The sequence below is a fragment of the Lotus japonicus genome, chromosome 2 (genome assembly GCF_012489685.1).
Source record: "Lotus japonicus ecotype B-129 chromosome 2, LjGifu_v1.2".
Lineage (NCBI taxonomy): Eukaryota > Viridiplantae > Streptophyta > Magnoliopsida > Fabales > Fabaceae > Lotus > Lotus japonicus.
In genome coordinates this window covers 87,069,998-87,130,945 of record NC_080042.1, presented here as the reverse complement: position 1 = coordinate 87,130,945, position 60,948 = coordinate 87,069,998, and the positions used below count along the sequence as shown (strand labels likewise).

The 60,948-nt window shown below is 35.6% G+C and overlaps 10 protein-coding genes and 1 long non-coding RNA gene across 12 annotated transcripts; 4 read left to right on the top strand and 7 right to left on the bottom strand.

Annotated features, from left to right (window-relative positions):
- The first annotated feature begins 756 nt into the window (after positions 1 to 756).
- Positions 757 to 3,561, top strand: LOC130740552 (scarecrow-like protein 34). Its single transcript, XM_057593202.1, has 2 exons — positions 757 to 3,076; positions 3,171 to 3,561. Exon 1 carries the CDS (start codon positions 817 to 819, stop codon positions 3,052 to 3,054), a length of 2,238 nt encoding a protein of 745 aa, XP_057449185.1. The 5' UTR covers positions 757 to 816; the 3' UTR covers positions 3,055 to 3,076; positions 3,171 to 3,561.
- Positions 3,562 to 3,765: 204 nt separating this feature from the next.
- On the bottom strand, positions 3,766 to 7,225 carry LOC130740551 (scarecrow-like protein 14). The gene has a single exon (XM_057593201.1). It carries the CDS (start codon positions 6,927 to 6,929, stop codon positions 4,674 to 4,676), a length of 2,256 nt encoding a protein of 751 aa, XP_057449184.1. The 5' UTR covers positions 6,930 to 7,225; the 3' UTR covers positions 3,766 to 4,673.
- On the bottom strand, positions 3,766 to 7,463 carry LOC130740553 (uncharacterized). Its single transcript, XR_009020188.1, has 2 exons — positions 7,223 to 7,463; positions 3,766 to 4,001 (listed from the first exon to the last, which is right to left on the bottom strand). It is a non-coding gene; the product is annotated as an uncharacterized LOC130740553 (long non-coding RNA).
- A 2,706-nt stretch (positions 7,464 to 10,169) lies between these two features.
- LOC130740549 (telomere-binding protein 1-like) lies at positions 10,170 to 14,735 on the bottom strand. 2 transcript variants are annotated; one of them, XM_057593199.1, is made up of 9 exons: positions 14,481 to 14,735; positions 13,622 to 13,825; positions 12,881 to 13,520; positions 12,561 to 12,764; positions 12,202 to 12,281; positions 11,796 to 12,037; positions 11,196 to 11,522; positions 10,972 to 11,035; positions 10,170 to 10,558 (listed from the first exon to the last, which is right to left on the bottom strand). In XM_057593199.1, the coding sequence occupies exons 2-9, from the start codon at positions 13,700 to 13,702 to the stop codon at positions 10,373 to 10,375; spliced, it is 1,824 nt and encodes a 607-aa protein (XP_057449182.1). In that variant the 5' UTR covers positions 13,703 to 13,825; positions 14,481 to 14,735; the 3' UTR covers positions 10,170 to 10,372. The 2 variants fall into 2 exon arrangements, with proteins under 2 accessions (XP_057449182.1, XP_057449183.1); XM_057593200.1 differs by having other exon boundaries at positions 12,606 to 12,764; positions 14,481 to 14,729.
- A 5,132-nt stretch (positions 14,736 to 19,867) lies between these two features.
- On the bottom strand, positions 19,868 to 23,720 carry LOC130740548 (oxysterol-binding protein-related protein 3C). Its single transcript, XM_057593198.1, has 9 exons — positions 23,480 to 23,720; positions 23,116 to 23,326; positions 22,961 to 23,033; positions 22,562 to 22,680; positions 22,207 to 22,328; positions 21,637 to 21,813; positions 21,109 to 21,253; positions 20,750 to 20,928; positions 19,868 to 20,326 (listed from the first exon to the last, which is right to left on the bottom strand). The coding sequence occupies exons 1-9, from the start codon at positions 23,578 to 23,580 to the stop codon at positions 20,080 to 20,082; spliced, it is 1,374 nt and encodes a 457-aa protein (XP_057449181.1). The 5' UTR covers positions 23,581 to 23,720; the 3' UTR covers positions 19,868 to 20,079.
- An 803-nt stretch (positions 23,721 to 24,523) lies between these two features.
- Positions 24,524 to 28,286, top strand: LOC130737182 (uncharacterized). Its single transcript, XM_057588942.1, has 3 exons — positions 24,524 to 26,425; positions 26,558 to 27,655; positions 27,732 to 28,286. Exons 1-3 carry the CDS (start codon positions 24,524 to 24,526, stop codon positions 28,284 to 28,286), a joined length of 3,555 nt encoding a protein of 1,184 aa, XP_057444925.1.
- A 545-nt stretch (positions 28,287 to 28,831) lies between these two features.
- LOC130735811 (uncharacterized protein At4g04775-like) lies at positions 28,832 to 29,801 on the bottom strand. Its single transcript, XM_057587704.1, has 2 exons — positions 29,264 to 29,801; positions 28,832 to 29,180 (listed from the first exon to the last, which is right to left on the bottom strand). Exons 1-2 carry the CDS (start codon positions 29,441 to 29,443, stop codon positions 28,851 to 28,853), a joined length of 510 nt encoding a protein of 169 aa, XP_057443687.1. The 5' UTR covers positions 29,444 to 29,801; the 3' UTR covers positions 28,832 to 28,850.
- Positions 29,802 to 31,013: 1,212 nt separating this feature from the next.
- On the top strand, positions 31,014 to 33,683 carry LOC130740547 (uncharacterized). Its single transcript, XM_057593197.1, has 4 exons — positions 31,014 to 31,474; positions 31,804 to 31,907; positions 33,105 to 33,234; positions 33,331 to 33,683. The coding sequence occupies exons 1-4, from the start codon at positions 31,370 to 31,372 to the stop codon at positions 33,367 to 33,369; spliced, it is 378 nt and encodes a 125-aa protein (XP_057449180.1). The 5' UTR covers positions 31,014 to 31,369; the 3' UTR covers positions 33,370 to 33,683.
- A 1,009-nt stretch (positions 33,684 to 34,692) lies between these two features.
- Positions 34,693 to 37,242, bottom strand: LOC130740546 (PGR5-like protein 1B, chloroplastic). The gene is made up of 7 exons (XM_057593196.1): positions 36,864 to 37,242; positions 36,722 to 36,784; positions 36,530 to 36,616; positions 35,873 to 36,110; positions 35,610 to 35,683; positions 35,328 to 35,426; positions 34,693 to 35,083 (listed from the first exon to the last, which is right to left on the bottom strand). Exons 1-7 carry the CDS (start codon positions 37,062 to 37,064, stop codon positions 34,991 to 34,993), a joined length of 855 nt encoding a protein of 284 aa, XP_057449179.1. The 5' UTR covers positions 37,065 to 37,242; the 3' UTR covers positions 34,693 to 34,990.
- A 260-nt stretch (positions 37,243 to 37,502) lies between these two features.
- LOC130735810 (xyloglucan galactosyltransferase KATAMARI1 homolog) lies at positions 37,503 to 39,560 on the bottom strand. Its single transcript, XM_057587703.1, has one exon. The coding sequence runs from the start codon at positions 39,463 to 39,465 to the stop codon at positions 37,711 to 37,713; it is 1,755 nt and encodes a 584-aa protein (XP_057443686.1). The 5' UTR covers positions 39,466 to 39,560; the 3' UTR covers positions 37,503 to 37,710.
- Positions 39,561 to 58,075: 18,515 nt separating this feature from the next.
- LOC130740545 (expansin-A4) lies at positions 58,076 to 60,640 on the top strand. The gene is made up of 3 exons (XM_057593195.1): positions 58,076 to 58,281; positions 58,400 to 58,718; positions 59,868 to 60,640. Exons 1-3 carry the CDS (start codon positions 58,128 to 58,130, stop codon positions 60,175 to 60,177), a joined length of 783 nt encoding a protein of 260 aa, XP_057449178.1. The 5' UTR covers positions 58,076 to 58,127; the 3' UTR covers positions 60,178 to 60,640.
- Positions 60,641 to 60,948: the final 308 nt, after the last annotated feature.

Below are 60,948 nucleotides of genomic sequence, written 5' to 3'. Positions count from 1 at the left end.
AAAAAACTGAAAAAAATGTGGGTTACAATTTAAACAGAAAGAGTGCATTTTAAATTGTTAAAAGTTTGAAGATTTCTAGTTTTATTCACTAATTTTTGTTTCAATGTACAATCTTCCGTTTTTTGCTAGTTTGTTTTTATTAAAAGGAGGTTGTCTAAATGATCCATTAGAAAGTTTGGGTTTAATAAGTCATCATTCAATCAAGATAAGTGAGTTGAAAATAAATTAATAAATAAGATATATAAATTTCAAGTCACTTATCTTTAATGTGATTGGATGATGAATTATTTAACTAAAACTTTCTCATGAGTCATTTAGACAACTCTTTTTTAAATACTTATCTTTAATGTATATAGTTTCTTATACTCTCATCATTTTTTTAGTAAAAAAGAACATATAAATGTTTTATTCACGCTTTTACACTCCGCACTTTTAGACATAAATAAAAATAGAAGATAGAGAATTGAGTGATATAACATGTCATGTAATAAAAAATACTTATAAAGGTAAGAAAAATGTGTGAAAATGATTATAAGATAAAATAAAATGTGAAAAGCATAACTCAAATTTATATTAAACTAAAGAATTCTTTATACTTTTATCAAAATCCCATGTTTTTATTTGCACACATTTAGAAATCAAAGTTGGTAGTTTTTTTTTTTTTTAAATAAGCCAGAATTGCATTGATATAGAAGTACAACTTTACCCCAATACAAGAGAGAAAAAACAACAAAGAAATAAAAAAGACAAAAACAAAAATAAATTGTCTTAATTCTTATCAGAAACATTGAGCTGTTTCCAGAAAAGGATAAGAAGATGGATCCAAATTTTTCTGGAACAAGCAATTTCACAAACAGCTTCCGTGTTGATGAAGAAGGGAGCATAATTGTCTCGGATCCAAATCAATATGATGCATACTGGGATGTGTATCAACAATATAGCAGTCTCTTAGCTGTTAACCCTAATGGTTTTGCAGGAAATTCAAACCCTGAAGAAGGTTCTGCTGCTGTTTCATCCATGTCCATGAACTCTGTGACAGAACCTTCTCTGGAAGACTCTGACTATTTTGAAACCACCAAATTCATTAGCCAAATTCTGATGGATGAGTATGGTGAAGAGAGTCCAATTTTTGACCCATTGAGCTTGCAACTCACTGAGAAATCATTCCATAATGCTCTGTTTGACAATCAATACCCCTTGAATGTTCAAAGCCCTAATGGTGAAACCACTAGCAGCAGCAGTAACTGCAGCAGCAGCAACAGCTATTCACACAGCAATGACAATTCTTGTGAGTTGAACCCCCCTTCTGTAAATACACCTGTTGCTGTTATTGGTGATCATGCTTTTCAGCTTAACTCTCATGGACTGCTAGATTTGGATTCTCCTGTTAGCAAACCGTTGGCAGCGCTGGATATTTTCAGTGGTGCAGATTCTGAATCCCAGTTTAGGAGAGGGTTAGAGGAGGCTACTAAGTTTCTTCCTTCTCCGGAACCCCGGATTGTGACGGGTGTAGAGTCGTGTGGAGAATCGTCTTCTAATATGGCTGAGGAGAATTCTCTTGGGTTGAAGTGTAGGAGAAAGAATCGTGAGCGTGGAGAAAGTGATTCTAAGGAAGAAGGGAGATGTAACAAGCAATCAGCAGTTAGTGCTGCTCTTGTTGATGAGGATGACTTGTCTGATGTGTTTGATCGAGTGCTGGTTAACATGGATCGTTTACCACAGGGTAATGAACATGGTCCGTTGAAGGATGGCGCGGAGAAAGTCAAGCAGCGAGGTGAAAAGCCACCTTCATCTGATGAACACGGCTCGTTGCAGGATGGCGCGGAGAAAGCGAAGCAGCGAGGTGAAAAGCCGCCTTCATCTAATGGAGGGAAGGCTCGGCCTAAGAAACAAGGCAGGAAGAAGGAAACGGTGGATATTAGGTCTCTTCTGCTTCTGTGTGCGCAAGCTATTCATGCCAATGATAATAGAGCTGCTAATGAACTTCTAAAGCAGATAAGGAAGCATTCTTCTCCCTTTGGTGATGGGTCACAAAGATTGGCTCATTACTTTGCCAATGGCCTTGAGGCACGCTTGGATGGGGATGTTGCCGCTGCACAACTATTTTTTTATGCTCCTACCTACAAGACAACCTCAGCTGCTGATTTTTTGAAAGGTTATCAAGTTTATCTATCTGCTAATCCATTTAGGAAGTTTGCACATTTCTATGCTAACAAAATGATTAAGAAAGCAGCTGCCAAAGCTGAAACCCTTCATGTTATTGATTTTGGCATCTTCTACGGCTTCCAGTGGCCATTACTCATCAAGTTTTTATCAGAGAGAGATGGTGGACCTCCCAAGCTGAGGATCACAGGAATAGAATACCCTTTACCTGGCTTTCGTCCCACAGAACGACTTGAGGAAACTGGTCGTCGCTTGGCCAACTATTGCAAGCGTTTCAATGTTCCCTTTGAGTACAATGCTGTAGCATCAAGGAACTGGGAAACCATTCGAGTTGAAGACCTTAAAATTAAGAGCAACGAGTTTGTTGCTGTGAACTGTATGCTTAGGTTCAAGAATTTGCTGGATGAGACTATTGAAATGAACAGTCCTAGAGATGCAGTTCTGCATTTGATCAGGAGGATAAATCCAGATATTTTTGCTCACTCCATCATAAATGGATCTTTCAATGCCCCTTTTTTCGTCACTCGGTTTAGGGAGGCCTTGTTCTATTTTTCTGCTGTTTATGATATTTGTGACAGTGTCATACCCCGGGATAACCAATGGAGGATGATGATTGAGAGGGAGATGGTGGGCCGGAACGCTATGAATGTGATAGCATGTGAAGGTTTGGAGAGGATTGAGAGGCCTGAGACATACAAACAGTGGCAGGTTAGGAATACAAGGGCTGGTTTCAAGCAGCTTCCTCTGAACCAGAAATTAATGGCAAAATTTAGGACCACGTTAAGGAAATGGCACTCCAGTGATTTTTCCTTTGATGAAGACAACAATTGGATGCTTCAAAGTTGGAAAGGCCGCATTTTGTCTGGTTCTACTATTTGGGTTCCAGCATGATGAACTAACCATTGACTGTAAGGTATAATTATAAGAATCTTACTCTGTCCATATTTGTGCTTCCTTCTTTTCTCCGGTTATCGTTTCGAGTTACTTGGTTACTTGAGATATTTCAGCTTGTATCTTGCATTCTGGAGGCTTATTTTGCTACTTAAATGGTTTTCTGGCTCTGGTATTTGCTGGTCAAGTCAAGCCTGTTTACAGCACCTTGATGTGATGAACATTCTTCTGATGTATCCACCAAGGCACCAAGTGACTCTATAGAATTGAGACTTTTTGAATGTATAAAGCAAATTCTATAATGATAAAGAGAGTATATTAGAGTAAGAAGGCCCTTTTATTTAACATTGTTTTTATTTTTTTGGCCGAAGGAAATGGGTTGATGATTTAATGGTATGAAAAATTTGCTTAGAAAAGCTGATACAAATTGATGTTTATCGTTCAATCATGATTTGATTTATTCTTTATTTATCTTAAAATAGTAACATATTTTGATCTCATCTTTAATTGTTTCACTGTCCCATTTGTAAGAAGTAACATAGCTGATTAGGGTTGTCTAATTAAGCTTTCGTGTTACTACCAAGCGCGTTGCTCAACTTACATGAGATTAGCTTAAGCAGAGGTCTCAGGTTCAATATGTAGAACCGGTTAAAAATTTGATGCTAACAAATGAACCTGATTGTAACAAATTAAAAAATTCTAGGACAAAAGTTGTTCACTTCAAAGATGATTAAACTAAATCGCACAATTGCCACAGATAAGAGATCAAAATTACAATTGAACATCCTTTTGTATCCATGGTTGCACAGACCAAAGCATTGATTGACAAAGATTGGCATTTGCCTAGTGCTTTCATATCCCAAGAGAATAAAACTAGGAAGCTGATTGCATGGCAGGTTTAGCTCATGAGTTGGAGCAGTGATTGCATTTGATGGATACACCTTCGCCTATGTGTAAAAAATAGCACATGTGCAGTTATAAAAGTTAAACCAAACACAAACATGAGGGGGCAGCCAAACTGGCATTTTGCAAAATGACCAAAGAGAATAATATCATTTACTAGATATGTACAGAGAAAGAACAAATCCAAAGCCATCTCATAGCTTATGCAAAATCATCTACAGCTTTTGCCATGGGTTTCATTCACACTTTGACCATTCTCATGAAATCAAAGCATCTTACTTCCTATGATGTATGTCATGCCATGGTAGCTCAGTTTTGAGACCCTAATATCTCACTACATAAGATTCTGCTACTTATTACTGCCTAACACAATAAGGAGGAATTCAACTAACATGCATTTAATTATGTCACTCACATAGCATCCACACTTCAGTAAGTAACAGTATTCTCTGAGTTCAGAAATGGCATGTTTAGTTCTGCGGTGGGAATCTCCATAATCACTTCTGAGGAGAAACTAGAATCACCGTGCTTTAGATTATGTCACCACCAATCCAAACATATGGCATTCTATTGGTAGGGTAAGCTTCAAGAATATGCCAGGCATAAGACTTAGGGGAACTCCAAGTTATGTTTGCCAGATTCCTAAGTGAACCATGTCCCTCCCATAAACTCACAAAACGCTTCTTTTAACCACCTGCGGAGAAGATTCTGAAGGACTATGCAGGTACCCAACAAGAGGAAGCATATATTATACGGCCTTTCCAACCTTGCAACATGAAGTTGCCATCTTCAACAAGCATGAAATCACTGTGGTACGCATCTTTCAACTTGGACCTTAACTTGTTAATGAGATGTTTATCCAAGGGAAGTTGCCTGAAACCAGCCCTCGTATTCCTAACCATCCATAACTTGTATGTCTCAGGCCTCTCAACCCTCTCAGAACCCTCACAAGCTATAATATTCATCACTTCCCTCCCAAAGAACTCTTTCTCAAACATCAACCTCATTCGATCTTCACGAGCAACATTGGTGTCAAGCACATCAAACAATGTAGAGTAATGGAAAAGAGCCTCCCGGAACCGTGTCACGAAGAATGGGGCAGTATAGCTCCCGTTGAGACTAGCCTGCATAAAGATAGTGGGATTTGCCTTCCTAATCAAGTTTAAAACTGCATCCCTAGGGCTATTCAAAACAACTGTCTCATCAAGTAGATTTTTGAATCTGCACATACAATTCACTGCAAGAAGTTCATTTTTCTTTATCTTCAAGTCCTCAAGTTTGATGGTTTCCCATTTCTGTGCAATAGCATTGAACTCAAATGGAACATTGAAGCGATCACAATACCTTGCCAGGCGAAGCCCTGTCTCCTGGACTCTCTCTGCTGGCCTGAAACCAGGCTGTGGGAGCTCAACCCCTGTGATGCGCAGCTTGGGCGGACCGCAAGGTCGTTTTGATAAACGATAAATAAGGGCTGGCCACTGGAAGCCATACCGGATGCCAAAATCTACAATGTGAAGAGTTTCAACTTCCTTAGCTAGGTTCAAAATTGTATGGTTTGCAAAAATGATTGCAAGCTTCTTGAATGGGCAGGCTGAAATATACATTTGGTAAGCTTTCACCATGTCTGCAGCGGAGGTTCTTTTGGAAGATAAAGCAGTATAAGTCTGTGCGCCAATGCCGGCCATCCGTGCTTCGAGGGCATCTGCAAAGCAATGTGCCAGCCTCTGAGATCCATCTCCCAACAGGGATGAGTGTTGCCTTATCTGCTTTAGCGAATCACTGGCAGTCGCTCGATCATCAGAAGAAACAGCTTGTGCACATAGAATCAATAGTGACCTCAGATCCACAACTCCCTTCTTGTCTCCTTGTTTCTTAGCACGGCTCTTTCCACCACCAGACTTGTTTGTTTCTTCTTTCTTCCCCATGCTAATGTCAGGTCCATTAGGCTGCTCTTCCTTGAGGATACACGAAGGAGCTTCCTGATTTCCACACGGCACGCCCAGCAGTACCTTATCAAATAATTCTGATAGCTCACTGTCATCGGTGTAAACAGCTGACTGCTTGTTGCTTCTCCCATCTTGTAAATCTGTTTCATCCTCCCTCTCATGATTCTTCCTTCCTCTCGGCTCAGCGGAAAAATGCTTATTTTCATCCGCCTCAATCTTAATTACCTCCTGCTGAGGAACCTTTCTAATCGAAGGGATATAGCCATGTGACCTGTTCTCAAAATCAATAACTAATGGATTCGTTTTAGGAAGAAACTTACTGGCTTCCTCAAAACCTCTCTCAAATTGAAGCACAGAATCACTCTTGCAAAGCAATGTTTGATCTGAAAATCCAGCCCTGGAACTTGCCACGAATCCACTATCTGTTGCACCGAAACTACTAGTGCTGTTCATATAAGATTGGGAGTTAGAGGTTGAACTGGCATGGAAAACAAAGTCAGGAGGAAAAGCGGTTTGCAGTATAGAAGGCTTGTACTCAGCAAGATCAACATTACCCCAGTTGGACTCAATTGAGCTGCTAGTACTAGCTGTGCCACTGCTGCTATAAGTATAACCACTGAAATTACTGTTGAGACTGTCATCAGGGCTCTCCACATTGTGATAGTTTTGGATGGAAGAAGAAGGGTATGTCTCACCAATGACCTCAGAGAAAGATTTCTCAGCAGCTTGGAGGGCCAAAGAATCATGGAACATACAGGTCTTCTTCTCCATGTCCTCTTCCATAAGCATTTGGTTTATATAATGCAAGACAGTAGCAGAGAAATCAGTGTCATCCAAGGGAGAGTCCTCATCATATGTAGCAATGGTGGACAGGGAAGCATGGTTTTGAGCATTGTTTGGAACAGGTGGAAGAAGAAATGGATTGTCCATGAATCCAGAGCTATGATCCTCCATGTGGAGTGTATTGGGAACTTGGTTCAATTTACCACTGTTGGTGAAATTGGACTTGAAATGAGGATCCACCATGGCATAAAATATGAAGGAATTCACCCCTTTTTGTATCAATCAAAATTATAGGTGAAAAATGAGAAAGGAAGCATTTTGTTTGCTATTATGGAAACCCCAACAAACCAGAACAACATACTGAAGTGGAATTGAACAAGCTAGATCTAAGGGAACTTTAGAAACCCCTATGAATCAGTGATTTGTATGGAAGTGGAATTGAATTTTCAGGGAAGCACATAATATGCAGCAACAGAAAGAAAGAGAGTTCATTTACAACATAGAATCTTAGAGATTGAGAAGTGAGATTATCTTACTTTGGTTGTGTTGTCTTGTAGCTGGTAGTGAAAGCAAGTCATTTGGTCACAGTCATAACAAGAACACAATTTAGAAATAGAAATCTTCAACATGTGGCCCATCTTCAACTTCAACAGACTGATATGTGTGTGTTCCTGACCCTGTGTCGAATGATTGGGTTGAACCTTTGCACATATATTGATGTGTATAATTTATTTCATTGTAAGGGAATCTTTGGTAGAAATTAATTTTAAGAGTGTGTTTATTGGGTAGTTCAAGTGGACAATGAAATTAAAAAGTGCTTCACCACCATGTTTTCACTAATAGTATAATTTATTACATGTTATTTAGTATTTACTCTATCTTCATCTTGTATTACGAGTCATTTTTACTTAATTCTCTAATATTAATAAAAGTAGTTAAAATTAGTTAGTAATAATAAAATTTAGTAATTCTTTAAATAACTTTCCTAAATTGCTCTCATTTAAAATTCTACTCTCCATAGTAATGGTCTACTATCTCTAAATGATACTTCCTCTATTCCTATTTATAAGTCACAAAAAACTAATTCTCTTAGATTAAGAAAAGTAGTTAGTAATAATAAATTTGTAAAGGAAATGATTAGCTTTCCTAGACTACCCTTATTTACTTTCCTATGATTTTCTCTCTCCAAGTTAATATTCCAAAAGTTCATCATCTCTTTCATATTAAATATGAGGGTGAATTTGGAAAAAATTATTTAATGCTTCCTAGATATTAGAAAGTGACTTATATTTAGGAATAAATTTTTTTCAAAAAATGTGACTTATAATAAGGAACGGAGGGAGTAGTTGCCTAGGAAATAAAGCAAAATGTTAGGAAATAGGAAAATTATTTTAATATTAAGTATTATATATAAGACGAACATGAAAAAAACTAATTAATGCTTTTCATTCATAGTTTTTGTTATTATGCTTCAGTAATTACTAGCATAGTGACCCACCACATAGGCCTTCTTGATTGATTCAAACAAGATGTTTTCCAACATTATAAAATTGTAATTTAAAAAAATCATCTTTTTTTAACTATTCTAATAATTTATTGTGCGGTGTGGGGCTTTATGAGCACTCGTGAATTAAAATGATTAATATTTTTATTATAATTTTATGGTGTGTTAAAAACACATTTACTTCAATAAAATTAACTAAAATATATGAATTAGTCAATACCACATTCAAAATGTTTACGTGCACGACAAAAATACGAACAAAGGTAGTTGGTTAGTGGATTGGGTGGAACTTGTTGTCGGTATCTAGGAAGTTTAGGTCTAATCATACTTTGTCTTGTATTTCAACCATCTCCTAGTCGTCTAAATGATGATTAGTTAAAAGAAAACCTGCTCCAAATTGAATTTTAAAGTTGACGTTGGTCTCGTAATGTCATAGACCCCATTTGTTTTTATTAGTCTCTCTTTTTGATTGATGAGTTTAATTATAGTTGATTTTGACAGTTCCATTAAAGCCATCTGGTTAACATCTGGTTGGTTTATTCAATTTTGTTTTCTTTTTCGGTCAAAATTCAATGGTTTTTCTTGTAGAATTTTGAGTTAAAGCGTCCAAATGGAGGATTACTGTAATTGAAGACTAAGCCCAAAGAAAGCCATAAAGAACGAGAAAGCCCATTGAATTGTAACTAGAAGACTTCGAGAAAAAAAAAAGTATTGTAACTGGAAGACGACCTTGTTTTTACGTGATGTATGTATATCTTGACAAGAAAAACATATATTGACAAAAAAAATCCAAGAAAAAACATATATATTTTAATAAGAGGATTACTTATTGCATATTTCAACATTATTTGTTGCATATTTTTGTGCTATCCACGAAAGCTAATCTAGTTTGAATTGGGAGTATTCACATCATGTTTAACATTATTTTTTGCATATGTTCTTTCTAAAATATGTTTTTAGAATTTAAAAATTAGAAATTAATTACACTTTCAGATTTTTTTATTCTTTTGAGTTCTGAAATTGAAAATTATATTAAATCTGGTGGGGAGTCTTGGCCGATGACTTATGTACTCCGGCAGATAGCGATTGATATAAGTAATTTCTGACATTGTGCAACGCCCGACGTCGCAAATTCAGGTCACTGTGGATGGGAGCTGGAACGCGACGAGGAATTTTATGGGTTGCGGCGTGGTGGTGCGGACAACCATGGCTCTTGGATTTCAGGTGTCTCCGACAGCTTTGCTAATGGGGTGTTCTTTTGGCATAGATAATAGCAGTGGAGCAAGGTTTACAATATGCTTTGGACCTTGGTTACAGGGAGGTGACTTGCTTTTCTGACTGCATGAGCGTGGTGGACGTTGTTCACAGCACTATGGATGTTTCGAGGTACTGGGCTTGTGACAACATTAACAGAGTCTGATTAATGCTGGATTGGAATGTGGTTGTGGAATGTGCCGCGGGAGAAAAATAACATAGCAGATTGCTTAACTCGGAAGGCGTCGTGCGAACGGACTACTTGTTGTGTTTGGCGGTTACCCCCATCCTTTCTTGTAGAGACACTCTGCCTGGATGCATTAGCTTAGTTTCTTTTCCTCTTGTAACCAAAAAATCTGCGGAATTGTCCTATGTAACGAAAAAAAAAATAAATCGGTGTTATCCTCTCCTTAGCCAATAGACATGTCCCCCGCTTATTTTCCTCACACCTCAAGAACCAGGTGTACTACATAATTCGTGATTGAATTTTCAGATGAACTTCATTTCTTTTCAATATGTGCTCCCACATGCATTTCTAATTATTTGCACATACGACATTGGTTGTAGATAATTCTTGTAGTCAGATAACATCATCGTCTGCCATTGGTCCTAGATATCCTTAGAAATTTAGTTAACTAAAAGTAGATTTCAAGTTTTCAACTATAAAGCAGTGCCAGTACAAACACAACTTTTTATCCACAGCAAATAAAATATTCACAGTCACATTAGCATCAAAAGAATTATGTTGGAAGCTCTTTATTGCATATCAACCATATAAAAGAAGCAGCCTCTCCGCGCAAGGAAAGAAGCACCACGTCTCTAGGCTTCACTTTTTCCCCTTGACATATCACATAATCACTTTTACATAATTGATAATATAAACAGAGTTTTACTAAAATATTCTTTGTTAAAAAATTAAAAAGACACTCTAATAATAAAGGTCAGAAACCAAAGCCCCCACTCCATCTACAAAGCCATGTGAAGGTGACAATTCCTTATTAGACCAATATGCTTGTGCAGTTAGGACCCTGTCCAAAAGTTCTTGGGGAACAGGCTCTCCTCTCCTTTGCTGAGGGGATATTCTTGCCGTGTGCACCAGTGTTTTCCATTTGTCCTACACAATCCAAAATCACATGTTAAACATTTTCTCTAGTATACATGATAGATAAGTGAACCAATATTATGCTAATCAAAGCACTTTTGATCTTTTCTTTCAGACCCCATCACTATCTTACATAAATTTTAATGAAAAGGAGAAACAGCATCAAAATGTTTTTTGTTTAAATAAGATACTGGTCTCATTAGGTCAAATTCCTTAATAAATGAAAGCTACAGGGACCAATCATTAATTCAAAATAAAGATCACCTTAATGAATAGCAACTACATCAATTAAATCCTGAATGAGTGGATATTGTAAGTACGTTTATCTTAACAATAGGGGTCCCGGTTCAAAGGGCCAAAACTTAACAATAGAACATATATATCTGATTGAAATATATTTGCACAAGGGTCACAAACGTTTTTACCTTCAAATCCACATATGTCCGATGCTCTGCATTTTCAAAAGCAAGAAGTTTAACATCCCGCCACCTGGTTGTATTTAAGAAAATAGAAACACAAGATAAAGGGATTGTCAGAGGAAATTTCTCCTAGAACTAAAGTGCATTATCTCATTGAAATTACAGAAGATAAACAACCCACTAAATATTACTGATTGTCAGGCCAAAGTAAGCCCAATGTAAAATCTTACCTTCCAATTCCCAGTTCCTCGACTGCTTGAACCAGTGCTTCTACTTCACCCACAGAAAAAGGCCTACGAATTCGGCGTTGAACATTCTCAGCTCGTATTGACTTCTGGAGCACAGTTGCACTAGCTAGTTCTTCCTTATCCATTTCAGGAACAGTAATCAATTCTTTGGAATCGGTCCTACCTTTGTCAACAGATGAGTTGATAGCTAAAGGTACTGAACCATGGTCATTTTCAACAAGGTTTCCTAAAGTGGTTAATTGATGGTCAAGTAACAAGTCAGAATTGTCTTGAGTCCTGCGATGAATTACAGCTGGACTGGAAGGATACCTGAATTATCATTTTTAACCATTAAACTAAATAATAATATCTTCAATATAAAGATCTGATAATTTTATAGAAACGTATGTTGATGATGGTAGAGAATACATTAAAATGAACTATATTAACTATTAACACCTCATTGTGAAGAAAAAATACAATGTCAACAAAAATGAGGCAGTGCATTCAAGTTCAAGTAATCAGGAACACTAACTGATACCCTCACTTCCTACTACATGTATGTCATTACACCCACAACTTCATTTGAAAGTTATGCATTACCTTAGTACAGGTTGAGGAGTGTCTGCAATAGGATCATGTAGAGACTGTGCAGCACATACAATTGGTAGGCTTTGTGAAGAATTAGGCTCCAGTGTGAAACCCAGAGCATCAAGCTGCTTATCTTGAGAAATTCCTGTTTGAAGTAGAGTTATACTGTCATCTCTAACTTTCTTTCCCTGGAGAACAACTCCAATGCCTAATCCACCTCCAAGTACAGCAGTCAATGCATCCATCACTGTCCTCTGCATGCCAAAGAAGGGTTGAAAAAGATGCAGCCAAGCCCAACTTATGATTGATGAAACATGCAAATTTAACTTTAAAAAATACAGAGATGTCATCCCTCATGAGTGTCTAGATTACAAGGGGGGATGATATATGTAGACCGTAAAACATAAGATTATTACACCTTCAGGGACCCAACAGTTGCAGTTTCTGGAACCTCAATAAAAAGCTCTGGCACTCTAAACGACTTGATCCTAAGCTTCACTGGTTAAAGGAAAGACACGTACATGTCAGAACCCCTTCGAAGAAACCAATCAAGCAAGAGAACACACAAATAATCACTCTCTCAATGTTCTCATATCATGAGAACTTCTACATCATAATGTCTGGTGTAGAGTAGACATGCTTCCAAGGATGATATTCTAGGGTCTGCATCTAATATTTGGAATTTATTTGACAAAAGACTCTAGAGACACATTAATATAAAGACCAAACAAAATCAAAAAATCAATTGGAACAAGAGAAAGCGTAGAAGTGCAAAACCTTTGTCCATCCTAGGAGATGAACCAAAAGCATCTTGATTCATACCATTCTCAGGTGAATAATAAATGCCCCTACTGATAAATCGATTGGAGTTTGAAATGGATCTACATTTAAGTAGCTTCCTCTTTTTGAAAGGAACATTCATCTGAGAACTTTGGCGTCTATAGAAGTTCTTACTGCAGTAAGTTCGCTTCAATTTGCCATCTAATATTAACATGCGTCAAATTTTTAAAACAAAAGAAAAGAAAAAAACATTAGTGAACAAGCAAAGACAAAGAAACAAGAAAGCCAGTAATTTTATACCATAAACATGGACTCACCATTGTTAGGAAGTGTAACATCTTTTGATTTTTCCGCAACTTTTCGAAATTTAGAAGCCAATATTTTCCCTATTCTATTATCATATATACCTTTCTTTGGCCTAAAGGACTTGGTTTTTGTACTAGGGTGAGTACACCAAGAAGAGTTTTCGTCATCATCTCTACTAACTACTGGTACATTGTCACTACCATGGGACAATGAGCTACAGGGAATGTCATTAGACCCAGACAATTTGGTGTTGTCACCTAAACTGATCAGTGCAGGAGGATTTCCACCCAACAGATCCTCAAAACTGCACAACTCAACCCCGTTGCCGATTGGCACCTTCTCAAACTTATGCAGCTCATCCTTTACCTTACTTGTATCACCATCTAACTTGAAAAGACTATCCTCTGGACACCCAGAAGAACCTAATCTAACTTGGCTATCATTGTCTTCAATTTTGTCATGGATTTTGCCAGTGCCTGAAGAATGGCCCTCATCTTGATGTGGGAATTCATGCTGATCCTTTTCAGATGATGTTTCACTGTACAGGGCTGTATTCTCTTTCTCGAGCAGAAATTTGCCAGCTACAGTGGCCAATAATTCAAATGCACACATTTCATTGTCTTGTGCTCTTGTTTGAAATTTAGCCCTCCTCTGGAAAACATTTAAAAGAAAATAGTTATAAGGATTAATTTCATAAAATCTCTAATTAGACAGTAGAAATCAGCCCCATATGAGAAGAAGGTCATATTTACCCTAGTTGATCGGACAGCTCGGGGTGTGGCCGGTGCCTGATAGCCATTAAATCCGTAGTCTAATCTCTTCTGCAAGACCATATCTTATGACACATGTCAAAATAGAATGAATCAAGCGCAAAAAGCGGGCAATCCAAGTCCCGTTATCAAATCAATAAGCACTCTTCGTGTTGCTTGACCTCTCACATGCCTCACTTTGAAAGCCTGACAATAAACACCCATAAGTAATGCAATTCAGAATTAAGCCCTTTAGAGTACTCGTACCAAGTATGCATAATAATGTGTTATATCAATACACCACTAAATTTCTTCCAGAATAACAAAGCATCTAAAAAGAAAAACTAGCAAATCAAAAATTGCACCCTTCACTAAGAGGGAACCAGATTCGCCTGAACATTATTGCTTCCAAAACAATCTTTCTCAGTTGAAACTTTGTACAGCAAATAAACTCCAACTGTATTCTTAAGCCTCTATATTCAGAGAAGCCAATTGGGTACCGGATCCAGAAACCTCGGCGGTGAAAGCAATTGAAACATGAATATACAGATTCAGATGAAGATACAGATAAAAGTGAGGAAGAAGCCAAACTAAGCAGATTTCAGATACGTTCGATCTCAGAGTATAGCCCATTGCTTAAGAGTTAAGCCATTAATCACAATGAAAATTACTCAGAAATCAGAGAGATCAAATCATGAACAGAATCCAAATCACAAAAACCGAAAACAAAAACAAAATCCAGATAATTGCAGAAACATGAACCGAAAATTCTGAAGTTATGCCAAAATCATTGCAATGAAAAAAGTCAAAAACTCATCCCACGAATATCAAAATTGATTTGCAGAGATTGGTACGCGCTAACCTCTTCCCTGAAGTTTTCGTTCGGAGATCAGAAGTTCAACCGGAAAAGTGAAATTCCGGCGAATGCAAGATCGGAGAATTGTCGGAGAAACCAAAGAGAAAAAAGAGCACTAGCTTTTCAGCGTAGATGCAGTTTCTCTCGTTTTCCGGGAAAATTTGGATTGGAATTTTCTCAGAGAAAAGGAAAAGGAAAATGAAACTGAAGAGAGAAAATTGCTTGTTATTTTGGATCACCAAAACCCTCTGAAAACCACCCATCGTTTTCTTAAACCCCAGCGATTTATAACCGCCCCTGCTACCGGTGGATGTATTCGGGTTCACCGGTTATGGCAGGTTAAAGGTAAAAACTGAAAACTACCCAAAAATGGTTAATCAATTAATCAATTAATGCTTTTTCAATCAAGGATTTTTTATTTTTTTTATTTAAGGAATGTTTTTGCATTCAAGTTGAGATCAATTTGAACGTTTTTTTATCCGACGAAAGTAACGAGTTCCTTTTACTTTTGTTGCATTAGAATTTGCGCTTTTTAGTTGAAATTGTTTAATAATAATTTTGTGTGAATCAAACACTAAACACACACTCTATTATCAATATCATCATTTCATTTCCATTTTTAGGCTAGTATTATTTGAATTTGAGTTGGAGTGTATTTATGTTGACTTTTTGCTTGGGTGAAAGTACTTTTATTGGCAATCCCTCTCGACGATGGATTGGAAAAGAAGTCAATAGTTTCATAACAAACACACACTTATACATTATTATCAGGTGACTGCTCTAGTGCATTTTGTTAGGTTAAGGTATGGTATTTAAAAAAATTAAACTAATACACTAACAAGATAATTGCAAGGTTGCATACGATTAATCATCATCTCATGAGTCATATATGAAGATTTTAACAATGCTCATCACTTTAAATATGTCTCTCACTATGCAGCATAGTTGGAGATCTTAGTGAGAAGGATATATTTGTAATACAATGCATAATTGAAATTTGAAAAAAAAGAGGAAAAAAGTATAAATTTCTCACTTGTATGTTTATATTTTAGAGGGATAACACACTTTTGCACCCAAATGATACAATGAAATGAAAAAGCATGTTCAGATATGAAAAGAATAATGAAAAACCTAACAAGATACCAATCATATATTAGTTAATTGTAGAACCTTCGGACTACCATGGACGATATTGAACCTAGTTTTTTTTGGACAAATTAGAACAAGTGTATTTACACTATCGGTGCATGTACCTTTTACTAAAAGAAATGAGTAAACTTTTCAACCACAGATTTTACACAAATTAAAACATTTTGGTTATCATCTAATTAAACTTATGAATACTTAATTCATTATTATTTATTAATTGCAATACTGCGCGCATTGTTTGTAGTTTAAAGTAGGAGGGAGGGAACGAGGGATAGTCTTCGTAGAGTGGGGACCAATGTCTGCGTGATGATGTTTCTGAAAGAGATTGAAAGCATGCAACTTCAAACTCAAATTTACCTATTGATGTTCTATGTGTAAGTGCTGAATTTATGTACTTAATTAACTCTCTCATGGCCAACAGCCTATCATTATCACTATGATTTATGAATTTAAAGACGAAATGAGAGGGAATGGTTAAAGATGACGGCGTTAGGGGAATCTTCGTCTGCACTAACATGACATGGAGTGATGAGGTACACAGAAAGAAAGAGACAGGGGCTTCAGCAAATAGTAAAAAAAAATTGACGTTATTTTTTTTATTTTTTTTTGAACAAGACGTTAATTATATTTACTTTCATTTTTTTGGTGTATTTAACTAAATGTATTTTGTAATCATAATCTTAATTTATAAGTGTAACCACAAAATCTTAATTTAGACAAATATGAAGCCAAGCCTTATTTTGATAACTTCGGTGCAAGTTAATTAGTTCGCCCAAACAGACAATCCCGCAACATAAAACGTGTTGCTGTCTTACATATATAACCTCTTAAACTAGTCCTAATCATGAATGGAACATGATCAAACTATATACTAGCCTTATTCAATTATACATTAAACTTTTTTTTTGAATGGAATTATACATTAAACTTACTTTAAAAAAAATTATAGATTAAACTTATGCATCACATTAATTCTTTTTGTAACATCTTTGTAGTTATCGTTGCATAGCTATATACAACTGTTTTAACTTGCATTGATAAGTTTTAAGTTACATTTTTCCAAAAAAAAAAAAAATACTTTGTCGATATGATTTTTTAAATTATTTCTTGCATTGATAATTTTTTAAATTAGTGAGTATAATATTGATGGCACAATCTTAGATATGATATGTTTTTTATGGGGATCCATTTATTAGAATATATAAGCTTTTTTTTAAATTGACCAGGATATTCACTTATAATAAAAGCACTTGTTATGCTATATCCTACAGCGTGATTGGAGCGTTTCTGTTCGTCACATCCCACGAGAGCGCAACTTGGTTGCTAATGCCTTGGCACGTTATGCTACTAGAGTCAGGTGTGGGTGGCAAGTTTGGAAACTTTCTCCTGCCATTGTTGTTCCCCTGCTTTGCCAGGATGTCGTTTGTTAGTTATCGTTAATTTTCCGTTGAAAAAAAAAACACTTGTTATTTTTTAATTCAATTTACTTATTTATTTTTTGCAACCATTTTAATTTAATTTATTTTTTGGTAAAAAACAATTTAAATTAATTGGAAGGGGCCAGGTGCACATGATTAGGAGGAAATGCAAGCTGGCCCACGAGAGAACTGCCCCAAGAAAGCTGGAAAAAGTTTGCATTTTTGTCTTATATTTAAAGATGGTGGGAAGGAATAGTTATTTAATTACAAAATAATAATAAACGTCCATCTAATGTGCACACATAAACAATATTAAAATAAACAAAAACTCAAAGTTTGACGTTATGTTAGTTTACTTTATCTCTTAATCATGAGGTTGAGAGTACGACAATTACTCATGTGGTCAGAGCACATACTGTGATAAGTGGTTTACCATATATTACGGGCATCCGCGATGAAAAATTAACCATAACAGTTATCGCTTGTCGGTAGTAGATACTCGGAAGTCTAAACTCACCCAAAATTAGTAAATTACACCCCCTTCACGCATAAAGTTACATAAATAATTTAATATTTTTAAATTATTATAATTATTTTATTTTATGTGCTAATTAAACTTACATAAAATGACACATGTTAATTTTAGCCAAGGTGTAGAATCCTTGAGAGTGGTGACAGGAGGTGAAGCTCAACACGGAGGCGCACTCCGAATCTAGACATGTTTCTCCTATTGGTAGGTCTATTGGAGGCGCATTCCGCCTCTTCTACTCCAGTCCATATGGTTTCACATTTTTTTTTTCTTTTGTTGAAACTATTTGACATGTGTGTTTCTTTTTCTTTCGTTCATATGTGTGAGAATAATACCACTTACTTTCTTACTAATTGGACACATTCATCTTCCAACTTTGTTTAGGTGGATGAGGTCCCTTCTACCTTTAGCTCTTAGATCGATCATGATATAATGAACTCTATGCTTAATCTTTCTCTTTCTTGACTAATAGAAATTTTCTTAGAAAAAATTCTGCTTAAGTTCATGAATTCATTTTAAAAATTAAAGAAAATACACCTAAGATTAAAAATAAGAATAAAAGATTGCGACACATGGACTGACATTATACTGAAGCAAAATCAAGCGAGTTAGAAAATATGAAGGAAGACTTTTGAAAATGGAAGGCATCAAATGTGAGCTGGAGGGAGATTGAAGGTCACGTTAACTTGAATTGAGCTGAATTTACTTGACGTAGAAGTCACACTCAGATCTCAGTCACCCTCAGCGGAAAGAAAGGAGAAAGAAGAAGAGTTGAAGATCATATGGTTAGAGTGCTAGTGCCTTCAAGAGAGAGCACCCTTTTGCAATATTATATGTTATGTAGAGTGATATATTTCACCAATGCTAACAGGAAACAAATGGTGGGGACCAATTGAACGACAATAACACTAAAAATTCAATTAATCAACTATTTTTTATGCTCTAAAATGATGCGCTTGATTGAGGGTGAAAACGTTGCATTTGGTTAATTAAATTAATCAAAGGTATATGATCCATCGTGATTAGACTAAACTTTTTGTTCAAAGACTGATGAAGGTAATTAAGAAGGGGAGGAAGATTCCTCAGTCTAAAACCACAAAAAGAAAAGGGTGAAACCTGAAAAAAGGACCTGTGCCTAATGCCTAATCTGGAGACAGGGTGGAGCTTTATTTATTTATTTATTTATTTATTTATATAGCTATCAGATTTGGATTGTTTAAACTTCAATTCTATCGACCCATCATCAATACAATATAGAAGAAATGTAGGATTGTGCCTAGTTTGCTAAACCACCATATTTCATCTTAAAAACATGATGCATAACACATATCTTATGCCGCCTACCAAACTATACCTAAATAAACATTAAAGTAAAGGACAAGTAAATCTGGGCAGAGAATGGAGGTCTCAATTTACAATTTTACATTTAAGAATAGTTAATGATAAGTTTATAAAACAATCTCTCTATTTCATGAAAATGAGCTACTCTATAAATGTCGCAATTAACTACCAACCAAGTGTTGGTTTAAGTGGAAGTAACTCAAATCTCTTAAATCGTGTGATTCTGAATTCTAACATCATGGCCTTATCATACGTATGAAAAACACTATTGGAAGAGATCCTTAATTACCTTAATACCGGATAGTGTACCCTCAAGGATTAATCTCTATCAGATGGGATGATAGTACTATACAAACAGAAAAACTGCAAGACTTGTTTATAAGCATGTCAGAAGCTTCATGCATTAAACATCCAACATGTTCTTTCATTGGGATATGTGCTTTCAAGGAGTGACGGATAAAGAGAGGAGCAAACATGGTTGACTAACCTTCAATTATTTTTTTCAATTGTTACATGGCACTTGTTTGCGTATTAGACATGACCCCCTCTTATTTCATAGTGAGTCCCTTATTCATGAGATAATAAGTTGAATGAAAGAAGCTGTCATTATATTCTATTTCTTTTTATAAAGCCCAATAAATAAGAAGTTGATCTAAAACTAATTCTAAGAAGCTTCTGTCTTTTACATGGCAGAATTGATTTAGAAAAAAAGACAGTTGATAAAAAATACTTAAATGCAGCATCATATAAATGATTTCTATACCAGTTGAGTTAACACGAAAACACATTAATCTTAATCCGCTAATTAAGTTGCATTTACTTTTACCTCAAAGTAAGAGCTATCCTCGCGTTAGCACTAAGAGGAATCTAGTAGCCCAACTATTTTGTAGCAGGCAAATTATTGAGAGAATCTTACATGTTTCATCACTACAAAACAACAACTAGACAAAAATATCTGACTATGTAACACGTGAAACAGTGTTTCACTTGTTAAACAGGAAATGAAGTATACAAGTTCAAGATAACCACTACATGTACCAGCCATTCAAACATTCTATATCAAACAAAATACTAATAGACACAGAATAAAAACGTAGATTTCTTCTATGCATCAGTATGAAGTTACAAGAACTAACAGTAGCATCCCCAAAACTAAATTGAAACTGCTTCATTCCGTGGCCAAATCACCATACTGCCATGGATTGAATTCAATTGATTTAAGATCAACGTCATCAACGCTGCCTGAGCTATCCGCAGCAGCCCGATGTTGAGTGTATTTACCATTATATTGGTAGATTTCCAAATCACCCCAAGGAGTTGGTGTAACCTCTTCAGTTAAATCAAACCATCTTGGACTGAAGTTCTGCCCCTTTGCCTCTCGGGTTCTCTTCTCAGCACGCTGCTTCTCCTCCAAACTGAAAAGAAATAACAAAAGATGAATACCCTGAGAAGAAAAAACCTCACAGCATCTCTCTGGTGAAACTCAAGCCCAATTCTACTTAAGGGAGAGGATGAAAGTGGCAGAGAGGCCTAACAAATTCTCAACAGAAGACAAAATGGTTCTAATTTCCAGCCACTGCCACAATACCAATCCCTTAGGCATGAGAGAGAGAGAGAGGGAGGGAGAGGGAGATCAGTAGAGATGACAAAAGAACCCTATTGTTGATAGAACAATTTCCACCCACTTTAGCCAAGTTATTTCAATGAACACCGTCAATGATTAATTGATTATAGAAGGTAACATAGAACATAATTTATTGGTATTGTTTCTTCAAATGCTCAGCTGTGGTTTTGGGCACGAGGAGAGAAATGGAAGAAAAAAAAATAGGGTAAGGAACCTGCTCTTTTCTGCCCCAGATTTTGACAGATCACCCATCTCAAGTGCATATCTATCGGGGCGCAGACGAGAGTCTGATGCTAACAACTTTCTTGGGGCAGTGTCAAAACTGTTCAATTTATGAGCAAAATGTGTATACTGGAATTTATCATTCGGAGGAACATCAGCAACATGCCACACCTGAAAAATAAAATGACAGGAAATGCCAAATTACAATGATAAGTAACTGGACAATGATTTTGTCATCAAACAGTAAGATCAAGAAAATAGCAAGATGCCTATTGTTTGAATTGAAGTTAACAAACTTTGATCACAGATAATTCTAAAAGTCACTCTGAAGATATTATATAAAAAAAAAACCTCTTTCAATTCTGTGTTTGGAAGAGGCTCTCCTTCTGCATCGCAAGGTTGATAACGCAACGACTCATTCCATTTCCCAGTCATTATTATTTTAGGCTCCTCTGAAGAATTATAAATGTATCCATCCACTTCATAGCGACCAGTACTGCAGCAGATCAAGAAACAGATAGAGCTTAATTAAAGGTTGTATATACCAACAATAATAAGATACCTAAACAGTTGAAGAAGATGAAGTAAAATATAGAAAAATGACAGGAAACAAAGTTCAGAGCCACTCAATTATCGTTAAATAACTCAGTTTTAACACACACTAATTGGTAAGTTTGAGGCAGTGTTCAATCTAATCAAGTAGTCATGTGAACAGGAATATTTTCACATTACCCAAACAATCATTTTAATTTCATTATTCAGTCAAAATAATAGCCCAGCAAAATTGCTTAAAGGTTGAAATCTTAATCCAAATATAGAAATGGTACAAACCAATAAAAAATGTGTTCTATTTCCAAGTAAAACGGAAATGTTACATACCCAAACCATCCACAAGGTTGAAAGTATAGTACGGCTTTGTCTCCAGTTGTCAAATTTGTCATTATCATTTCCCCAGGTGAATCAACCCAAGTCCGGCCAAATATTAGGTTGTTAACCTTTGTAGGAGGTGGAACCAAATCTAAGACTACACCATCCCTCTTAAGGGTCACACGTGTCCTGCAAACAATAGAAAGGGCTAAATCAATACTTAATTGATTGTATATATCCCTGGATGAATGAACCTCATATAATATAACAGCATATCAAGACTCTATATGAAACCTATAATGACAATCTTGTACGGAGATCGTAAGAAAGTATTATAATTAGATTGAAACAAACATGCCACATACCCGTCAAATATCCCTATATATGTCTCTACTCTGCTTGAAAATACTTAAAACCTCTAAAGAAAATAGATATGAGAAGGATACTCTTTCATTTACAGAGTGACAGGTGAATGCAGCAATCAGAGTAGGAATTTGGAAGAATACAAAAAATATGAGTAATTATAAGAATAAAACAAAATAACTAAGGAAATCTACTGAATAAAGGCAATATATTCATCACCTTCCAACCGGGTAAACATCAACAGAATTTCCCAAAAACTTAGTTTTTAACTTTGAAGTCACATCATAAGCAAAATGCTCATTCTCAGCATGCCCAGCACTCATTGGGGGATGATGACTCACCTGAAATTTAAAATAGTTTATTTATTTATTTTATATTTAGAAAAAGAAAAGTAACAAAAAAAAACCAAATACTTTGTTTTTGAATCAAGCTAAATTAGAAAGCATGAGAAGTTAATATTTCTTCCAAATGCTGATATAAATAACCAAGAAAACTTTGTTTTGAAGAGAGTGAAAGAATGATGTGGAATGTCCAGCATTAAAGAGTGCCATAGATTTACATACTGAAAAGATACCTGTTCTGCAATAAATGAAATTCCACCGTGGTTAGCCAATTCATAAGTCTCACCAAGGATAGGATTAAAAGGCTTCCAGGTTCTTTGGTATGCAAAGTACACAGATATAGCCCATGATGCTGTGATGATTAACATAAATGACAATAGCGAATAAATAAATCAGAAAACACATGTATAATGTTTATACATACTTCAAAGAAAAAAAGAACGAGAACTACTAGAACAAGCATCAGCTAAGATATTTGAGGCCATTCTACAATTACAAATCCATGATCGAAACTGGTTACAATGCTTCATATACTTCTTGTTTTCCATTCAATCCTATCTAAAATAAGACTCAAAGATCACTTTTCAATTTGATAAAAAAAAGGTTAAGCTACAAGGAGAAAAATAACTCACATGCATACACTAGCCGCATATATGGATCCTCTGTTTCATCTGCCCGATCTAACAAGTATGAGTACTCCATCAACTAGTTCATGCAATTTTAAAGTTCAATCAATTATTAGCAACAAAGGAATCATTAAGAAAGGTAAAACTTAAAGCTAGCATACCTCAGCCATTTTCTGAAGCATAGTCATCGGTTCGAATATAATGACGGGCAATGTCACCATCGATGTCACGTCGGAGCCAATATATTTCTGCATCATCTTCCAGTAACCATCCCTTTCCTCCTGTTTCCATCTTCCTCTGTTAGCTTCCTCCTCTGCATCCTCTTTACCTCCCTCAGGATTTATGACTTCTACACCTTCATATCCAAGAAGCCTATAAGGAACATAGAAACATCATGTATTATAAATTAATCAACAGGCATTGTTATGATATGATAATTGGGGGTTGAAAGTGTAAAATGAGTGAAATTGGAGTAGCTATGTATGTATGAGAAAATGGGATGAAAATTGAAGGTTTGAGGAGTACCCGTTAACAGATCGGTGCATAGCGTTGCTGAACATGGACAAGCCGGAAGACATGGCGGCGAAGAAGCCCTTGCCTTCATTCTTCTTGGGGGGACTACCCATTTCTCGCTCGCTCAAACTAAAACCCTAATTCAGAATTCAGAAATTCAAACGCATACAAATCAAACTCAACCAGCCTCAAACGGAACGGAGTATGGACAAGATTGATTAAGGGGTAAATAGCCAAGTTCGTCCCTGAAAGTGTCCACCGCCTTCAACTTCGTCCCTAAACTTCTAAAATGACGCCCGTGGTCCCTGGAAGTGACAAATCTCCCTCATTGATGGTCCTTCGTTAAAAAAAAGTAACTTCCGTTAACGGAAGTGTGACATGGATTTCTTTTTTAATAAATCCATAGCTGATGTGGAAATAAAAAAGTTTCCCCCCAAAACAAAAAAACGTAGGGTACGTGTCAGATCAGGGTAGGCAGATATTATGGTCAAATAGGTCCTTACCACCTTCCTTCTCATATTAGCAACCTCTACACTTCTTACATTTCCAGTTGCACTAACAGAGAGAAGGAGTGACGGAGAGGGCGAGGTACGACGGTGAGCGTGAGGATAGCGGTGGTTGTTCGTCGGAGGCGTACGAGCACTCTACTTTGGCGAAGAAGAACGATCGTCTACGGTGGTCCTCACGAGAGGAGCAACGGTGCTCTTCATTAACGTACAAAGGTAACATTTTTTTTGTTTCAATCTTGCAATATGCAGTTGAAATCTGTATAATATGCTTATGTAAACCCTAAATTTCAGATCCCTAATCTATGTTTTGAACTCTAACCGGAAGTTGTACCTGAACTAGTTATTCTGAAATGGGTTTTGTGTCTGTGTTAAAGTTTCAATTTTTATGGGGTTTTCTTAACATTGGGATTTCTGATGCATGATTCTATGCATGTAGGGATTTTACTCTATTCTATTCGTTAGTTTCTTTGTGAGTAACCTACCATGAGTTTGAAACCCTATTTTGTGTTGCAGTTCTTGGCTGTTGGATATCTTCATTTTTTTACAGATGGATGATAACAATGTCACTCTGATATTGTATCATGGTGGATTGCTAGAGTTTAGTGGTGAGAATGGCAGTGTGTCCTATGAAGGGGGTCAAATGTGTGTCTGGGAGGATTTGGACTTTGACAGAATAAATGTTAACATTGTGACGTTAATGGGCAAAGAACATGGCTATGCAGTGTTTCAGAACATATGGTGGCGTGACCCAACAGTTTCAGAGGACATTGTGTTGAATGAACTTTCCACTGATCGTGATATCATGGATATTTGTAAAGCAGCCAAGTTGAACAGTGGGGAGATTGAGATTTATTTTGAGCACCCTCACCCTAAGCCCTTATCTATGATTCCTCCACCCCCACCCCCACCCCCACCCCCACCCCCACCTGCTGATGAAGATGGTGCAGTTGTGGTGATTGAGTCTATTGTTGCTGATGAAGATGGGCTGGGTTGTGGTGTGGGAAATGTGTCTGAAGAGGGAAGTGGGATTGGTGCTGAAGATGGGAATGAGAGGGTGAATGGTGAGGGAAGTGAGATTGGTGCTGATAATGGGAATGAGAGGGTGACTGGTGAGGGAAGTGGGATTGGTAGTGTTCATGGGAATGAAAGGGTGACTGGTGAGGGAAGTGGGATTGGTGCTTGTAATGGGAATGAGAGTGTGACTGGTGAGGGAAGTGGGATTGGTGGTGTTCATGGGAATGAGAGGGTGGCTGTTGAGGATGTGAATGAGATAGTTAATGAAGAGGAGAATAGAAGAAGAAATGACAAGGGGAAACAAAAGGCTTTTGAACAGTATGACTTCCATGGCATGGGGAGGAGAATCAATGATCCAGTCTCAGATGACAATAGTGACACTGAGTCAGATGATGATGCATTTAATATGGCTCATACAAAGGGAAAATCTGTATTAACTGGTACTGAGTCAGATAATGACAGTGACTACATACCAGAGGAAATTGAAGAGGAAAACTGGTCTTTGGATGATGACAACAACTCTTATTGTAGTGAGGACCTCCATAGTCCTGTGAGTACAGATGATGAGGGCAATTGTAGGGTTAAGCAAACTTTCCCACAGTTTGATGAAACTGCAGGGTATGGCAATATCCATGTAGAACTTGGCATGGAGTTTCCTAATTTGCAATCATTCAAGGAAGCTGTTATAGATTACACTGTTGAGGTGGGGAGACAAATCAGGTGGTTGAAGAATGATAAGGACAGGTGTAGGGCTGAGTGCATGGGAGAGACCTGTAAGTGGAAGATCTACTGTGCATGGTCCAGGGCAAGACAAAGCTTTCAGATAAAGACCTATGTAGAAGAACATACCTGCAGCAGGTCTTTCAGAAATAAGCAAGCATCAACTAGATGGGTTGCAAAGAAACTTGAGAAGAAACTCAGGGCACAACCAAATATGACTCATGCTGAGGCTTTTGATTACATGAAGACTGAGTTTGGAGTGCACTTAAATGAGACTAAGATTTGGAGGTCAATGAAGAAAGCAAGGAAGATGGTGGAAGGCAGTGAAGCAGAGCAATATGCCAAACTTTGGGATTATGCACATGAGCTTCTTTTAAGCAACCCTGGATCTACTGTGAAGATGGATACCATTCCCATTAGTGAAACAGAAAGACAATTTAAGAGGATTTACATATGTCTGGATGGATGTAAGAGGGGATTCAAAGCTGGATGTAGACCCCTCATTGGCCTTGATGGATGTTTCCTCAAAGGTTACTATGGAGGGCAGCTTCTTTCTGCAGTTGGCCAGGATGCAAACAATCACCTCTATGTGATTGCATATGCTGTAGTTAATGTGGAGAATAAGGACAATTGGAAGTGGTTTCTGGAACTACTTCATGCTGACTTGGGTGACTACCAGCAGTATGGATGGTGTTTTATTTCAGACATGCAGAAGGTAACTTTTTCTGTTAAGTATTTGTTATATTTTTTAGGACTTGTTTGGAAGATTGTTTATTCATTTGAGGACTGATTGGAATGATCTTGAGACTTATAAGGACTAATGTGAATGTTTTATGTTTTCGATCAGGGTCTTATTCCTGCAATGCAGGAAGTTATGCCTGGTGTGCACCATAGGTTCTGTGCAATGCACCTATGGAGGAACTTCACAAAGCAATGGAAAGACAAAGAGATGAAGAATGTGGTGTGGGAGTGTGCTAGAGCAAGAACAATCCCTGAGTTCAATGATAAGATGGACAAGTTGAAAGCTAAGAATGTCCAAGCTTGGAACTATCTGAACAAGTGGCCTAAAGAAGCATGGACTAAGGCTTACTTCAGAGACCATCCAAAGATTGACAACATTTGCAACAATGCATGTGAGGCCTTTAATGCAAAAATCCTCAAGTATAGGGGGAAGCCAATTCTGACTCTGCTGGAAGAAGTGAGGTGTTACATTATGAGGACAGTGGCCAATAACAAGATGAAGCTGAGGGGGCACCAAGGCATGCTTCCACCACTGCAGCAGAGTAGACTTGAGCACCAGAAAGAAGCGAGTAATGGATGGACACCAGTATGGTGTGGAGATGGTGATGGTTATGAGTATCAACTGCAATGCTGGGGTGAAACAGTTGGTGTGCATCTCTCAAATGGGACCTGCCACTGTAGGTTTTGGCAATTAAATGGGATGTCATGTAAGCATGTGGTTGCTGCATGTGCACACAAGAATGAACCTCCAGAAAATTATTGCCATGCTTGGCTGACTATGGGGGCATACAGAAGCACTTATGAGTTCTATGTGCACCCCACTAGAAGCCAGCAATACTGGGAGCCAACTGATTATGTTAAGCCACTTCCACCCAATGTGCCAAAGAGGAAAGCTGGAAGGCCAAAGAGGAAGAGGAGAAGAGATGCAACTGAGCAGCAAGTGGCTGGAGGATCAAGGACAAGGCTGAGAAGAACTTATCCAGACATTACATGCACAAGGTGTGGTTTGACAGGTCACAACTCAAGGGGCTGCCACCGCCAAGGTGTGTCACGTATGCCCAGGAATTGGGTTCCACCACCACCTGAGGAGCCAGGGAAAACTGAAAATGTTGATGCACAGCTAGGGCTGCAAACTGAAATTGATTTGTCTCAAAGTGCACCTAATGAGATTGATGTCTCCCAGCCAAGACATCCAGCACCTGAGGTAAATTATCCTCACAATTTTACTTCTTCCTTGTACTATAATGAAATTATTAATTCTATTTAATTTCTTGTTGTAGGGAACTTCAAATGCTTCAGCTGATCCAATGCCCACTCCAGCAGCTAGAGGTGGCAGAGCAAGAAGGAGTTCAAGTAGGGGCACAAGAGGTGGTACAGGAAGAAGGGGTGGTACAGGAAGAAGATGTGGTACAGGAAGACGAGATGGAAGAGGTGGGAGAGGTGCAAATCCTGAAGTCATAAGCCAGCCAACTCCTGAAGCTCCACCTCTACAAAGCCAACCCACTCCAATTCCCCATAGGCCTGCATCAGCTCATGCCCCAGCCCGTGGACCTGCCCCTATTGGATATGTTATCTGGCCCAATGCTCCCACTGGAATTGTGCATAGGCCTTCAACAACTGCCATAAGAGCTCCCATAGGAGGGTATAGGTCACCCCCTATTAGAGCTCCAATGTTTAGGCCTCCACGCCAATCAAACCCAACTCCTCCCCAAGTCCAGCCAAATTTCCAAGGTAGGAGGAGTTCACCTCCACCAGGTCCAGGTCCAGTTAATCAACAGCTCAATGGAGACCCTATGAAATTCATGCCAACTCCTTCAGCTCCATGGAGGCCGTAATGAAGATGCTTAGGTTTCATTAATATATTACTTTTTGATATCCTCATCCTTAGTATGATGGTGGAAAGTTGTACTTTTTTTAATCATGTCTCAAACGTGTGGTTTAATTTTGATAGTGCTCTATGGTATCCCCATCATTGGTATGATGGTGGAAAGTTGTTATTTCTTGGGATCTTGTCTGAAACTTGTTAGCTACTTATTATGGTTATGTGGCCAGTTAAGTTATCTTGCATGAAAGGCCTAGTAGCCCCTTTGTTTATGTTATAAACAAGTTGTCTTGTTATGTTATAAACAAGTTGTTTATGTATGTTGAGCAGGTTGTTTATGTATGTTGCAAAAATTTTGTTATAAGTAGGTTGTTTATGTATGTTGAGCAGGTTCTTTATGTATGTTGCAAAATTTATGTTATAAGCAGGTTGTTTATGTATGCTGAGAAATTAAAATTCATTGGTATACAGTGATAGAAATTTAAATTCATTGATAGAGTTCAATAGACTAATACAGAAAAACAATACATGATTACAAACTGCTTCCCTCCCCCCCTCTCCCCTAGGTTCACTCATTCTACACAAACAGTTTCAAAAACACCATAAACAACACAGCAAATCCCATGAATATCACACATGATTTCATGAAGTGAATTTGTTGCATATGAGTGTCATTGTTCTTCAGCATAATTCCCTTCATGATCCTAATCTCTTCAACCAAAAACCCATTCTTCTTCTGCATAATCTCCTTCATCATCACTACCTCCTGCAACAAGGTCTCATTCTGCATCAAAATTTCCTTCAACAGCCTCACTTCTTCATCATTGTTGTTAGGGTTCTGCCCATTTGAAACCACTTCACCTTCTTCTTCAACCCAACGAAAAAAATTACAATTGGACACATGACCCTGCAAACAAACACAACAAAGTTACAAAATGAAGCTTCCAGGTCCATATTCGAGAACAAACTTTGGAAACAAGAGTTACTAACCTTAGGTAAATAGCAACTATAGAAAGCTTTTCCTGGGTTCAAATCAGTCCTCGAGACCCTAACCACAGCCTCTTGACCACATTTGCAGTGGGGAACAACAGCATGCACACGAGAGCTTGAAGAAGCACTGTAATTCCTGCAATTGTTCGGTTGAATCCGCGACTTGGAGCTCCCACTCATTGTGGGTTCAATTGCGACAGAGAGGGAAGGAGAATTCAGAGGAAATGACGAAGGAAGCTTGGAAGGTTAGGGTTATGCGAATTAGGGGAATTTGAGATTTTAGGGTTCATCATCATATAAAGGGCTGGAATGACTAAATTGAACCCTTCCCAAACATCCACAACGTTAACATTCCACATCAGCTATGGATTTATTAAAAAAGAAAATCCATGTCACACTTCCGTTAACGGAAGTTACTTTTTTTTAACGAAGGACCATCAATGAGGGAGATTTGCCACTTCCAGGGACCACGGGCGTCATTTTAGAAGTTTAGGGACGAAGTTGAAGGCGGTGGACACTTTCAGGGACGAACTTGGCTATTTACCCTTTGATTAAGTAACAAAGGTAAAACTAATGGGATTTTTTGGAATGGGATTTGGATATATATTTATTTATTTTAAAATATAAAAATTAGTATTTTTATTTTTTTCCATCAGGATCTCAATGGTACATTCTCTCATTAGTTTCCTCAAATGGATTTTTTATTATTATTTGCTTTCACAAATTTGTAGTAAGGTAAAAAGTTTCTTAAAGAATATGACTCTTAAGAATTGATTCCTCGACACATGGGTTCAAACAACAACGAAAGAGAAATCAATACAATGTGAAATTACCCATAAGAGGATCATAATCCTTAGATGGTCGATACCAACGCCACCAGACGAGACTAATTCCATTCGAGGGAAAAGTGAAGTCCCAGTAAACAAGTCATGGTCATGATCAAAGGGGGAATACTATTTATCATCGTCATGAGAGGCAAATAAAATGCTTTAACAACTCATTCTTGAACACGAACACGAAGCCTGATTATAGTGCCCTACCATCACAATCTTATTAAATGTAAAACAACATGATAATGTGAAGTTTCTTCATCTTACTATTAATTTAATTTTCATTTATTTTTTAATGATTAAACACATAATAATCAATACCAAGATGGTAAAACTTGATAATTGAGAGGACAATAATAATTCGTATTTCACTTGTTTAGTTGCAGTAGATATTATTCGTATTTGAATTATATATAATTTTATTTTTTAGCTAATTAATTCCCAAATCTTATTTTTCAAATATTTTTTAATTTACAATGGGTTGGAGATACAAATAATTTAAAATAAAATTAAACGAAAGCTCATATTTCCCCTTTTTTTTAGGCCTTTTTTTATCTCGTTAGTGAGACATATTGAATCATATATGGACATGGTGCACCATCACCTGCCCGAATGCCTGTATCAACCGTTGTTTTGGTGCACTTTTAAAAATCGTACATCCTTTGATGAATTAAAGGATTTTTTAAAATATGAGGTGCAGGTTTTTCTCATGGATATCTTATTTATCAATATACTTTTTTTACTTTCGAAAAAAAATAATCTTATTTATCCAAATATTCAAATAGAAACTAGCTTAGATTTCATCTTTTTGATTTTTCTATCTTTTTGGAATGAAAAGAAATTAAAATGTGCTTTAAGTTTAACTGAATTAATTAATTAAAATTGATTTTATCATCATAAAATAAACTGTATCAGTGTCGCTCCAAAGAGTACAAGTGACCTCATATCTTCTTCATCTGTGTTTGTGTTGTGATTATGCCATTGACATTAACAAATTAGATCGCAGATCAAATTCCAAACCTTTACCTCTGTGATTTTCAATTCCCTTATCTCCTTTTCCTCCTTCAGATTCGTTTTCGCAATCTGCACTTTCAATTCCAAAACCCTAATTTTCTCTCATTCCCCTAAATCCACCATCGCCGTTTCTCAACAATTAATAATCACCCATTCAATCATTGACCAATTACAGTTCAAAAAATCGAACTTTTTCTGAAGTAGTTCAATACCCATCTCTCAATTTTTCGATTTGTTTTGAGTTTCTTCCCCCTCTCTCACTATGAAAGAAGGTAAATCTGTTCAACAACAACAGCAGCACCAGAACGGTCACCTCGCCCCTTCCAAATTCGCCAAATTGTTTGACCCTGAAGCTTCCTGGGACAAGGTTTGTTCTTTCGATTTCATCTTTTGTAGATCCATCATCTGTAGAAATTTCAGTTGGGTATAGTGAACTGAATTATTTGCCTAAATCTGTTTGAGTTAACATAAAAATAGTAATGTCATTGATATAATCATATGTTATGTAACGTTCTTAGCTTCTTTTTTAGTGGGTGATTAAGAATCATAATGCAGGGAAAGGTCTAATCATAATTAATATTAGTAGTGTTATTACATGATCTTCTTTTGTTTTGTTGTTTGTATACCTTTTTCAATTATTCAAATCAAGCTAACATTCATTGTTTCTCTTTTTGTCTATGTGTTACTTCCAAGTAGGATCAATTGGGAGACGTATTGCATTGGATTAGACAAGGACTCGGCCTTTTGTGTGGATTCCTTTGGGGTTCTATACCTGTGGTTGGAGGAATATGGTTTATCCTGTAAGATTTTCTTATTTCATTCAGCATGTTTATTGCATTCGTCTCATTAATGTTGTATATTGGCTATATTCAACTTGTGCTGTGATATCATGTTTAAGCCATGTTATTGTTCTGATCCCTTGATATTGGTTGCTGTGTCTCTACCAAATGGTGCAATGCGTAAATCTTTAATATTATCTTGGAGGTCCTTGATCGTATTGATTGGGATTAAGTTTACATGGCAGCATTTACTAGACAGTGATTATTCTACCAAGATTAATTGAATCAGGAAATGAAAGAGTTGGAATTGGGAAATGACCTTATCGTTTTACAGTCTGTGAGTGGATAAGAAATTTTGAGTGATTAAAGCTTCAAGCGTGGTTGAGGTTTGACATAAACTAAGCAACCATAGTGGATTTTATGAAGCTTCTGTTGGGGTTAAAAAAGTTAAGACATTGCTTGTAAGTGTAAATTTTGTTGTGCAACAGCAAAATAAACTCAACAGTTAGTGCCTGTTTGGGGTGGCGTCTGTGACCCTCCAACGCAAGTTTTTCTTAACACTCCATGTTGTAGATTCTAGATAGATGCGCGTTAGACTCTTCCTCAACGCCTATACAAGCAGGTTCTTAGCCTTAGGAGATAGCAACCTTGTAGATTCTAGATGGATGCATGTTAGACTCTTCCTCAACGTCAATACAAACAGTTTCTTAGCCTTAGGAGATAGCAACCTCTTGAAGTTTTTACTTTTTATGTCACTGATTCTTCAGTGTCATGTTTATTGATTCAATGTATTACTATTTGTAGAGATTTGTTTTGTATTTTAGCCTTAAGGAAAACATCTAGTAATCTGTAGAAATAAATTCATCAATGAGATTCAAGCGACTTTTTGTTGCAGAAATCAGTTTATTTTGTACCATCATTTCATAGGCAGAAGATTTGATGAATCGTTGAGACTTTACTAGGTATAGAATCTCAGAGGCTTGATTTGTCATTTGCCATTGTTACTTCTGTAACATTAAAAAGTCGTCTTTGTCCAAATCTCGAAATTGAATCCTTGGTCTGTAGTCCATTACAGGGTAATTTTCTTCTAGTGCTTGATTTAAACCCATTGTTGCACTTTTATGCAATCTATAGTGAAATGTGACACCATCTCATTAACACTCTGTAAGTTTGAATTTTATTTGTTTATTGTTGCTTTGTTTCCTCCCTGTTTTGCAGTTTTTTGGTGTTGTCCTCTGGGATTATATACAGTTATTATTCAGTAATATTAAAGGTTGATGAAGAAGAGTTTGGCGGTCATGGAGCTCTCCTTCAAGAGGGGCTTTTTGCTTCCACAACTCTTTTCCTGGTAATATGATAACTTGGTCATTGCTTTGTCAACTGCAGAAAATTAGGCTTTTACTGTACTATATAATCTGTAACTTCACTTTTAATATCTGTGCAGCTTTGCTGGATTCTAGCTTACAGTTTAGGGCACTTTTGATTGGCTGGCCATTGAAGCTTTTGCTAAATATCCAACATGGTTGAAAGATTTACTTGATTCTGTGACTGGTCAAAGATGCCTCAATTGCAGTTATCTGCGTTGATTCTACGTGAAATGTTCTGATTTTGCAACACATGAACACTAGCTTCTGCTTTCCATAGTAAATGGCTGTTTTAGCCCACCATTCTTAATGACACCTTGTGTTGCAGCTAATTTTGGATTGCAGTACTCATGTCAAATGCTGTTGTTTGTAGAACCATTAAATAAGATTGCTTGCAGGCAAATTCTGAAGGACCATTTATCCTTGATGTTTATGTCATGCTTTTTTTTTCTTTGGTCCAAATGTTTATGTCATACTTTGTTTCCACTTTCCACATTTTTTGGTTTTGCTACCCGTTTGGATACTAAAGAGCATTAATTGCAGCTTATCTACTAAAATAAGCTCAATAAGTGCTCTTTGGTTATCATCCAAACAAGCCGGGGTTTTGCTTAAAGGCTATCAGCCAATTGTTTGAGCATCCCTTGAAAATAGCTGAAGATTTTCATGATATTGATTATAGTTGTTTACCAAATGCATGAATTTATTTTAACAATGCTTCCCTTTCTCTTTGTTCCAAAACTAAAATAATTTTCTAGTTTTTGAGTTTAGAATAAAGGGTATTTGTCACTCAATAAATGAAATTAAGATGTCAAAGAACGGTACATGTTTTGACATTATTAAAATCTATGGAATTTCACGTTTTCAATATACAAAATGAAAGGATTTTTGGTGAGTTAACTTTGAAGGCACCTCGACACACCTCGGTCACAGATGCAAGGTTATATGAATAGACCATGAACAAAATTTTGACAAAGCCATCATGTAATGATACATATAACTTCTTTTCACTCATTTTTCTTCCCCTGCACTTCTTTTCTTCTATACTTCCTATTTTTCCTAATTTGATCATTCTTAATTTAAATAACTTAAAAATCATCGATTTTCTCTTCTTTCCCACTTCTTTCCCCCCATAAATAAGTGTGATGATATAATGGTATTAACCGATATATATCGTACTTTTTGTTTCTACCAAATGAGGAAGTCTTCATTTCATTCATAGAAAAGAATATAGAATGAAATCATATGATTCAATGTTCTCAACACAATGTTGATAGTTGGCCAGATTCTAGACAGTTAACAATAAGAATAGTGGTCCAAAAGGCAGTTAGAATCGCCCCTTAAACAACAATTGCACCAGTTCTACAGGAGACATCAATTGTCATGTACGACTAAAAATATGTTATGAGAATTCAGTAAAAAGTTTTCCGATGGAACGAAAAATATAAAATAAAAAAATGGAAATTTTATTTAAGATATTGAGTTATTGACATCAAATGAACAAATGTTCAAAGTTTACGTATGAAATTTCACCTGCAGAATCTAGCACAACACTAATACACAATTAAATCCAAGAAATTCGTTGACCATCCTAACATGTCAACTTCTTCCTTACAAAATGTATTTCAAATTGTTCTTACGCAAAACTGTTCTAGACTAAAAAAGAAGAATAGGAAAGTTGATGGTACTCTGACCCTTACTATACACATTCAAAGAAGCAAATCATGATGCTGGGAAGAAAATTCACAGCTGTCTTTGGCGGCGAGCTCTGCCTCTCAGTGAAACAAGGAAAATACGCCCATAAACCCAACGTCTACCAAATCTTGAAACCGAATTCTGAAACAAGATGAAACCACACGTCATGTAAAGTCCAGAATCATTATTTTGAGGGTACTTTCTATTGGATGAGATGGAAATGGGGGAGAAAAAAACACTCTTCCATGCACATCATCAACAAGCATTGCAAAATTTCAGCATAGCATTTGCGATTTTCTCCAATTAAATGAAAGATAAATAGAAGTTAGGTTTATGAAGAGCCATTTGCAAGAAGTAAAATAAAAATAAAAATATATGCTATCACCTCCACATTGGTCTGAAATTCTAATAAGCATCCACACACATGACAATCTGCTCTGTGAGGTGAGTCAATATTCCTGTCCATCCTCACAAATGCAAATACCTGAAAGAAAATGAACCCAACCCAGTATGCATGAGTTAGTGAACTTAAACCTTGCACATTTTCCTCTCAAGCTGGGAAGATATAAACATTTTTTTTTTTTTGATAAGCCAGATATAAACATAAATTGAGGATAAGATGGGAAAGAAACAAAAGGCTTGTAAGACTGTTATCTCAATGACTGACCTCTTCCCCACAATTTGGACATGAACCTCTCAGTGCCACTAAGTCATTTCTCCACAGACCTTGAATGACCTTAACTGTGAAAACAGACAGTCAATAAAATACACATATAGAAGCAGTGGCATTGACTGAATGTAGAGGAAAAACTCTCCCAGAAGGAACTCGGCCAATTGAACTAATATTCCTTGGCATTTAATGTTTGGAGTACAGAGATGAAAATTAAGGCATCTGATGATAAAGTGGGATACCAGCAAAATTATTTTTACCTGAAGCTGATGCAAGTGGGTATCCGATGACAAAGCCAAGCACGATGAAGACAATGTTATTCAACATGACCGAAAACCCTAGCCCATGATTATGGCTACCGTGTGACAATCCTGAATCGAACGCATTTTGATAAGCGGCGCCAACAGTGTACGACAGAGGCCCAAGACATGCTAGACTGCCAAAAGCAAGGAACACGGCCCATGTGCTTGCTAATGCAAAAACCATAGATATATCTTCCTGCCCTACGACCACATCACTCAATATACTATCACTATGAAGAAACCAAGGGAAGAAAAAAAGACAGATGGAGGGGGCAAGAAAGAAAGCAGCATGGGGGAGGGGGACCTAAACATTTCTAGCCAAATAATAGACATGATCATGTTATATGCCACCAAATATATAGAAACTAAATACAGACACTCAATAGAACACAAATACATCATACACACATAACACAAACCTAAACTATCTAAGCCACATAAAGAGTCAAGAATAGGAATACTCTAACAACAACAACAACAAAGCCTTATCCTACTAAGTGAGGTCGGCTACATGGACCACACTACGCCATTAGAAGAAATACTCTAAGTAAAGCATTCTAAAAACTACTAAGTGCACCATACAACCAGAACATAGGAAATTGAGGGGAAAATTACCTCAGCATCAGCATATGCGGATTGCCTCCTGATACTGCATCGAGGATACTTGACAACTGACTTTGAACCATACCATCTTAGCTTTAACTGCATTCATTTCAAATATATGAAAGATGGTTTACATCAGAAACCAAGGAACTAACAACAGTTCTACACAAAACAAGTTAAACAGTGAAAAGGGTAGGTACCAACCTCCACTCTATCAAACATATCATCAACTATCAAAGGTTCACCACTATAATAAGCATCTCGTGCCTATATCAAACAAAGAAGCAGCATGTTAAAATCACTGCTAAACAGAACTAAAACCAACATACAATGCGAGAAATGTTACTTGGCAATAGAGAGCTTCGAGGGTTTCTTTGTTGGCGGTTTCGAGGGGACCGACGAAGATGCAGGAGGGACCCTGTGGACGGTGGTCGGAGATGGCGGAGACACGGTGGGTGGAGGCAGAGATACGGAGGAGGCGGTTGGTTCTTGGAAGTTCTAGAAGCGTGGATTGGATGACGTGGGAGGTGCTCGTGGTGGCGGCCATTAAAACAGAAACGTAATTCACACGCGCCTCCGCGCCAAAATCATACTCCGATACAAAAAATTGAGGTTCTGGTTCCCTTTGCCACAAAAAATATCTCTGTTTGGTTTTGGATTTAGAGAGAATCGTTTATTTTATTCCAAGGTAGAGTCTCTAGTTGCTCTTCTCTTTTGTGGTCTATAACAGAAGCCGTATTTGAAACTCTTTTTATTGGATTTACATCAATTTAAGTCGGCTTATATCATTTGTTGGTTCCCACTATGTGTCACTTTACAAGGTTACAATTTAAGTTCTGTTGTCATAACTTTTGTTATGGATATAATCTGATTATGAAATTTTACTATTGGATAAAAACGTCATTACATTACATAAATCATTTTTATCCTTCAAACATAAAAGAAAGAGAAATGATATATGACAAGTGATGTGTAGTAAAAAAAAGGAAGAGGGTGATAAACTGGATGAAATAAGATACAAGAGAAAGTGAGTTCGGATGTACTAGAACCTAAAGAAATTAACATGCTAATTGTAAATTGTGACATGACTAAAGATCAAATAAGTATCATTTCCTAAAGCAAGAGCTGGACATCCTTGATCAATCAATGTTACAGCCTTGTGTCTCTATCTTGTAGATAAATGCAAAAGGTCATTATCCTTCTTTTCTTACAAAGAAACTGTCCCATTTATGTTCACCTATTGTCTTAGACAAACTATACTTCCAAGTCAATTCTTCTGCAACATTCAAACTAGAATCCACTCCATGCCTCATCTCCCTCCTTACTCTATTTACTCTTTCAAGGACTCGCTTAATTGTCACATCAAATGCATCTTCAATGCCATTCAATCTAAATCTGGGGTCAGCATATAAGATTCCTGGGATCATCTTTATAACCTCACCTCTCATAGATTCCACCTTCCCCTTAGAAATTCTGCTCAATACTCTCTCTATGCTCACCTTCCCATCCTTAACATCGTTCTCAGATATGAACACAGAGTATTTTGCATAATCCTTTGGGAAATGCCACAAATATTGAACATAAGCAGAACCAGGATGAAAGAAAACAGGCACACACCCTGCCAACATTGAATCAAAAATAGACCTTCTGGTATATGAATCCCCTGAAGGCTGCAAGCAAAAATCACAAGTTTGAAACACTCCCATCACATAACCTGGTTGATGACACTTGCTTTCTTCACGCACTTCACATTCAAGCATCTTACATTTCTTCCCAGAAACACGACACTGCTCAAATATGTTACCTCGTATAGAGCCTTGTTTCCCCGGACGCGGCGCGCCGGCGAAACAGAACAAGAACGTTCTTTGATTCTTCCTCATTCTGTTTTGCCAATCAAACACTTGTTCTGCTTTTGCAGGGTGGAAATATGTTGGATAAGGAATCGCAAAATCGTTGTTGTTCCATGGACTTTTCTCAATCACCAACACAGTCATGTTTCTTGTTTCTGGCAAATTCAGAAGCTGGTTTCCCCAACCGTGATCAGAATCACCACGTTTGGGTCTTCTGAAATCCCAGGTGATTCTGCCTGCAACCATGAAGTGATCCCTCCCCCACATTCTTCGCCATTCAGGTTTTTCTCTCAGCCATTTCACAAGCTCAATGGAACCTGCATCTCTCATGGAAGCATTGGAGAGCCAGAGGTAACGCGAAACATCGAGGCCAGCGTAGTATGGCACGAAAATCGCAGAAGCCTTGGATGACTCTTTTGTTAAGCACTTGTAGTTTCTCATTCTGTTGTGGAAAATGAGTTCTAACATGAATTGATGGGTTGCATACCACCCCTTTGATAAAAATGCGCTTCCAGAATCCGAAAGAACAGGACCAAGACCAAGGTTTGCGGTGAAGTTACACATGTTTGTCCAGGGACTGAGTGAATGACAATTTTTCACCATGTCCCTGTTGAATCTGCTAGGGAGTTCATGGATGAAAATGTAGCGACCGGAACATGGATCCTTACCAACACTAGCACCATTGTTGTGTTTATTACCCACCACAGATTTTGAACCAATTTTGTGTTTGGAAAAATGTCTTTCTTTGATGGGATATCGATCAACATGTTTAACCTTGTGATTAGGATGGATTTTTGCATTTTGGTGACCATATTTTGTTACATGTTTTTTCTTCTGCTCTGTGATTTTCATGTTTCTAATGGGGTTCCTAGCATAGTCTAATTGCTCTCTAACATGGATGTGTTTATGAGGCATATGAGAGTGGCTAGCTCCATGAATCTTTGAAGTGGTGGCAAAACTATGGCCCAAAAAGATGAAGAGAGTGTTATCGGCCTTTAGAACTGTGAAATATGCATAACATAGCAACCATCCAAAGGAAGTGGCTAAGAAAAAGAACCAAAACTTGTTGCGGGATTTGCCACTAGTTGATTTCTCCATTTCCCTTCCCAGAGGCAGAGTCTCATGCTTTGGTGCTCTACATTGTCAAATTCTGCCTATAAACACTCAGATTATTGATTATGAAAAGTGGAAAATGAAAGCAAATATTGCTGGTAGAGAATATTGCTAGAGGAATATTAAGGGGAGGGTAGTTAGACTTATCCTTTAATTGGAGACTTCTGAAGTTGACCGTGTCATGATCCGCATAACAATAACAATGTGTTACTTTGTTGACATATGTACAGCAAGTACTAAAACTAAAATCACCTAATAAGAGTTAGTTTTATGAAGAAACTTTGTGTATATGACCGAGTATTAATGGAATAATAAAGGAAAAATATATACTGATTTCTTGAGCATAAACATTAATGATAAATAAAAATTTCTATTGTGTTCAAAAATAAAATCAATCCTTCGCAACAAGGTCAAGATCAGTCCTTTTGGAACAAGGTTTGGCGTATTAAAGGCCGCCAACGGATCAGAGTTTTTCTTTGGAAGCTCTGCAACAATGGGATCCTCACTAATACAGTGCGGGTTAGGCGTCATATGGGCTCGTGTGATCTTTGTTCGCTGTGTAAGTCCTATGCGGAAGACTATCTACATCTCTTCCGCGATTGTCATGTTGTTCGCTCCTTCTGGACCACAGCTTTGGGAGGTCACCACGATTCTTTCTTTGCGGTTGATTGGGATACTTGGCTCTCCATTAATATCTCTGGTCAGTTCCAAGGCAAATTGGGAGTGGAGTGGCCTCGTTTCTTTACGTCCGCAGTAGCTGCTATCTGGCGTATGAGAAATGACTGCGTATTTAATCATTCTCCCCACAGTACCTCTCGCATTTGGGCTTTTTTGAAATCGCTTGGCTTAGAACAGGGTACTGTTCTGTATTCCCCTCGCAACTCCCCGCCAGTTGCTCTCCAGGGACAGCATCGTGGAGTGTTCTAGTCTCTTCCCTCTCGTCAAGAGGCCTCGAGCTGGATAAAGCCAGATACATGTTGGGTCAAAGTGAACGTCGATGGTGCCCTGGCTTTGGATTTTCTGGCTAATTGCGGAGGAGTCTTCCGCGACGAGAATGGTGTTTGGCTAAAGGGTTTTTGTTGGAATCTAGGAAGGTTGGCCTCATCTAATGTCTTCCTTACAGAATTGATGGCGGTGAAGCTAGCGGTTGAAACTTCTATGGGATTAGATTTCCCTATGATCATCATTGAGTCGGACTCCATGGAAGTGGTTTGCCTTCTCCAGTCGCAGGAGGTTGGTGAGCATCACTTTGCTCATATTGTTATGGATATTCTCCGCATGCAGGCTGATCATGGTAACCTCTTGTTCCAGCATACCCCGCAGGAGTGTAACTCGATTGCAGACTACTTGGCTAAGATTGGCCTGGATCTTCCCTATGGCTCTCATTGGTTTGACTACCCTGTAGGGGAATGTCATTCCCTCCTGCTGCAGGATGGTTGCACTTGTCCTTCTCATGTAGTTGTTGGTAATTAGCCTTTGGGCTTGGGGCTTTGTTCCCTCATTGTAAAAAAAAAAATCAATAGCAATTATAAGTAAATTAGAGTACCTTATTTTTTTTCTTACAGAATACCTTATTTTGATTGAACCTTTCTGCTCGGAGATGATTTAATTCCTCTAAAATACACTTGTGTTGTGCTAAAAAAGAGTAACTTTTTTTTAAGTAAAGCTATACTATATTAAAGTAATATTTTATTCTCTCCTACTAATACACCATACATGTGAATTCTGTCTTGTGTATCGTTTGAAATTAATGAAGTAAAAACGAGAAGGAGAATGAACTATATTTAGGGAAATATTTTGAGTTAATTACATTTATGCCCCCAATAAATGTATTGAAATTTAGATTTTGTCACTGGCCGAAATAAAGTTGCAAGAACGCCCATGTGTTTAGATACATACCTCACTACCGCTTAATGCACTAACCATGGGGCGAATGATTAATCTAACGCCCATGTGTTACGAAGCTGAAGTTTTTTCCATCCTTAATGCCCTCCAATTCTATTATTATATATGAATTTAAGCTTTGCAATGTAATTGTGGAGAGCGACTTCGGTTGGATGGTTCAAAATGTAAGAACAGGCCATGGAAGTTGAGAAGTATCCTTAATAGAATTGATTTCCTTTGTAAGATGATTAATTGTCTGGGGGTTTGACATGTATTTAGGGATGTAAACCGCTTTGTTGATGCCTTAGCAAAGCAGAGAAAATGATTTGTGGGCTCTATTGAACATGTATAATTATAAGTAATTTAGTGTGTGTTTGGTTTCAAATCTGGATAGACCAAATGTGGATCCAGAAATCCAAATGCAACTATTTCTTGTTTCTGAAAACGTGGATCGGGGCCAAACGTGGATCTTGGATAAGTTTTCCAAACACACACTTAGACATCTTGACACCTCACGTCTCTGTTTTAATCAATTGAATTTAACTTGTAAAAAAATAACCATTTAAGAATTTAATTTCAATTTTTTTAAGTTATAGTGATTTTTTTAAGAAAAACTAAACTATAAGGACTTTATTAAAACTTAAATGAAATTATAGGGACCTATAGATTATTTAACCTATAAAGTATTATATATTAACTATTAAATCTCAATAAATTACACGAAAGTAATATCAAGCATAAAAAGTAGTTAGTGATGATTACAAAACTGTCGATCTAATTCGTGCACTCAAAATATAACTCTTCGAGCATTCACTAATTAATTATTAACAGGCTAGGAGATAAGAAGATGAGACAAAATGTTGATTGCTTGTACAATCCAAATGGCCTAACATGTATGTATATATAGTGCAATACCAAAAATCTTTTTTCGACGACCATGTAAGGAAGTAATTGTTGTAATGTGTGCATGGTAAAGAATGATATACAACACGTATGTATATAATGTGTGCGAGAGAGTATTGTATTAAATCAAAAAATGCTTGACTTTTTGGTAAAATTTTAGGGCTTGAGTACTCACGCAGCGACCTCGAGCCTATCCGCAAGTTGGAGGGAGAACTTAGGACGATGTTTTCTTCTTAGTGTTTGAGTGAGGTTGGTTTGTTTGGTTGTTTCTTGACTTCGGAAACATTCTTTTTTGCAGTTTTTTATAGGTTGATTTTCGGTAGAGACCGGTGTTGGGTATTATTTTGGTGGACTTTCTATTTTCTGGTCTGTATAGGTTTTGTGCCTCTTTTTTTACATTGGGCCTTCAAGTTTTCATGATGAAATGAAATCATTTAACTTAAAAAAAAGTTACAAAAATTAAATTTAAAGAAGACTAAAATAAAGGAAATAAAAGCTAGGATTAGGCTAGAAAATTATGAAGAAATTAAATCTTAATCAAATCATATTGATTACATTATATTAATTATAAATAACTAAAAATGCAATAAATAAGAAATATAAGTAAATCAACAATTTGATAGCAAATTAGGGATTTGATGTCCATAACTGACTAAATTCCATCAACGGTCATATTCTAACAATTATATTGTAACATCCATATTATCCGGCCACATTACAACAATTATACAACAACGTCATATTATTGATTAAACTTTGAAATACAATTAATGACAAGAATTAACGAACCGCATTTCAACTATATATCATAAATGATCATATTACAACAGTCATATTTTAATGTTTATAATTATAACATCTACATTTCACCAACCACTTTACCACGATCATATTACGACAGTCACATTATTGATTAAAGCTTTAAATACTCATATTACAACAATCGTTTACAATGGTCATATTATTGATTAAAGCTTTAAATACAATTAAATTAATTACTTGTATTAAGTATTAACATACCACATTCAAATGACCATAAATGATTCTATTTTAATGGTCTATTCTAGCATTCATGTACTAGTATTGATCCCGCGTCATACATGGATGAAATAAGAGTACTTTATCGCCATACATCAGACATTTCATGTATTTTTCTCTCGTTTTTCTTTTTTAAATACGTATATTACATATTTAAACTTTTTTTTCTTAATCCTAGTTACATTCTAATTTTTTTTTCTCTAATTTGTTGTCATTTGAATGAATATATCAAAACATTTTAATTTTTCAGATGTATATTAGTATATACGAAAACATAAAAATATAAAATTTGAGTTAATTTCCAAATCAATCCTTTAAAACTACTTGATATCAAATTTTTAATAACATATTTGATATCATTTTGAACGTAAGATACTACATTCAATTTTTTTTATTTTGTTATATAAAAAATAATCATAATCATTAAAAAAAGACTTTGTCAACATATATCTTAATGGTAGAAAAGTCACAATTGACTTTTATTAATTATCTTAATGTCATTAAAAATCATTAAATGTTAAATTAATACAGTATTTATTATTTCAAAAAAGTCATAATTGACTTTTATTAATTATTTTAAAGTCATTAATAACTATTAAATGTCAAATTAATAGAGTATTTATTTCAAAAAAGTCATAATTGACTTTTATTAATTATTTTAAGGTCATTAATAACTATTAAATGTCAAATTAATACAGTATTTATTTCAAAAAAGTCATAATTGACTTTTATTAACTATATATTTTAATGTCATTAATAACTATTAAATGCAATATTAATACATTAATTAACTTTGAAAATATGAAACTATTTAATATTTAATTTACTAAAAAAATCAGAAAATACAAATATGACATTATCTACAGTCTATCTACTAATTATAGTATTAGAGAGAAAACTTATGAAGAAAGACATAGAATGAGGGGATGACACTTATCGAAGTTGCCACTTTTTGTTTCGAAAATAGTATATAGTATGTGATAACATCTATATTTTAGCGGCCACATTACAACTATCATACGATAACATTCATATTATTGATTAAAGCGTTAAATATTCTAATGGTTATATTGTAACATCCATATCATAATTGACTTTTATTAATTATTTTAAGGTCATTAATAACTATTAAATGTCAAATTAATACAGTATTTATTTCAAAAAAGTCATAATTGACTTTTATTAACTATATATTTTAATGTCATTAATAACTATTAAATGCAATATTAATACATTAATTAACTTAGAAAATATGAAACTATTTAATATTTAATTTACTAAAAAAATCAGAAAATACAAATATGACATTATCTACAGTCTATCTACTAATTATAGTATTAGAGAGAAAACTTATGAAGAAAGACATAGAATGAGGGGATGACACTTATCGAAGTTGCCACTTTTTTGTTTCGAAAATAGTATATAGTATGTGATAACATCTATATTTTAGCGGCCACATTACAACTATCATACGATAACATTCATATTATTGATTAAAGCGTTAAATATTCTAATGGTTATATTGTAACATCCATATTGTCCGGCCACATTACAATGATTATATTACAACCATCATATTATTGATTAAACTTTTAAATACAATTAATGACTTTAATTTCTTTAAAAAAAAACTAATGACTTGAATTAACAGACCGCATTATAACTATCATAAATGTCATATTCCAACGGTCATATTCTAATGTTGATATTGTAACATCCACATTGTACCGACCACAATACAACGATCATATTACAATGGTCACATTATTGATTAAAGCTTTAAATACTCATTTTTTTTTATTAAAACAATCATATTACACTAATTACTGAATACTTTAGAGAAAATGTCTAGAAAATGATACGTTATTTTTATTTATATAAATATAAATACTAATTAACTAAAATAGTATTATTTTCTCGTGTGAAAGTTCTTTAGAAAAGAGCAATGATGAGTAGGTCTATTAATATTGCTCGTTTTAATCGGGAGCACATCATTGATGACAACAACATACTAAATTTCAATGACTATAAACGTTCATATTCCAACGACTATATTCTAACGGTCATATATCAACGATCATATAAGAAGATCCATATCGTACCGGTCAAATTGCAATGGTAATATTATTGATTAAAGCTTTGAATACAATTAATGACTTAATTATATTATTAAGTATTTAATTATTAAATAGAAAAAATATATAAAATAGAAGATGAATTATTATTTACTAGAATAATTTCTATATCTATCTAAATATTTATATATTAATAAGTTCAGTTTAGAAAAGTATTTATGACAACACTAGTTACTGAATATTTTGGAGATAATATGAAATAAATTAGTGATACTTTCTCCCTGTATTTAAGTAATAAACATTAATTAATTAAAATATAATTATATTGTAAAATATAAATTGTTTTCTATAATATTAGTTCAAATTTACTTGACAAAGACCAGTACAAATATTAATTAAGTATGAGTTCTATTAATTATATTTGAACTCACCCTTTATAAATATAAAGGATTGCAATCTCATCCAAACACAAACAAGAGCTTTATTTTCTTGTGTTAAAGTTCCTTAGAGAAGAGCAGTGCTTTATTTTCTTGTGTGAAAGTTCCTTAGATAAGAGCAGTGATGGCAGGGTCCAACAAGATTGTTCGTCTTAACCCAGAGAACATCCGTGATTCAATTTATCGTAGCCTCGAAATGCAGATGAAGGTAATTTAACCAATTGCTCATGAGGCAGTATAGATTAGGAATTTCATACTAGTAAGGGTCTTAAATTTTAACGTACAATTTCATTTATCTTTGATACCAGAGTTTTATCAACGAGTTGACTGAATTGATAGATGCGGAAAATCACGATTCTGCATTACCTGAGGCTGTAAGAGGGGAAAAGAATGAAGGTGGTGGTGCCCCAAACAAAGTAATTATCTTATTCCTCCAACTCCAAGTTCTCAATTACTGATTTTTAAGTGTGTGAAGATCGTTTTAAATTTATGACTGAATTGTATGGTGAATTTCACAATATCAACCACCGAAAACTAGTTATCAGTAAGAGATGTGTTTATGCCCTAAAATAAGCTAGGAGACTAATCTATATATGATGCTATTTGGACAGGGTGGCCACAAAAAAGGACGAAAGATAACTACTCAGATTGTTGGGACAAAATCTTTCTCGTTTGAGCTTCCTCTTATTTGTTTCTTGAACAGCTTTGACATCAATAAAGTATGTCCAAAATTAATTTCTGAATTTTCTTTTCTGTGTGGCTCTCATCTTCCATGAATCTACATTTTGCAAATTGATAATTTTGGTTTTATATGATACATTATTGCTAATTTGCAACAGGTGTTGGAAATAGATTATACCAAAAGATTGGAAAATTGGACTTTAGAACTGAGAGAGCGAACAAGTGATCATACACAAACAAAGGGAGCGCGAGATGCTGTAAGACATGATTAATTTCAATAACTTTACGAAAAAATATTACATGTTTTATCGCATTTTTATGCCAAATTATGATAGCATGCATGTGCTGATTTTAATTTCTATTTTTTTGAAATACTCTAGCTTATGTTTATGAACATATGTAATGGTTTATGCAGTACTTTAAGCACCTACCTTTAGGAAAAACATTTCGATCAAGACCAGATGTAATTCGATTTGTGGTTCATAACATTATTACTGGCAAATCTTATGGTACAGAGCTTATTACAGGAAAGCGACAGGTAAAAGTTTTTGTACATAGCCATCGATCTATATATATTATATTCAATATTCAAAGAAAAATTACTTGTATATTTTCTACCTTAAAATAAAATAACAAGAAAGGGCATATTCCTAATGTTACTGCCATTGTTGTTTATGTTTATCCCACAGGGTGGAGGTTCGGGATCCAATGCTTTGAAAAAAAAAGGAGAAGGTTCTTCACCTCCTCAAGACATTGAAATGGAAAACAAGGCAGTGGTGGATGATGCAATGGTGGAGGGTGATGTTGAGAGAACATAAGAGCAATCGTTTGTCTTCCTGCTTCTCTATGAGGCTCGAATTGATTCCATGGGTGTTAAATTTGTTTGAGCTATTGGAGGGTGTAGAATTAATGGATGTTAAACTTTTCAGAATTACAAGAGGTTGTAGGTGTTGGGTATTGGCTAGTTGTTGCCAACGTTTGTCTTTAGTTATGCAATGAACAATGCTTTAGTCTTTCATAAGCATGTATTTTGGGTTTTTTATGACATTCTTGGAGTGTTATTTATAATTTATGAGTTGTATGTCAATCAAGAATTGTTGTTTCTCAAATTATATCTCTTCATATGAACAATCTCTTTTTTTCTTTTGAAAAAATAATAATACAATGGTGGAGGAAGGATAAAAATCATATTTAGAACAAATTAAGTAAAACAATAAAAAATCATTGAATCCTAAGCCATGTTTTGATGCATGTGTATTTGTGAATATAAGACCTTTATTTTGTGTAATAGAATTTGCGGTTGGCCTTGTTTTTGTTATTTCTGGGAATGTTGTTTGCATCCTTTTGCTTTTTTAAAGTTTTTTTTTTTTTAGTTTTGGAAGAGTGCTTGGGTTGTGGTTTCTTAGTTTTGGTGGATATTTGAGATATCTTTCTCAATCTTTATTTTGTTGAAGATTCACATTGCAATTCCTGCCACCAGACTTTTTCCTCAAGGATCAGACGTGGGTTTTGCTGAATATATGAGTTTGATGTGAAAATCTTCTTTATACTTGATCCTATTACTTTCAACACCTTTTGATATGAAAATGGTTTTTTTTTTTTTACTTAATCCGGTGGTGTTTTGGTGATGGCAAAGCAGAGGTGGTGGTGGTGTTCATCAAGTGATGCTCAAGTGGTGGTGGTGATCTGATGAAAAAGTTGAGGAAATATTTATAATTTTATTCTGAAATTTGTATATGTATGGGTACATCCGTACATGGTTTGTTCTGAAATTAAATTTTGCAGTTCCACATTTGGATCCTTATATAGATAATTAGATATAATAGTTTTTTCTTTGTAATGACCCTTTGGATCTTAATCGAATGAGCTTTAGTTTTTATTTTTCCTCAAAAAACTATTGTATGTTCGACAACACTTTTTTTTTTCCTGAGCACTCTTGATTTATGAAAATATTATTTCTTTAATATCGAAATTTTTTCGGTAATGCAAATACAAATTTATATTTGTGTCCAAAAATATTAGAAAAATCCTAGAGATTCTCATTTTGACTTTTTAACACTCTTTATTTGTTTATTAATATTCATTTAAGACCTACTAAATTGAGACTGAACCATATCTAATTTAATATATACTCTATGTGAATTTCAACTAAAAAAATGTCAAGGTGAGTGTATATGCTAGATATCTACGCTTGTATTATATGTGGTCCACAGGTCTTATCAACAAATTAATAGTATATGAAATGAATTCAATTATAAAGTTCTTCTTTAGTCCTTTTTTAACATCTTCTCATATCATTGATCTTGTAACAACATGTGGATACTATTTTATGATGTCAACTGTCAAGGGAAATGATCAGCCAAATTAAGATTGGTCCATTTCAGTCGTTAATGTCATTAGCTATTAATATCTTGTGGAGAATACGTTCCTTAATGTTTGTATCAAAATTTCAGCTTAGGATGGAACTCTGATCTTGTATGCGTGTGTTAGTGCAAGTGTTAGTAATTGTTGTTCCAAAATATCCGCTAGTGGATGATGTTGATCTTCAGCGGTGCACAATTTTGGATTGATCTCTCCGCACAGTGGTGCGATGTTGATACGGTAAGGGAGACATCTGTAAAGACACTTTAATTCTGACGCTTCAGTTAGTATTTCAGCATAGATAGATAAATTCAGAGTTATAGAAGAACAATACGTTGAAAACATGAGTAATGCTCACATAAATGAACGACCAATACATATATTTATAGGCATTGTGAGAATCATACTTTAGACTTTCAACCTTGATGAAGTCTTACAATTATCTGATGAATCAGCTTCTAGCTTAAATCCGTAAGCAAATTGTTGACCTAAGATGTGAGACTCTTTCGGTCGTCTCGGTTGGCCAACATGGGTCCACTAAGTTGTGGAGCCTTCAAGCCACCGTTGAGGATATTTGACCTAGTATCATTTTAGGTCGACCGAAAGAGAAGTCTATCAGCTTCACATGCATGCAGTAGAAGAACAAGTTTAACTAGCTTAATTATACTTCTAAAATGATTGAGATGCAATGCAAGCATTAAGAATAACATTGGTGGGGTCAGGCATGATCGCTCGCAATTGCAAAGGCAAGCTTCTTGCTATTTCAGGTAAGCATATTGGTACTTTTAGTTTTTTTTTTAGATAAGCCGAATGATATATATAGGAAGCACAATGGGTGCTTCAACCAAGTAAAAGAGAGCAAGATAAAAAAAAGACTTAGCAAAGGCAAACAAAGCTATTAGACAATACTAAGGGCCAACTATGCTAACAAAGCACGGGATGCTATTACAACTAGACCCAACCCTGATGACACCAGACACAACCGAATGTGGAATGGAGCCTTGGGCAATTCAGTTCTCCTTAAAGCTTGATTTTCGGGACGTTGTTTTTTTTTTAGACAAATAGTTCTTCATGGTGTTTGGTCGCAATCTAAATATGATTTGTCTTATTTAACTTCCATTGTTCGTGATTGTATTTCTTTCTTCCAGTGGCGGATCCATGACCCCGGGGTCAGGGGGTTCAAATTTTTCAAATGAACACATCGGTAAAAATATAATTTAAAACAACTTTAATATGTTCATATATCATAAATTATACAAGTCATAGTTTTCCTATGCGTGATTTCATGTTCTGAAATCGTTGAAAACTTACACTAACACTAGCGATCATTTTCTCCCCCCAATCGAGGGAAAACTGAATAAAGTTAAATCTTACAAAAAAAAACTTGCAGAAAAATATAAAAGCGACTTTCTCTTATCATTTTACTTGCTAACAAAAATAGCAGGCAAATAAGTAAAAACAGAGGAAAAAGTACTCGTCACTTGAAATTCTGTATCTGCAGATATTTATCTATATATGCACATGGATATGTATGTATGATTCATTAATATCTATCATTTTAGTATCACTTTTGACATTCAATAATTATTTATTAGACTTTTAGGGACTGCAATTGAAATTCTATTGTGTTATACTGAATTCATGCTCCTTCGTTCTGTTTATGTTATTGGTTGCCTACAAATGAAATTACCAAGTTTGACAAATCCGGTGGAGATTACATGTGATGATGGTGATTTGAGCACATATTACTTCACATGTCTCAATCAGCATTTTGTAAAATATCTTAGTTTAAATTGACCAACAGAGATGAGAAATTTAAACTGAAAACACCAGAAACATATACTATTCTCATTGAACGTTTCCAATTTAGTAAAGATCAGATAAATGAATAAGTCGATTGTCTTCAAGAACTAAGTAACTAACTCGAAACAAAAAAATTGAACAAAGGAAGAAGCATAATTTGAGATTGAACTATTGTGTAGACGATGATCCTGATTGCAGTTTTCACTTCTCAGTTGGGTAAGACTAAGGGTAGCGAGAGAAAGAGGGTGAGTGGCTGAGTGCGCGTGTGTGAGAGAAAGTGAGAGAGTAAGTGAGTGTGAGTCTTTAGTACAAATAGGTGCAAAGCTTGGTCTACTAGTATAGTTTAAAATTTTCAGGGGGTTCAAAAAAAATATTATATAGGAGTGTAAGTGTAAATTTTTTTTATTCAGGGGGTTCAATAGAACCCCCTCAAGCCAATGTAAGTCCGCCCTGCTCTCTTCTTCATTTTTTCTTCATTTCAATTTTTGCTAGTTGACTAGTTCATAGGATGACTAACTCAATTTCATGGCTAAGTTTTCCCTCTCAACTAGTTGTTTTGTTTGGTTCGAGGATTGCCCAACAAGAATTGAATTTTATCTTTTCTACTGATTTAAATTTTGTTGCCTCTTAATGATATTGGGCATGTTGAATTTCAAATCAAAAGTAAACAGGTTAACAAAAGAAATTAAGTACAAATTAAACTTTGCAGTAAAACTAATCAATAACCATAACATAACTTGATACTTATACTATTTTATCTACCAATAAGGCGTTGCTCTAGTGGTAAGTAGCAATGAGAACACAAGTTTGAATATATAGAAAACTATTTGTTGGAAATGACATGCAATCATTTTCAATGAGTGACGATATTTGTCAAAGAAAAAATATATTTTTTATTTTTATTTATTTTATTTTGAAAATGTTATTGTTTTTATGAACCTCATTAATTATATTTTTTTGTCAAATCTTATCAGCTTTTTTTGTCGAAACCTTATCGGTTATTTTTTTTGGGTAAGCAAGTTATAACTTACTAGTAATTATTTAAGAGTGTGGGCTTCCTTAGACATGTTTGACCCACTAGTTGAAATCCTTGACCCAAAATCATTTAAAGCCCTAAATCTTATAATTGATAGCCGCTGCTGCTCATTTATGTTTTATTCTTTCGACCAAAAAAAATGTTTTATTCTTTTCTAGAGACAGACAATACTCTTTTTTTTTTTTATACTCTTGTTTTCCTTCCTTTTTGTTTTTCTGTTTAAATCGGACAACCGCAAACCACGACAGTACGACACAATGGAAGTAGGGTAAGGTTAGATTGAGCTTTGTTTAAAGGATTAAATACTCTTTTGGTCCTTGAAATTGTAAAGAGAGTCAACGGTCCAGTGGAAAACCTAGTCAATTAAGGATGGCTACATGGACTTTTTTCACATCAATTTTAGTCCCTTAAAAAATATTTTAATCAATTTTAGTCCTTGTTCTTCCACCTTCCTCTTCCACCTTCTTCCTCTTCCTCCATAACTCAAATCCTTAAATCTAGAAATTCAAAACCCTAAAAAAACTATATGTTCATCACATTCACCTTGTTCTTCCTTTTGAATTTATGGGATTTGAGTTATGAAGGAAGAGGAAGAAGGTGGAAGAGGAAGAAGATGAAGGTGGAAGAAACAAGGACTAAAATTGATTAAAATATTTTTCAAGGGACTAAAATTGATGTGAAAAAGTTCACGTGACCGTCCTTAGCTGACTAGGCTTGCCATTGGACCGTTGACTGGTCAAAATTGAGCAAAAAGAGTTAATTAGATTAAAAAAATAATTTTAGGGACCTACATTGATGCAAAAAATTTTACAAATACCAGATTTGATTCCCTTTACAATTTCAAGGACCAAAAGGTTATTTAAACCTTATTTAAATAGATCACATCTACTTAAAAAATTAAAGACTTGAAAAATCTATTTAAAAGTCTGCTCGCCTACTTAAATGTAAGTTTTATATTTATTTGTAAATATGTTAATAAACTTATAAGTCTAACGAGCTAAAATGCATTAACCATTAAGGTCATTATATCATATAATTCAAAATAAATAGATCATCAGTCTATTTCTAAAGAAGTTTATACGGTTAAATCATTACATAGTTTAATTAACATGTTTAAACATATACATAAGTAAATAAATATACGATTTTAAGATAGTAATAAAAAACCAATGTAAAAATAATTAATTAAATTAATTTTAATTTAATTAGATATGCAGGTTCTCTGAGACTTACAATACTTTCTAAGTTGTTAGACTTGACTTTTTTTTAACTAAATAACTCGATCTCGCCTCCTAGTTCTAAATCTGAAGCTTAATCGTGTCTTTTCCATTTCATTTTTATGTCTCTCAATTTTTTCAATTTCGCTTGAAGGACAAATAAATTTTATATCCCTTCTCATTTGTTGGGCATGTAACGTTTCTCAAAGGTGATGTCATCCGTAAAAAAAAAAAAGAGCTGATGGTCAAATTAATCTTTAATTTTATAAGCGAGTTTAATTTTAGTCACTAGGCAGCAAATGACGTTTAGTAGTAGTATTTTTATAATTACAAACCGTATTCCACCGTTACTAAACTTCATTTTTCCCTAAAAAATTAAAGCCAAACTCACTTACAAAATCAGAAATTTCATCATTAAAAGAATAAATTAACCTGATCCAATGATGAAGCCTCCACCATGCATGCATGCGGGCCGCACCAAATAAATTATAGGTTATGTGGGCCGACAGTATTGGCCCATTTTGTTTACAGTAGCCTTCTCTCTCTAGACTCGAACTGTGTGGTGTGGAACTGTGGAAGCACATGGCATTGAGGTGCCTTTGAAGGGAGAAAGCAAGCAAGCAAAGCTTGGTGGATGTGACAACACCTCCCCGTACTCCTTTATTTTTCTCATAATCATATTTCCAAATGATTATGGTTGTTGCATTAACACAATTTGAATTAATTTGGATCACGTGCATGCTTAATGTCCCCCAATTTCAGGTTACAAGCTAACAACAATGGCGGGTGTACCAATTGAAAAAAAAGCAAATCAAAGAGTGACATCCATGGACCCCTTTTCACCCCCACAACAAGCTAGGGACCATCACTCAACAATGCTAATCATTTTTGTTAACTCTTATTGCTAGGTTTGCTAACCAATTATTGTCTTTTATACAGTACTATGGACATAATCAATTATATGTATAATGTATGGCTATGCCTCCTGTTCTAATTATGAAGAAATTGTATCCCTTCTTTGTGACAACTTAATGTCTAATTAATCATCTAATTACTATCTGCAGATCCAGTTTGGTTTCAGTTTGGTTTTATGAAGAGTAAGAAGGTTATTAATACAAATGAAAGCAATGATTTGTTTCACATGCACGTTATGTCCCTCCCCTATGAAACATGTACAATTCATCGTTGTGTTTAAAAAATGAGGTGTGTATATATTATTATTGTATTTAATTGGATGGTCGATTGTAATTAGTTATAGGTAGTTACTGAAGTAGTTATTTCAGTTAATGTACATGTACTCTGCGTATAAGATTAGCTGCTTGCACACAAATACAAACAAGGAAATGATAGTACATGCATGTGTTTTGAAGAGCGATTTCCACCGACCCCATGGAAAAGTGGAGGTCTAGCTACTAGAATTTGTAGGTGATTTTGCCGAGAATCCCATATTTCACTCCATTCCATGTGACCTGCTTGGTATATTTTGACAAAATGAGAAGGTTCCCTCATCCCATGAGTACTCAAATGATGAATAATTATAACAATATCATCTACAAGACAAGCAGGAAGCTATGTTCAATCATCTTTTGATATTCGGGGCATCCAATGCAGGTAACTTACTTTCCGAATAAGGGAATATAATTTGGTTTTTCATTTTCTTTTAGAGCTCCCAAAGCATTTACAATGCATGTTGCTTACCTCATTGGTTAGCCATAAATGATTTTACTTCATTTTTTTCCATTGAAGAATGTTTAAGTAAGTTGGTTGCTTAAAAAAGATGCATTTTTGTGATTAAAATACAATTTAATATCTCTTATGCATCAATTACTACACCATTTTTTTGCTTTTAGCTACAAGGATATACGTAACAAGCAAAAAGTGTATTAGGAATTAGTTTGTGGATGTTGTCATAAATGGTTCATTTTAGACAACACATTTTATAACAACACTAGCTAAATAAGTATTCTCTATATAATAATATGGAACATTTATTACGTGATAAATGACTAAATGTTGTCTTTTCTCTACAATAAGTTACATTTTCTCACAATGTTACTAGAGAACACAAAAAACTGTCCAAAAAAAGAATAGGTAACACCAGAACATGAGACAATCAAAAAGTGTTGCGTGAAGTTGTAAAAAATAAAAACTATTACTTTTTATGTTTATGGTTACACTTTTCAACTGTTTCAAAAAACAATAAATGTTGTAGTACAATTCATTCTCCCTCACTAATGTAAAATTTAACGATACACATTGTGTGGATGCTCTTAATTAAATAGCACTTCATTTACAAATTCAGGTGAGTTGAATGAAGAGCTAAAAACTAACTTATATTTCAAGCAGCATTATATTAGGAAACTTTAAAAGGAGCTAAAAGGCAATTCAGGACCAAGGAATAATAGCAGGCACGAGCGGGTAAAGTTTAAATTGTGGTGATATATGAGGAAGAAGGAAGAGACACGCGTAAATGGCAATCCACTGATAAAACAAAAGCGTGAAAGAGCTGGTTAATTTGAAACCTTTGAGTTGAACCATATCTGAAGCTTCATGGTTAGGGTAGAGTAGTGTAGACTCAAATGAAGTGTTTTAGCGCGGGTGCGGCTCGAGAGATAGAAAGAAGAGGTTTGAGAATGATTAATGGATGTGGATGTCCACTGTGACCCACTTTAGTTTACAATAGTTTTACAGCCAAGCCAATGGTAGTAAGTAGTAGCCGATAATTACGGGGACGAAAGATAGGGCCCGCCCCTACGTTGGATTCTCCATCCCCTTATGTCGTTTTGTTGGATTTTTCTCCCCTTCAGTCTTCACTACAAAATCTCTAAACTATAGCCTTTGCTATTTAGTATTTTCTACATATTTGATATTTGATACGGTGAACATAAGAATAGTACATACATTATTAGACACTCACATTTGTGGTAATTTATGTTTGTCAAAAAGTTAAAAATCACAATGTAAAGGAGATGTCCTAAAGTGGTTATGTTGTTTATATGTTTGTGTATCATGATTTTTATTTAATACAAGTTAAAAAACTACGGTATATAAAAATAATTTTCTTCGGTTTTTATAAATGTTCATCATGCATGTGTATGCTTTTTTCGTATTTTTTATTATGTAACGAAACATGCAATTTGTAATTTTGCATTCGTATTTGTTGATATACTAAAATAATCATGAAGAATTTAATAGCTAAGAGCTAATGCAACCGACTCTTTAGCTTAGGGAAGTTAGTTGTTAGTCATTTTAAGAGGGAATCAAAATCTTATGAATGGTATCTTGTTTTCTGTCTCAACCAATAAATAATGTTATGTTAATGAAAATATATGTGCATACGGCATTTATTACCTTACATGTTTGGTTTATAATTGACATGATGCAATTTTATGAAAATAAGACACTGTTTTAGGAGAAAAGACTTAAATCTCTGAAGAGAACAACCATGGAAGTAACAGTCAACGAGGACAGCTTCGCATGAGTTGGAATTTGGGCAGGAAAACTTAGGATAGATATTATATCCATTATATTGTTGTTTCAAGGACTTGATTGAGAATGTGAAGTCGATGATGCAAAATAAGTGCACTTTGAGAGGGAAGAAGAACAAAGGATACACCACGATCAAATGCCCAATGTTGTGTAGAATGTACCTCATTGTGTGAACACCAAATTGTTGTGTTTTAATTGAGGACCTAGATTTTTGGTTGTTGGGCTTTTAGCCCAAATATAGTCACACAATCAATAAAATCTTTTGCGGCCCCACCATTCATCCTCTGACTATACCCGCTCATCACGCCTTAAATAGTCCACCCTCCATATCTTTGGTCGTTTTTACTTTTAACCCTTCCATATATTTTCTCTCTTTAACTTTCTTTTTGGTCTACTTTTTCTGGTCTCACTTTCCTGTATCAACAGCCCATGCTACACGACACAGTCATAACTCATATAACACGAAGGAGGAGCTTGCACCTTTTTCCACTCTAACCCCCAGCTTTGCTTTCTTATGTCATGTAACCTCATCATGATGTGTCGTAGATTCCAGGGTCACTTTTGTCCATCAACATTATGAGGTTCTTCTAAAAGTTTATTTCTTCATTTATTTGTCCTTCTCATATGTTTACATGTTCTGTTTTTACTTTCATCATCTGCTTTTTCATATTTTTCTTTCTTTTCCTTTTTAACATACCCAAGCACTCGCCTGTGGATGTGGAGCCCACGCGCAATTGAGTACGTCTAAGTAGTACAATTGGAAGGTGGGTTCATATGTGTTCAAGAATGGCTAAAAAGCATTTTTGGCCCCTGATGTTTTAAGTTTGTGCAAATTCTGCCCCTATCTATTTTGTCGATGTTTCTACCCCTCATGTTTTCAAACAGTGCACCGTCTACCCCTCACGGAGGGGTAGACGGTGCACTGTTTGAAAACATGAGGGGTAGACGATGCACTGTTTGAAAACATGAGGGGTAGAAACATTGACAAAAATAGAGTAGGGGCAGAATTTGCACAAACTTGAAACATCAGGGGCCAAAAGTGCTTTTTAGCCTTCAAGAAAAGAGTAGCTACATTATTAAGAGGTCTAACACATTTGATAACCAATTAGATTTTTTAAGCATTTAGTTTAGAGTTTGATCCTGAATAATGTGTATGAAGAATAATTTATTTAAAAATATCTACTAACTTAATCTGATTTGAATAATGTTTAGTTGACATATCAATTCCACCTTCACCTTAAGAGATTAAGTAGAAATGAGAGAGAAATAAATGATATGATTTGTGTGATGTGATAAGAAATGTAAAGAGAGAGATATGAAGAAAAATAATTGGAAATGAGATGGAAGAAAAAGTGCGTTGTATATATATATATATATATCATTACTCAATCTGATCTCAGAATTTCAAGATGATTAGTCTCATGTCTGCCGGTGGTGAAATACTTGCTGAAAAAAGAAGATAGTCTAACTAGCTAGACATTTCTGATTTCTCATTCATTGATGCAGATGTGTGTTTTTTTGGTATAAAAATAAAAAATAAATGTTTTTTTTATAATTAGACATAGGTGGCATTTAACAATGAAAACAAAAGTTTGAAAATTCCAAAAATTGCCCCTACAATGCAAGCTGTCACTAAAGCTTCCCCTGCTCCATAAGTACTCTTGCCATCCACTCTCCAATCACCACCTCTCATCCTCCCTCAAACAACAAACAAACAACAACAATGGCTATGGTGGCCAGAGTAGTGCTCTGCATTGTGTCCATTACCTCCATAATGTGGATGGTTCAAGCTAGAATCCCAGGTGTTTACTCCGGCGGCGCGTGGGAAACTGCCCACGCCACCTTCTATGGAGGATCTGATGCTTCCGGCACCATGGGTCAGTACTCTGTAACACAAAACATAAACCACTTTTTCATTCAATTTTTGTGAAAATGTTGCATGAAACAAGCTACAATGCTAACTTTGTGTGAATTTTTTTTCTTTGTTTGTTTCAGGGGGGGCATGTGGGTATGGAAACTTGTACAGCCAGGGGTACGGTGTGAACACGGCGGCGCTGAGCACCGCGCTGTTCAACAGTGGCCTGAGCTGCGGTGCTTGTTTTGAGATCAAGTGTGCCAACGACAAGCAGTGGTGTCACTCCGGCAGCCCTTCCATCTTAATCACCGCCACGAACTTCTGTCCTCCTAACTTCGCTCTTCCCAGTGACAATGGCGGGTGGTGCAACCCTCCTCGGCCTCACTTCGACCTCGCCATGCCCATGTTCCTTAAGATCGCTGAGTACCGCGCCGGCATCGTCCCCGTTGCGTTTCGCCGGTGAGCCATTTTCTGCAACGCTTCTCACTTTGCTTTGTTTTGCTACATTTTTACTCTGTTTTCACTTTTTCTCTGCTTTTGGTTTTTGGTTCATAATGCACTTCATTTTATTGACTAAAATTCATGTCTTTTGTCAAATAAAGAGTGAAAGCCACTTAATTCAAAGTGAAATAAGGAGACTTAGAGAGTGTACGGATAGTATTTCTCTAGGTCATATTTTCCACTCTACAGTGTAAAGCATGAGCTGGGATCTAAGGATATGTTTGGTATCTCTGACCTTAACACTTGGTTTAAGGTCAAAGTTGTAAAGAACTCTGCTGAATTGTTCAAGGGAACCCCACTTTATTATTGTATACTCTAAAATTTCTTTGGACTAACTTATAATCATTTAATATGTATTTATATTCTTTTATATTTTAATTTAATAAAAAAATTAATTTGTAATATGACAACCAATCATTAGATATCTGAGACACAAAACACACAATATAGATATAACTCATTCACACCATATGGTTTTTCTTCCATCTTTGATTCAATTTCTGTTCCAATCTTTATCTTATTTTTCGATTAAAATCACTTCATATTTTTTATTTCTCACTAGGTATAAGTAGGAAATTGGTATCACAACATCTTCATCCTAATAAATTCCATGTTAAACAGGACTTTTTTTTAACCTTTTTGAGGTTAATTGGCAAATGGATACACATGCTTTTGACTCGGGCACACCTAGTGAAAATCTAAACAACCACTAATTAAGCTTTAGTTTTTGTTGTTGTTGTACTAAATTATGCAATTTTGACCTTGGTGTGCTCATCCTTCTCCTGCTAGTGTCATCGTCTACCTTTTGGAATTTTGATTTTTAGTTACTTTTGGTGGTGATTTGCTTTTAAATTTGTCATATAAATGTGCATTACGTATGTCAAAGCACTCAAAATCAAGTTTGCATTACTTTATCTTCATTACGTCTATTCCCATTTAATATCATGCTCTCAACCATTTTGAGTAACATCACTTGGCATTGTGGGCGGTTAGTTTGTTCTTTTATACGTGAATGAATGGAGGAGAGTGAAAAGGAGAGTTTGGAAACAGTTGTTTTCCAACTTGAAAAGTCAAAAGCAGTGACGACATTGTTTGGTATTTACGCAGGGTGCCATGTAGAAAGCGTGGTGGGATAAGGTTCACCATCAACGGCCAACGTTACTTCAACCTGGTGCTCATTAGCAACGTGGCAGGTGCAGGGGATATTGTGCGCGCATATGTAAAAGGCTCCCGAACCGGATGGATTCCAATGAGCCGGAACTGGGGGCAGAATTGGCAATCGAACGCGGTTTTGGTGGGCCAAGCTCTTTCCTTCCGTGTTACTGGTAGCGACCGCCGCACCTCCACCTCATGGAACATCGCTCCCGCTGGTTGGCAATTCGGGCAAACTTTCATCGGAAAGAATTTCCGAATCTGATCCAACGATCAACAAACCACTCAGGAAACCGGCACATCATCATCATGACTTCAAATCAATAACCTTCTAATATAATTTTTATTACTACAATTGAAAAAATCTCAAAATAGTAGTAGTATTATTTTGTCTAATTTTAGATTGTGTTTTTGACTGGGTGATTGGTACGTACATGGTTACTCTAGTGAGGGAGTAACAAAGTTAATTGTGACTAGGTGTTGGTTTTCTTGTCTTCCGATTGGTGGGGTTTGGTATTAATATATGTGTAATGAGGTCCTACTTTGAATTTGTATGGTGGAGTCTAGACTCTAGAGAGTGTAACCAGAAGGGGAAAGGGAATGGGAAAGCTATAAAAGGATGAAAGAAAATGTAGGGAATGCTGAAGTGGCTAATCAAAATGGTAGCCCGCAGCTAATTTGTATTTTTATACAATGATGGTGTTAAATATATTAGTATATTATTACAATTTGCTCTATGAATTTAATGTAGTGTTGTTGTTGGTTTAAGCAATTGAAGTTAGGGTTTTGAAGTTAAACTGATAATCCAACCAAAGCTAAGAAATTGGGCTGGAAATTGAAGAAAATTGTACAAATGGTGGTAGTATTCTTCTGACATAAAAATTGATTTCACTTTAACTTGAACTCTCACTATTGCATCAAACTATCACTCAATAATTAACAAACTACACTAAAATTGTAATACAATGAAATAACAGTATAGTAGTATTTCACAAAATACACTACGCCAATAATTAAGATAAAAAATTGAAGAGGT

What these genes read in the sequence shown, in the direction of transcription:
- LOC130740552 (XM_057593202.1), top strand. Translation starts at nt 817, where the DNA reads ATGGATCCAAATTTTTCTGGAACAAGCAATTTCACAAACAGCTTCCGT.
- LOC130740551 (XM_057593201.1), bottom strand. Translation starts at nt 6,929, where the DNA reads ATGGTGGATCCTCATTTCAAGTCCAATTTCACCAACAGTGGTAAATTG.
- LOC130740549 (XM_057593199.1), bottom strand. Translation starts at nt 13,702, where the DNA reads ATGGTCTTGCAGAAGAGATTAGACTACGGATTTAATGGCTATCAGGCA. An exon ending in TGTTACACTTCCTAACAATG is followed by an intron (nt 12,765 to 12,880) that starts GTGAGTCCATGT and finishes TGTTAATATTAG; the next exon opens with ATGGCAAATTGAAGCGAACT. An exon ending in GGACATATGTGGATTTGAAG is followed by an intron (nt 10,559 to 10,971) that starts GTAAAAACGTTT and finishes TGGATTGTGTAG; the next exon opens with GACAAATGGAAAACACTGGT.
- LOC130740548 (XM_057593198.1), bottom strand. Translation starts at nt 23,580, where the DNA reads ATGGGTAGTCCCCCCAAGAAGAATGAAGGCAAGGGCTTCTTCGCCGCC. An exon ending in ATGCACCGATCTGTTAACGG is followed by an intron (nt 23,327 to 23,479) that starts GTACTCCTCAAA and finishes TGTTCCTTATAG; the next exon opens with GCTTCTTGGATATGAAGGTG. An exon ending in TATGCGGCTAGTGTATGCAT is followed by an intron (nt 22,681 to 22,960) that starts GTGAGTTATTTT and finishes TAATCATCACAG; the next exon opens with CATCATGGGCTATATCTGTG.
- LOC130737182 (XM_057588942.1), top strand. Translation starts at nt 24,524, where the DNA reads ATGGATGATAACAATGTCACTCTGATATTGTATCATGGTGGATTGCTA. An exon ending in TTATTTCAGACATGCAGAAG is followed by an intron (nt 26,426 to 26,557) that starts GTAACTTTTTCT and finishes GTTTTCGATCAG; the next exon opens with GGTCTTATTCCTGCAATGCA. An exon ending in CAAGACATCCAGCACCTGAG is followed by an intron (nt 27,656 to 27,731) that starts GTAAATTATCCT and finishes TTCTTGTTGTAG; the next exon opens with GGAACTTCAAATGCTTCAGC.
- LOC130735811 (XM_057587704.1), bottom strand. Translation starts at nt 29,443, where the DNA reads ATGAGTGGGAGCTCCAAGTCGCGGATTCAACCGAACAATTGCAGGAAT. An exon ending in ATAGTTGCTATTTACCTAAG is followed by an intron (nt 29,181 to 29,263) that starts GTTAGTAACTCT and finishes GTTTGTTTGCAG; the next exon opens with GGTCATGTGTCCAATTGTAA.
- LOC130740547 (XM_057593197.1), top strand. Translation starts at nt 31,370, where the DNA reads ATGAAAGAAGGTAAATCTGTTCAACAACAACAGCAGCACCAGAACGGT. An exon ending in CTGAAGCTTCCTGGGACAAG is followed by an intron (nt 31,475 to 31,803) that starts GTTTGTTCTTTC and finishes ACTTCCAAGTAG; the next exon opens with GATCAATTGGGAGACGTATT. An exon ending in GGAGGAATATGGTTTATCCT is followed by an intron (nt 31,908 to 33,104) that starts GTAAGATTTTCT and finishes CCTGTTTTGCAG; the next exon opens with TTTTTTGGTGTTGTCCTCTG.
- LOC130740546 (XM_057593196.1), bottom strand. Translation starts at nt 37,064, where the DNA reads ATGGCCGCCACCACGAGCACCTCCCACGTCATCCAATCCACGCTTCTA. An exon ending in TCGAAGCTCTCTATTGCCAA is followed by an intron (nt 36,785 to 36,863) that starts GTAACATTTCTC and finishes TGTTTGATATAG; the next exon opens with GCACGAGATGCTTATTATAG. An exon ending in CCCACTTGCATCAGCTTCAG is followed by an intron (nt 35,684 to 35,872) that starts GTAAAAATAATT and finishes CTGTTTTCACAG; the next exon opens with TTAAGGTCATTCAAGGTCTG.
- LOC130735810 (XM_057587703.1), bottom strand. Translation starts at nt 39,465, where the DNA reads ATGGAGAAATCAACTAGTGGCAAATCCCGCAACAAGTTTTGGTTCTTT.
- LOC130740545 (XM_057593195.1), top strand. Translation starts at nt 58,128, where the DNA reads ATGGCTATGGTGGCCAGAGTAGTGCTCTGCATTGTGTCCATTACCTCC. An exon ending in TGATGCTTCCGGCACCATGG is followed by an intron (nt 58,282 to 58,399) that starts GTCAGTACTCTG and finishes TGTTTGTTTCAG; the next exon opens with GGGGGGCATGTGGGTATGGA. An exon ending in GTCCCCGTTGCGTTTCGCCG is followed by an intron (nt 58,719 to 59,867) that starts GTGAGCCATTTT and finishes GTATTTACGCAG; the next exon opens with GGTGCCATGTAGAAAGCGTG.